The sequence below is a fragment of the Temnothorax nylanderi genome, unplaced genomic scaffold, assembly GCF_030848795.1.
Source record: "Temnothorax nylanderi isolate EJ_2023f unplaced genomic scaffold, tnyl_v1.0 TNYL_tig0835_pilon, whole genome shotgun sequence".
In the NCBI taxonomy this organism is placed as follows: domain Eukaryota; kingdom Metazoa; phylum Arthropoda; class Insecta; order Hymenoptera; family Formicidae; genus Temnothorax; species Temnothorax nylanderi.
In genome coordinates this window covers 1-62,056 of record NW_027249897.1, presented here as the reverse complement: position 1 = coordinate 62,056, position 62,056 = coordinate 1, and the positions used below count along the sequence as shown (strand labels likewise).

At 34.6% G+C, this 62,056-nt stretch overlaps 4 protein-coding genes and 1 pseudogene across 15 annotated transcripts; 2 read left to right on the top strand and 3 right to left on the bottom strand.

Moving 5' to 3' along the window:
* The first annotated feature begins 14,704 nt into the window (after positions 1-14,704).
* Positions 14,705-20,553, top strand: LOC139785581 (uncharacterized; annotated as a pseudogene).
* A 3,140-nt stretch (positions 20,554-23,693) lies between these two features.
* Klhl10 (kelch-like protein 10) lies at positions 23,694-29,959 on the bottom strand. 3 transcript variants are annotated; one of them, XM_071724754.1, is made up of 9 exons: positions 29,494-29,959; positions 28,833-29,160; positions 28,226-28,541; positions 27,695-28,147; positions 27,244-27,413; positions 26,728-26,897; positions 25,341-25,499; positions 24,862-25,066; positions 23,694-24,655 (listed from the first exon to the last, which is right to left on the bottom strand). In XM_071724754.1, the coding sequence occupies exons 2-9, from the start codon at positions 29,057-29,059 to the stop codon at positions 24,409-24,411; spliced, it is 1,947 nt and encodes a 648-aa protein (XP_071580855.1). In that variant the 5' UTR covers positions 29,060-29,160; positions 29,494-29,959; the 3' UTR covers positions 23,694-24,408. The 3 variants fall into 3 exon arrangements, with proteins under 3 accessions (XP_071580855.1, XP_071580856.1, XP_071580857.1); XM_071724755.1 differs by having other exon boundaries at positions 26,728-26,917; positions 27,279-27,413; XM_071724756.1 differs by lacking the exon at positions 25,341-25,499.
* LOC139785586 (mitochondrial basic amino acids transporter) lies at positions 28,833-35,071 on the bottom strand. 4 transcript variants are annotated; one of them, XR_011722004.1, is made up of 5 exons: positions 34,898-35,071; positions 34,064-34,268; positions 32,083-32,210; positions 30,468-31,616; positions 28,833-28,927 (listed from the first exon to the last, which is right to left on the bottom strand). XR_011722004.1 is itself a non-coding variant. In XM_071724758.1 (4 exons), exons 2-4 carry the CDS (start codon positions 34,101-34,103, stop codon positions 30,525-30,527), a joined length of 1,260 nt encoding a protein of 419 aa, XP_071580859.1. In that variant the 5' UTR covers positions 34,104-34,312; positions 34,898-35,070; the 3' UTR covers positions 30,434-30,524. The 4 variants fall into 4 exon arrangements, 3 of the variants coding, with proteins under 3 accessions (XP_071580859.1, XP_071580858.1, XP_071580860.1); XM_071724758.1 differs by lacking the exon at positions 28,833-28,927 and having other exon boundaries at positions 30,434-31,616; positions 34,064-34,312; positions 34,898-35,070; XM_071724757.1 differs by lacking the exon at positions 28,833-28,927 and having other exon boundaries at positions 30,434-31,616; positions 34,898-35,070.
* A 3,183-nt stretch (positions 35,072-38,254) lies between these two features.
* On the top strand, positions 38,255-45,475 carry Hn (phenylalanine hydroxylase). Of its 2 annotated transcripts, none has more exons than XM_071724751.1 (8): positions 38,255-38,456; positions 41,010-41,138; positions 41,207-41,361; positions 42,893-43,075; positions 43,216-43,412; positions 43,635-43,897; positions 44,193-44,422; positions 45,219-45,475. In XM_071724751.1, the coding sequence occupies exons 1-8, from the start codon at positions 38,370-38,372 to the stop codon at positions 45,379-45,381; spliced, it is 1,407 nt and encodes a 468-aa protein (XP_071580852.1). In that variant the 5' UTR covers positions 38,255-38,369; the 3' UTR covers positions 45,382-45,475. The 2 variants fall into 2 exon arrangements, with proteins under 2 accessions (XP_071580852.1, XP_071580853.1); XM_071724752.1 differs by lacking the exon at positions 38,255-38,456 and adding an exon at positions 40,682-40,842.
* A 329-nt stretch (positions 45,476-45,804) lies between these two features.
* Positions 45,805-56,456, bottom strand: Clk (circadian locomoter output cycles kaput protein Clock). 6 transcript variants are annotated; one of them, XM_071724746.1, is made up of 13 exons: positions 56,151-56,453; positions 54,670-55,819; positions 52,828-52,951; positions 52,596-52,744; positions 52,304-52,395; positions 51,992-52,196; positions 51,822-51,917; positions 50,651-50,726; positions 50,339-50,577; positions 50,037-50,272; positions 48,843-49,301; positions 48,314-48,487; positions 45,805-48,079 (listed from the first exon to the last, which is right to left on the bottom strand). In XM_071724746.1, the coding sequence occupies exons 3-13, from the start codon at positions 52,863-52,865 to the stop codon at positions 47,675-47,677; spliced, it is 2,169 nt and encodes a 722-aa protein (XP_071580847.1). In that variant the 5' UTR covers positions 52,866-52,951; positions 54,670-55,819; positions 56,151-56,453; the 3' UTR covers positions 45,805-47,674. The 6 variants fall into 6 exon arrangements, with proteins under 6 accessions (XP_071580847.1, XP_071580849.1, XP_071580846.1 ...); XM_071724748.1 differs by having other exon boundaries at positions 52,828-52,872; positions 54,670-56,454; XM_071724745.1 differs by having other exon boundaries at positions 54,670-56,453.
* Positions 56,457-62,056: the final 5,600 nt, after the last annotated feature.

Sequence of the window (62,056 nt, the reverse complement as noted above, 5' to 3'; positions counted from 1 at the left end):
ATAACTAAAATAGTGTAGTGAAACTCTGCCTATTAGTATTATCTTTGTTTTTGTGGTTTTTTTGTATATTCATGGATATATATATTTGCATATATATATATAGACATATATCTTTGTTTTGCGTGTTTGTGTTCTCACCTAAAAATCGTGGGGTTGGTTTTTGTTATTTGTTCGTTTGAATGTTCGGCACACCCCATTCGTATTAACACATTCTTCCCATGTTACTTAGTTCTTCTTCGCTCTCACGTTCGGGTCTGAAGTTAACTACGGCGGCTTCGTCTCTAAGTGTTGTGCGAATCCGGATCCATCCTTCCCGTCGTTCTAACAGTAGTCTGGTTATGTCGTTTACTCTCCGGGACCATTTTGGGTTTCGCCCCGACAGCCTGAATATTGGCAACCCGCAGGGAATGGCCTGCCAAGGTAGATTGCAGAATCGGTCTTCTAGGATGTAGGTGTCAAATATAGGTCGCTGGATGACCCGTCCCCAGTCTCGTAAAGCGATCGTGACCAATCCATTTCTTTCGATCTGGTACACGAGCCCTCTTTGCCAACGTCTTCCTTCCCGGATGGCGACTGCTTCTCCTGGTAGCACGCGGTCAGGTGGCATATGCAAGAAATTACTCCTGCGCATCATCCTGCGCGTTAGATCGTCGACGAGTTCGTCTAGGTCATCACGCGAATTTTCCATTGAACCCATAGGAAGGTGGGGGATTCCACCTTTACGACCTTGGCCTTCAGTGGCCCGCGGGTCAAAGTCGGGTGTTGATACACTCAATTTCCATTTCTATAAAAAAATAGCGACGTTTTGATTTCCCTGCATGTCGTAGCATGCAATTAAGAACGGTAGGGTTGGCGTCAAAGGGTACCGATAGTAAGAGACAGTACATTGACCGAGAAAAAATATTACATATCTATTGTTATTATTATTATTATTATTAGTTTTATTATCCTTTAAGTTCAAGTGTGTAAGTGGAAGTTTCCTTCGGAGGGAGGAGAGGTCTCCCGAATGAAAAGGAATGTCCTGGTCCGTTATTAGTTGCCATATGAGTTTGTGGCTCTCGAGAGATGTTTCTCTTCCTCCGATCTATCTGAAGCAGCGGGTCCCTTGGTATCAGGTTTCCTTTTTCCCTAGATGTAATAAGAGTTGGTCAGGAATCCCATATAGCTCCTATCAGGTATACGGACCATCCGTATACTGTGTGAAGAGCGTACCCGTGTACGAGAGTATCTAATATCAGTTTAAAGATTCTTATGAATAAATATATCCCGATCATTCCGGCGCTAATGTTGCCGAAGATTAAAAATTTGCTCCAGAATTTCTGCCAAGCGGATAATGCATATTTTTCAATTGATGCTTCGTCGATCAAGTTGGCAATTGATCCTCCATGTAACGAGGTTGATTGCCCCATTACTCCTCTCGCTACGGTATTAAGGACCGCGGGTCGCTCGGCAGGGAACATTATATGGTCCTTTAGGTCTTCAAGATCTTTGGTGTATATATTCCACTGGTAGCTAATGCTCCGGACTCACATATCTCCAAACGGGCTTAGTCATGGGCTTTCATGATGGTGGGTGCCACAGTTGCCACTGGTCTTGGCATAATCCTATACCACGCGTCTCCTAGGAGGTACATGGGAGGTGCAAATGATTGGTCAGTTAATCTGTGTCCCTTGTCGTAGAAGTATTGCGTTTGCGGTGTTAGGAAGTGAGTTTTGTTATTTAGTATACTGGGAGTTGCTCGTAGCAGTCCTCAGTATGGGTCAATTTACCTCAACTGGGACGCATTTTATTATGTAGATTACTTCGCCGGCCAAAAGGGCCATATATCCAGGTCCTTTCATAAAGTGTACGCGAAGATGTCGGGGGACCGTGCAGCTATGCTAAGGCATTCTGCATCATTTTTAGCTCAAGTTTACATTGTTGTAACAAGATGTTTTCTGTACAATTGGTTGAGCTGACCACGGATGTGTTTTTTCTACGTAAACGAACTTTGAATTCATATACGTGAAAAGGTTCGAGATTTTTCTACGCGGCCGGTACGTTTAGCAATGTCCACTTCGGGTAAGGTTTCCACAATTACTAATTTGGGATGTTCGGTTCGGATAAAGAGAATCCACATGTCTGATATCGGCTAGTGCTGGTCAAAGAGAAGACGGTATCTTGAGCATTAGCAGTATAGATGATCTGAGAATGCTCGTTTACAAGGTCGGTTACTTTTTCTGCGTAACCTCTGTACAACTGATTGTATGTGGTGAATCTACAGGCTTGGTCGGGTATAGGGCTCCAATAGGTACTTCCTCCTTCTATGTCAGTGCATAGGGTGGTACTAAAATCACAAGCTATTCCTGATCTAAGGTATAAGCGATTGGAGCTTAGTTAACATTGGCGGTGTAATCTTGTAGAGTGATTGTAACGGAGGCAAGTACAAGAACATTTGTCCATGATCCGTAAGGGTCTGAATATACTCCTCCGGTACATTTTCCGTCGGACGTTCACAACACCGGCTAAGGTACTGGACGGCTGGCAGTTTGGTTTGATTTCAATCCGGTTATAAGAGGTGCCTGATTTTCAAAACTCCCATAGGTATGCATTCGGGTGCAGGCAATCCCTGGTGACAATCGGTTATGTATGAATACTTCCATTATGACGTCTGAGTTGTGGGAAAACATTCCACACACTCTAATCGAACGATCGACTTCACCTTGCATGTATTACTTTCACTGATTCGGAATTCGTTAAGCTGTAGTAAGTGTATAAAACACTTGGGTGGAGGTGACCTTTGGTAATGGAATGTCACATTCTTCAATGTTTAATAGCGATAAGGTCGTCAAATTTGTAGCTGGAGATCCACAGTCGTAGCCTATTATCCCGTAACGTGCCGTATCCATATAGTTATTATTAGTATTGTGATCTTTTCCTAAGATCTGGAAGTCCATCTGAAAGTTATATGACCTTATTGGTTGTTGTGTAGTGTATCCCCTATTATTTATTTACTTATGTATTTGTTTGTTTATTTAGTTTTTATTTATTTATTTATTTATTTATTTATTGGTTTAATATGGGAAGTTCGCAATCGATTGGGGTGTACAACTCGGCTATTTTTCTTGATTCTGATTTTCACGTTGTTTTTATTCAGTATCTCTAAAACTTCGTGAGGGCCGGTGTATTGGTCTCCAAATTTTCCAGGTTTCGGCCCTTTTAATAGGAACACATGGTCTCCAGGTTTAAAGGTTTGAGGATTAATTTTCCTATCATAGTATTTTTTTGATTTAAATTTGGCCTGAACGACATTTTTACGAGCGTTGGCCTGTATATTGTGAAGTTGTGTGGCGAGGTTTATTACGTACTCGTCATAATTGGCTAATTTATCTTCTGGAGTCAAAGGTTCGTTTGATGGATCCTTGCGATTTTTCCGAAAACTAATTCGTATGGAGTGTGTTTCGTCGCCTCATGTACACTGGTGTTGTATTAAACATTGCTAATCCAATCCATCTATCCCATTGTTTCTGTTCATTTGCATATTGTTTTAGGTATTCGCCTAACGCGTGGTGTGATCTTTCTAGAGATCCGTTTGATTGAGGGTGGAAGGCGGTAGTGCGAAATTTACGGATTCTGAATATCTTAGCGACTCTTTTCATTAGATCGCTAATAAAATTTCTTCCTTGGTCAGTTATATTGCCTTGGGTGCTCCTAATACACAGATAAATCTGTCCACAAATGCTTCTGCTATCGTTTCTGAGGTTTGGTTTGGCAAGGGTACTCCCATACAGAATTTAGTTAGTTGATCTTGTAATGTTAAAATATATTCATTGCTCTTTCGGTGGTGGAAGAGGTCCTACAATATCCATGGCTACTTTATCGAAAGAAGATCCTGGAGTGTCGGTAATTATCATGGGTTGCTTAGTTTTTACTCTGACTAACTTTTTCAATTGACATTGTAGACATTGTTGTATATATTTTTGAATGTCAGATTTTAAATTTTCCCAATAGTAATTATGTTTTATTCTATTATATGTTTTCGTAACACCTCGGTGTCCTCCGGTAGGTGAACAGTGCATTCATCAATTATGGTGGGTCGGAGATCTTTAGGAGGATATTTTATTAATCCATTGCATATAATTAATCTGGTTGTTGAGTTGATAAAGGTCAGTTGTAAGAGAGATTTATATTACTCCACGGTACATTATTAACAAAGTCCTGTTTTTGCGATACTGAGTGTTTCTAAATTTAAATTGTCGCAGTGCTTCGTAAATCTTTTATTGCTGCAGTGATTTGTGTGAGAGTCATGGTCGGGCCTTCTCGTTGCCCTTCACTGATAGGCAAGGCTATATGATAGTGTTTTTGTATTTTATGACCTTTGCTTTACCTAAAGAGAGAGGAGTTTAATTTGGGATCTCGTTTCGTTCGAAAAGTTTTTGTGATCCTGAGTCTAACGGTTTCCCGTTAGTGTTGACAAAGTATGCTATGTTATCTTTGCGTAAAAATAGTAAATCGCGGGTTTCTACCATATTACTTTTGAGTATTTGAATATCGGTATGGTAGGTTTTATCTGTGATGTATTTTGATCTCTGGTTTCGTCTGATTCATTTAATTCATTTTCTTCGTCATCTCTCTCATCGTCCTCGGTGTCGCTTTCTTTGTCTGGAGGATCGTTTTTATCCTTTATCTCTTCGATTTTATCTTCCTGAGCTTGTGAGTCGTTAGGTGACTCTTTTCGTCGAGCGTTATCTTTCGTCGTCTGGCTACGGGTTTGTATTTTATTGTAACTAGGGGATTCGTGGATTAATGCCTTTTCTACAATTTCTAGTTTCGGCGGTTCACTTAGTTCTCCCTGTGTGAATGGCATTGAGTCTGTATTTTTGTCAGGTTGATCGTCAGGTAGTAAGTCTTCTATTCTCCATCATCTGAGAGATATAAATTGAAATTTTCGTCTGCTTCGTCTTCGTCAGATTCTTCTAACATTTCGGAAATTATGGCTGCGTCTTTCGGGTTGTTGGGGTTTAGAAGTTTTTACGATTAATTATTTTGCAATTCGCTTCTTCAAATTTGCTGGATTTCTTGATAAAGCGTCGGCATTCACGTTGGTCTTGCCTGCTTTATATACTACATCGTATTCGTATTCCGCTAATTTCAATCTCCAACGGAGGATTCTCATGTTTGCATCTTGTGCGTTTTTGAACCAAAGCAAGGGTTTATGGTCTGTAACTAGAGTGAATTTCCGTCCGTATAGATATGGTCGGAAATGTTTAACGCAATATATTATTGTCAAAGCTTCCTTTTCATATGTGTCGTACTTTAATTCGTTGTCGGTTAAAGTTTGCGACGCGTATGCTATTGGTCGATCTTTATTTATTTCTCCTTGTGATAATATGCCTCCCACGGCAATTCCAGAAGCGTCGGTAGTTAGAATGAAGGGTTTTGAAAAATCAGGATATTGCAAAACTGGTTCTTGGCATAATTTCTGCTTCAATATTTCGAAAGATTCTTCTTGAACAGATGTCCAATTAAAAGGCGTATCGTTTTTTAGTAGGTTTGTTAGAGGTTTAGCTAATTTTGAAAAATTTGGTATGAATCTCCTGTAATATCCTGCTAATCCAAGAAATTGTTTAATATTTTCGGCGTTTTTGGCCTAGGAAATTGTCTCACGGCTTCTAATTTTTTCGGATCGGGTTTAATTCCATCACTACTTATTATGTGCCCTAAGTATGTTACTTCAGTTTTTAAGAATTCACATTTGTCGGGCTGTAATTTTAGATTAGCTTGGCGGAGTCGTTCCATTACTAAATTGTATCTTCTTTCATGTTCTTCTAATGTAGGAGCGGAAATAATGATATCATCCATGTAGATAAATACACCTTCTATTCCTGTTAATATTAGATCCATTACTCGTTGGAAGGTAGCGGGAGCATTCTTTAACCCGAAAGGCATTCTTTCAAATTCATAATGCCCATTAGGGGTCGTAAATGCAGTTTTATGGCTATCTGCGGGGTCCATTTCTATCTGGTGAAACCCAGAGGCGAGATCACATACTGTGAAATACTTTGCATTGCCTAATTTATCAATAATTTCGACAATATTTGGTAATGGGTAGGCATCGCCCATAGTTTTTTCGTTCACTCCTCGGAAATCTAATACCATTCTCCAACGTTTGTTTCCCTTTGAGTCTTCTTTTTTTGGTACGATCCAAATGGGTGTATTGTAAGGTGACTGAGAAGGTTTTATGATCCCTGCCTCTAACAGTTCTTTTACCTGCTTATTTATTTCTTCTTTATGGACTTGTGGAAATCTGTATTGTCGAGTATTTATGGGTCGATCATCTGTTGTTGGTATTTGATGTCGCAATACATGAGTTGCTGTTAATTTTTCTCCGGGAATATGAAATCGATCTTGGCTATTACTTATAAGTTTTATAATACTTTTTCTTTCTTCATTATTTAAATGCTCTAATCTTAATAACTTTATAATCTCAGCAAGTTTATCCTTCTTAGGTTCTCCGGATGATACGAAACATTCTCGTGAAATAACGTCGTTAGTTGATGTTTCAGGCGTTAATTGATGTTGCTTTGATTTGCGTCTGTACCTGAAATTTTCCATTATTTCTCGGAATCGGGTTTGTGTGTATGCTAAAGTTCTTGCAGACGGTTTATTTTTCCTGTTGAATTCATAAATGTTTTCCATCTTAGGATTATATAATTTGACTCTTCTTATAAGTTCTCCAATAGTAACATGAGAGGTATTCTTTTTATTAATATCGCTTTTTATGGGTATTCCAACCCTTGGGAAATTTATTTTTTCTGAAGAGCTCTTATTCTTTGGCTCCTTTAAACAATTTTTTGTCGTATTGCATAGTGAGGTTTGGTTACTTACCTCCTTGCAATCGACGGGAGTAGAATATACTAAAGGAGTCTGGAAACTTCCCTCTGTAATTCTAGGATTGTTTAAATCTTCTGGAGAGGTTTGGTAACTCCCCCCTCCAAGGATTTTGGAATCTTGTGGAGAGGTTTGGTAACTTCCCCCTCCGCAGATTTTGGAATTATTTAATATTTCAGGAGGGGTTTGGTAACTTCCCCCTTCAGGGATTTGAGAGTCTAGCATTTCGGGGGAGGTCTGGAAACCTTCCTCTCGAGTATCTAGATCAAGATTTTTATTTAATTTTTTATTTCCTCTCATAGTTTTATTCTCAATCTTCTCCTTTAATTCTTCTTCTCTTGCTTTATTTTGATTTTCATTTATAAACTCGTCTTTATTTAACTTTGCATGATCGTTATTTTTTATTCTTTCTTCGTTCGTTTCATTGAATGTTTTGCAATGAGTTTAGCTTTCTGAAAATTGAGGGCTAATTTGCGTAATTCCCTCTTGGTTGTTTTGCGCTTCTATATTCGATTCGTGCTCGTCGAATAATTCATTTAGTGGTTTAAGGCGCAGGGTTGGTACTTGAACTTCTACCTCTTCATCCAGCGTACTTATAACGTTTAAATATGCTTTTCCTGAAATATTTTCTACTATAGAGTCTCCCAGATAAATTCCGTGAGATATCTTCAGTCTCGGTATATATCCTATTTTTACTTCAGGGTTTCCTATTCTCACATAAAACAAAGATTCTGAGCGTGGAGATGCCGTAATGGTTTCTGGTGAAAAGAAAGGTATATTAACTCCTGATACGTTTAGACATCCTTTCGCGTAATCTATCATTGAGGAAGTCTGTTCAAAGAAATCGTTACCTAATATCCCGGCTTGTGGAATTGGCAAATCGTTTGATACTATGTGAAAAGTTATTTGTTCTCCGAAAAGGGGCAAAATAATTTCTCCGAGGGTGTAAACTGGATATTCATTTATGCCACTTAATTGTAAAATTTTCGTATAATTGACAATTTTGCCTTTAGGTAAAAATTTCTCTTTAATTAAATTCGGCCCGGAGCCGCTATCTAACATAAGAGTAACTGGGGAAGCCGGTTCATTGAACTTTGTCTGGACGGTCGGCACTCGATGATGTTTATTAAAGTTTACCGTCACGGGTCGTATTTCAGAAGTGTTGTTATCTATTGAGTTTGAGATGCAGATGGGCGTGAGATCCGTTCGGACCCCTGTTGCACACCCGACTTTGAGGGGCCGTTTAAGTTTTCCTGATTATTTACTTGCCTGCGATTGTTGCTCGCAATACGTAATTCACAATTTTCGAGGAGATGCCCTTCTCCCTTGCAATAACGACAGAATAATGAGTTTTTGGTTGTTACATTCGATTCTATTTTAGCTCGACAATTTTTTGCAATGTGTCCAAAATTATTGCAAATTTGACAAACGATTTTTGGTTTATTTTCTGCGTTACGTTGTTCATTCTGTTTTTTCCAGCAATTGTTAGCTGAATGTCCCGGTTTATCGCACCATTGACAAATTATCGAAACTTTGTTTTGATTGTTAATATTCTGGTTGTTGTTTGTTCTGCATGTTTTAGCGTCGTGGCCGGATTTAGAGCACAATTGACAGATAAGATGATTTTCTTGGACTATGTTAACAGGGCGTCGGACTTGAGGATCGCGGAGGCGACATTTGTCGGCGCTATGTCCACGTTTTTTGCAAATCTGACATATCAAATCTCAGTTCCCAACCCGGTTTTATTGTGTAACTGTTGGGGAGGTTGAGTCAGTTTTCTACAATTAGAGGCTATGTGTCCCTCTTTAAAACAGATCTGACAGGTTTCGTGAGATCGGGTAACAATTGATGGTTTATTTGATATACTACCCGGTCCTTGTCGTAAATCCGTCATCTCGCGTAGCTCTCTCTCTATCCGTAACGCGTCGCCCACGGTGGCTTGGACGTCTAGATTTCTCATTACTCTTTGCTCTATTGCCGGTTTTAATCCTCTAATAAAGCATTGCACATATCTCTTTCTAAAGATGCTTTAATGTTCTGTCCGGGAAGGGCATTTCCTGAATTTTTATGTGCTTCTAATATTTGTTTTCCTAATAACTTTACTCGATTTGCGTATGTAACAACGTCTTCCTCATTTTTTTGGTAAATGCAACCTAACTCTCCTTGTAATTGATAAATATTTTTAGAAAGGCCGTAAACTTGTTCTAGGTGTTTAGTTAATGAAGCTACTGTGTCAAAATCTTGGTCCTGTATTGTACGGCGAGCTTCGCCTACAATTCGGGTTCTGATTATCTTAGTGAACTGAGGTTCTGCCTCATCGGGCAGCATGGCCTTCGCTTCTTCGCATCCCTCGATAAAATATGTTAACGGAATATTTTTTCCGTCAAAGAAGGGAACGGCCTCTACCGCGTATTTTAGTGTAGCGAAAGGATTAGCGTGTGCCATTGTTTCAGCGATGCTTATAAAAGAATTATACTCGACTTGACGTACAGGTTGAATCGTTTTATTCGAGGAATCGTCGGAAAAGCGAAGAGTGAAATCGGAAGTATCGGTGATGTTTTGTTTGTCTTCCGCAATATCGCCAAGGTTTGGGGTGAAAATTCGTCTAGGTGTAGGTTTAATGGTTGGAAGGGGAGTCGATGTATATGGTGTAGAACTAATGGGTTTAATTTTGCCTTGATTCTCTAGGGCTTGTTTATAAAGATCGTCAACTTGATCTTTATCAGATTTTGACCTCGTATTCATCACCACCCTCGAAAAATCGCACTTTTCATCCCGGACGAGCCCCCAAAATTTAAGGTCTGTTACGTCAGAACCCCGGAATTTAGGTATATTGGTTCGACGGATAGCGAAGGAAAGGCTATCCAAGGGAGGGGGTATGGGAAGACGTAACGAGATCTTTATGTTCTCTCGGGTTCACGCTAGAAGGGCGCGTGCCTCGAGTCAAATGCACTTTTCGGGACAACTCTAGTCGTGGGTCAACGTCCAGAAGGGACGCTATTACGCCAGCTGAGAGTTTCGTGCACTCGCGGTCCTGTTTTCGGTCAAGGATATAATATCCCTATTACCGGGGATCGGACCTTGTGCGATTTAGAGAGGTAGCGGTGAGGCGAGGTCTTATTTATAACGAATAAACATTGAGTTTAATCTTATCAAATAATTAGAACATTTATTACAAAAAGCAAAAGAACAAATATTATTACAAATTAAAATTCATTATTATATATAAAATGCGTGAAAGTGTGGTGTGTGGGTGTAGAGTGACATTTGTTTCGGTACGGATGTTCCACAGATTCGGAGGGTCGGGGATGATTTTTATAAAGATCGGTATTCTCCCCGTCAAAATACATTTGGTGAGTAAATTTACATTAGATTGTGGGGAATAAGCACGGGCTGTATATGTGTGAATATATAAAAGTAATGTATAAGAATGAAATATAATTACAAGCTAGATGTTTATATAAAGTATGTACACATATCGAGGAACTATTGTGGTTCTAGTTATATTATTTAAAAAAATATTCTAATCTAAAGAAATCGCTTCGTAAACGATTTCTACGCTAGAAGTAGAGAGCGCGGGGGAAGGTGATCGAGGGTCGAGGATCTCGATCGATGATGTGGAGATAGCGGGAGAGGATGTCCGGTAATGTTGATCTTCCGGATATTCATACGGGAGGGGGGAATAGGGGTCGAAAAAAGGCGCTCCGGGGGGAATCCTCGAGTTCGACGGAAGGAACCGGGGAATAGGAGGGCTCTAAGAAGGGGGATGAGTCAGGGGTATCGGGGGAAGATCCGATACGCAAGGGAACGACAGACAGGTGAGGGAGATGGCGAAAGAGGAGAATCAAGGATAGAGTGGTCGATATGCGGAGACTGTTTGCGTCTTAAAAATGAAGCAAGGAGCTGTCGCTCCACTATACGAGCGCGCCTGTTTCGTTTTATCCGATTCCGGATAGTTATGCCCAAGGACTTGCGACGGGGTATTTGTGAGTTCACTAAAATTAATTTGAATCCGAAATGAGGCAGGATTTAAAGACAAATTTATATTTATGTATATAGATATATATATATGTATTCTCGTATATGGTATATACATATATATATATATATATAGTTATGTAGAGATGTATATAGATAACCGAGGGGGTATCTCGGACTTACTGTTGACGGTTGCGATCGGGGAATGTCTGAGGTGACTGCGGCGGATTCTTCCGGACGTGAAACGTATAATTGCGGTAGTGGTCCCGATTAGCGAGTTCGTCGGAGGCCTCTGTTCGGGTTAGTACTGCGGGTGATGGACACGCACACAGAATCTACTCGCGATTGTTGAAACCGCGGGAGCAACAGAAATCTGTTTCACGTTTGAGTAAAAGTACGGCTGGTAAATATGGCTTCAAGATAAAACGTCTCGGACTGGATCAGAAGTGACTCCAAGTGCGCAAAGTCGCGATTTTTATACAAATTTAAGGAGGCGGGATTATGTTTTAATTCGATTTGATTGGTGGAGTTCTCTTCTGATCGTGACGTCGGTTTCGATTTTCCGCCTATCCCCTGGCGAGTTTCCCCAAAAATCGTCATTGTCTATGAGCAATTTCTAATTAGCGGCTATTCATTGGCGAGTACGTTATCACTTGCCCTTTGACAGTCCCTTCCAGAAGCTTAACTTTATCTATCGCCGCGAGCCGTGGGTCTTAGGTCAATCTGCGTTTCACGGAAAAGCGTGATCAGCTCCCCCGTGACCCGAGAGGTCACCCAGATCCTTATGGCATTTTTAATTTATTGCGCCCTTATCCCACGAAATTTCGAGATAATTGAAATTTCGTGCTTCATTTCGTGGAATTAGAATGGAATCCGACAAACAAGTCTATAATTTGCCTATTTTATTAGGCTCGAGCCTTCTGGAAGGTTTCGTCATTTACTATTTAATGAGCGATGACAGTTGGAGTGCATCCGCTTCGTCAATTGATAACCGCTATTTTACGGTTTCCGTCTGTTTCGTGTGATGAAATGAGCGATCCCACGAAAGAAAGAAATCGTGGAGTCATCAGGACGTAACACTCTAAAGACGCTACTAAATATTAAAATTGATTATTAAAATATCGGAAACGATTGACCGTTGGCATCTAAATAGGGGTATTATTACATTCGAGGGAATTTTCTTTGTAATCCTGCCAAGTTTCATCAAATTTGGCAGAGTTCAGTTCTAAGCCTTCCCTTTTAAGATTTCATAGTACAGGATAGTTTAATTTTCAGTCTATATTGTCAATACACCATTATAAATTTTTAATTTGTAATAATGATTTAATGGTTAAATAGAAACTTAATTTAACAAATGTGTTTGTTTAATTGTACGTATTTTCAATCATTTTATGCTTTACACCGTTTCATTCTTAATCTACAGGTCAGATTGCTGAAGTAATTACAACGGACGAGGTTTGTATAATTTGCTGCAGGTATTTTATTTATCTTATTCTTATTTATTAAGACTATTTTCAGAAAGACTCCTAATAATAAATTATTTTCGTCAATCACTTGCAAATACATTGGTATACATAATTTCATTTATATTTTTTTCAGGGTTTTATTACGTATCATTGAGTATTATGTTAACCAGAAAAAACTTGTCTTTTTTGGTTTAGGCTTTTTCACCTCAGACTTTATTTACTCTTTCTTGAGTTGTAATTTTTTCGTCTTGTCTATTTCTTTTGTTCATATTCCATTTTATCAATATGTTGCGTTTGGCAAACAGGCGCAGTCGCAAGCCTTATCATTTACTATCTGCAGTACATCGTCGTCGTTTGGAAAAATTAGAAAGAGCTGCACGTAATGAATACGAATATTTACAACAGCAGAATTTAGATGTTGCTGATGCTAGAGCCGATTCAGACTTTGTTGAGGAAGGTCAAATTCTTGCAGAATGCAGTCAGACTGGAGGAAGATGAAATTTCTGTATCTTCTGATGCATCAGCTAATGATGTGCAATGTGCTTTTAATGAGGTCGATGAAGTATTAAGTTCTTCAGACGATGCTGAATCCATTTCAGATTATGATGATGCGGTGGATATTGAGCCTCGAGACACTATTGATAATTTTCAAGAACGCCTTGCTGAAGTCTTCGTACGCAGTAATATGTCTCATTCGCAAATAAATGCTGTTTTACAGGTTGTTCGAACACATCCTTGTTTATCTACTTTGCCAAAGGATAGTAGAACTCTTTTAAAGACTCCACGTACCGCGCATCCCACACTTAACATTGCAGGGGGTGAATATCTCCATTTAGGATTTGAGACAGGAATTCTTTCCATTCTTCAACAAACCTCTCCGGAACTGATTCCACTTGACACTTTGATGGTAGACTTTAGTACAGATGGTGCAACACTAGATGGACAGGGAAAAATTCAAATGTGGCCAATACAAATTAGGATTGCAAATATTCGTCGAAGTAAACCAGAAATTGTAGGCGTCTGGCGAGGGTCATCAAAACCAAATAATGCGCAGGAATTATTCCAATATTTTGTGGATGAAGTTCAGGATGTATTAAATCGTGGAGTTGTTTTTTATAATCAATTGAAAGTAATTGAATTGAGATGTTTCATAGCAGATTCTCCTGCGCGAGCTTTTGTATTGGGTCATAAAGGCCATGGCAGTATATTTCCGTGTTCAAAATGTTGGATTCGGGGAAATTGGCTTCGTCGTGGAGTAGTAGCTTATCGTGGTATTCAGCACAGGCCCCGTACAGACGAAGAATACAGACAGCGCATTGATGGAGAACATCATACAGATTCTGACTCTGCTCTGCTTACTTTAGGGATAGGGTTGGTAACTCAAACGGTCTTCGACTTGATGCACACTGTTTTTCTTGGTGTCGTCCCAAAAATAAATAGCGTTTTTGTTGATGGAAAATATAATCCAAATTTAAAACTTTCAGCCAGATCACTTGACATTATTACTAAACGTCTACAGCAAGTTAAGAATTACTGCCCTAAGGAATTTTCACGAAAACCGCAATTCATGAAAAAATATGGAGGGTTTAAAGCTACGGAAAATCGCCAACTTCTTTTGTATACTGCCCCAGTTGTTTATTATGGACTTATAAATCCTGCTGCATATAAACATTTCTTCTATTACATTCCGCCATTCGAATTCTAGTCAGTTCTTCCTTATCAGAAGACCGTCTTGATTTTGCACACACAGCAATAAACATTTTGTAAATAGAGCAGAAGATATATATGGTCCAGAAATTCTTTCTTACATTACTCATTGTCTTTTACATCTCGTAGATGACGCGAGACGCTTTGGCTCATTGAATGAATTGTCCATGTTTCCATATGAAAATAATATGACGTATTTCCGCAAAGCTTGCCGGAAGCCTCATCAACATTTGCAGCAAATCGTAAATAGGCGACTTGAAAAGTTACAAGTTACACAAAACATCGTACATAATGTAACTGAAGAAGTGATACGTTCCAGTAGATCCTGGGTTAGTCCTGTAGTTTTTGATACTCCCCTAGATAGTCGTCAATTTCAGATCTTAGACACAGGAAAATTTCGTATATCGGTGAAGAATCAGGATAATACGGTAATATTACACAATTCAAAGGTTTGTCTTGTTCAGAGCATCATTCTCTTGCGTGAGCATTATCAGTTGGCGGTTAAAGAGTTTTGCAGAGTTGAAGATTTTTTCGATGTTGGTTTGCCATCGTCATCAGTAGGTGTCTTCCGATGTTCTTTATTATCTGATGAAGTCAATGTAATAGATCTTAATGAAGTGGAGAGTAAATGTTTTCGCATGCCTTATTGACACACTGAAGACCATACAGATCCTATTGTTGACGTCTGGATAGTTGCAGTCATTCTACATACTATAGATTAAGATGCCTTCATTAGGTGAGTTATCTCAAATCATTATTTAGATGAGTCAACGAGGGAGAGGAAGAGGAGCGGACAAGACGTACAAACTCCAAGAGTTGCAATCGCTGGATGCGGATATTGCAAAATATTGCACGTCCCGTCCCGGAAAGAACACACAAAGACACATGGCACAAAACATCACAACTACACTGCAAAACATATCCTCTTTATATATAAAGGACACTTCTATTTTATAACGGAATATACAATGTTAAAACGGATTTCTTTTGTGTCCATTTTATTTAAGCGTGACTGACGCAATTCTTAACGTGACACTTTATTCATATATATTAAAATCCTTTATATAAGTAGGACTGATAGTGATTATTATTAAGACAGACGTTATAACGGATAATGTAAAGGACATGGTCATTGGTTGTGGTTTCCGTCATATATATTTAAAGCGGACAAAAATAACATAACCATGATGGCAGCCTGATCTTCTTTTGTTGCCCGAACAACGGCTCGGCCCGGACGCGTACAAGTAACGCACGGTGGCGGCCATCGGCCCAATCGCGGCGATAGCGCTCGCGATTCGAGTCGGGGTGTCGGTCGCGGTGCGAGGTGGCACACACGACACGATGCGGCCTATCGAGATGGTGTAGTAGTGTAGTGTAGCGCGCGCGCAAGGCGGGCCCCTGCGTGAGCGCGAGAGAAAGAGTGTGTTTTCGTCCTCGCCGTCGTCCTCGCCGTCATCGCCGTCGTCTTCGTAGTTCGAGAGTAGAGTGCACCTGCGGATCGCGACTCGTCTCCTGCCCTTCGTCGCTCCCGTTGCATCGTTGTTCTACTCTGTCGTCCTCGTCGCCGACGACCGTCTCGACGATCACTGTGCCATCGTCATCGACCTCGTCGTCGCCGTTGTCGTCGCCGCCGCCGCCGTCGTCGTCGTCGTCGTCGTCGTCGGCGGCGGCGGCGGCGGCGGCGGCGGCGGCGGCGGACGTCGCGAGACGCCCGACGTCGTCATCGAGACGGATTTCACCGATTACCCTGGATTACTCGCGACACGACGCCCGCGGATAATAACACAAATGTGTGTTTTTTTGTATTCGCCTTTACATGAACGTGAAACGAGCGAAGAAGCTTGTACGCATGAAGGTAAGTTTTTATTACAAAAGTAAATCATTTATTATACATTATCATCTTTAACCCTTTAAATACGGCTGTCGTCAATAGACGACGGAACGAAAATTTCGCGAAACACGGCTGTCGTCAATAAGAGACTATACTATATTTTTTTGCGTTTGGACAGCCAGTTTTATTAATATATACCAGTAGTTAAAGAGTTAAATGTATATTACATATAGATCTCGTATATTATATTGCGTATATTACATTATTATATTGCGAACAGAAATGAATAAAATTGTACTGGTTCATACAGTTGCAGTAGTGGCGATAGAAAACTTGACTGGCCCAGCATTTAATGAAGTCAACAATCAAGAGCAAGATTCTCAACAGACTGTGCAATCTGCAAGCAATGTAGTAGAGGACAACTACAAAGATATTTAGTTTACCAAGTTTACCAAGAGTAAAGGACTTTTTTCTCGAACAGGTAAAATCTTATATAATAAATTGTTATAACTATTTTTGTTGCTTTATTATATGCTCAAAAATATATATTACCTCTAATTTTTGTTTTGTGTAATTTGTGCAGAAAGTTCCAGCATTTGAAGATCTAATTACACCTTTTCCTGGACCAAAAGTATATTACAATGATACTACAGCCTGGCTTGTAATCAATGAGATTGATCAACTGACGATTTATGTTGCATCTGCGGAAGAGGCAGTCGCTCTGGGATTAGCTGTTTACTACATAAAAGATCTGAGTTATCCATCATCTTTTAGCCAATTGCTTGGTTTAATTGAATCTTTGTGCCTGGGTAATAATAATCAATTTTTGGGCAAGCGAGCTAAAGAAATTCTATCCATGTGTGTTTCATAAATTGTAATGCAGAGTTTTTTCTATTATTATGTTTATATTTGTAGTTTTGTTTTTGGATTTTTGAGCTCATCCTTCCTTTTCTTTTATAGGTATATATTATATGTATAACTATATATGGATAAAGATTATTTTTTAGTTTCTACTTGCTTATTCATACTTTATATATAAATTTTCTAATCACATAATATAATGTTTTATATACATATATGTAATAAGTATATGTGAGTACAATAAAATATTGTCTTTCAGGTAATATGTTCTTCTTCATATCCGGAAAAGAATCTAAAAGGACACCACACAAAACCACGGGAAAAGGCCTTTCGGTCAAATTGTCTCAAACTTCTAAATAAAAGAGGGCATAAAATAAGAATTTTAGCGCAAACAAAAGGTCGAGATGTTGACCCGTTCGGGAGTTATTTAGGGTCAAAGTTCGAAAAAGCTAATTATTTACCCTAAATAACTCCCGAACGGGTCAACATATCGACCTCTGGTTTGCGCCAAAATTTTTCTTATTTTATGCCCTTTTTTATTTACGAGTTTTAGACAATTTAACCGAAAGGCCTTTTCTCATGGTTTTGTGCGGAGTCCTTTCTAAATTTCCGTTTTATTTATAACGGATATATTATTCCGTTTTATTTATAACGGATATATTATCATAGGACAAGGTCCTGTACATATAATTCCGCTTTAATTTCATACTTACATAAAGTGGAAAAAATGTCCATTTTTTCCGTTATAGTTTCGCGGAATTTAGAGTGGATATGTTTTGCAGTGTACACAAAGACAGAATGCACCATTACAGCAACATTCACAATCCCCAGCAGCATCATCCCTGCATGCTTCATCATCATCATCATCATCACTCTCACCTGCACAATCACATAAACACATGCCCCCTCCATCAGCTCCATTACAGCATAAACTCATCTCATCACACTCACCTTCACCAGCTACAAAATCATTCACACGAAACAGTCATTCACTATCAAAAACATCACCACAACATAAACAAATATTATCACGATCTCTTTCACCAGCCACAAAATCACTCACACAAAACAGTCATCCACTATCAAAACCATCATCACAACATAAACAAACGTTATCACAACCACCACCATCATCTGTACAACGGAATCGCCTATCTCCAGCCAGACAAGGACAAAGAAGAGTGGACAAAAGACGGGGAAACATCTTGTGATATAATACGATCTGTAGAGTAAGTTTCAAGAAGGATTACAGCAATAGTCATCTAGTGCACGGATAAAGACATTAATTTTATTTCAGAATGATTGTGACGCAACTAAATCGGATGGAAGAGCGACAAATTTTGATTGAAAAGAAAATCGAGTAAGTATTAACGAATTTACTGAAGAATAGCAAGCAACGTATTATAAATGAATTTTTAATTCCATAATTTTATTTTTTCCTGCAGTGAAAATGTCAAAGCCATCAAACAACTGACGCGAGAGTCTGCAGTAAGAAGACCAGTGAAGCCACAAGGAGTTTTATTTAAAACTGTGGACGATTTCTCAGCCTTCGAAGAAGTTGACGATGATATTTATAATGATTTGGTAAGAATTTTTTCTAAATATATATTTAATTCAGTTTACTACAAAAATTTTGTTACAGGTGGGATACTTTGTTTATCTTGAACGGACCAATCCAGTTGATTGCGCTGCAGAGTATTTTCGCAGCGTATTTCCCGAAGATGAGGAGGTTTCTACATACCTCACCTTGAATGGAAGAACAGGACCAGGGGGATGCAAATTGCGAGACAGTCGCTTTGCTCAAGCATGTCAAGGTTCGTAAAAAAATACCGTTCGTGTTTATATTCTATATTGAATATACACGACGATAACTAAGGTGTTTCTCATAAATTTTTCCAGATGCCATAAACGCCAACAAACATTTTTCCAACCCCAATAAGGTCGAATTTTATGACGCTTTGGAGAAGGCTTTAAAAAGCCTTAAAACTAGAAAATGGCGTTACAACAGAAAACGACGACTTCATCAAGAAAGTGAGGAAGAAAATGAGGAAGTCCCACTCAATCGACGCCAGCGAATGAATAACCCGGAAGAGGACACGGAATTTGAAAACATCCAGGAGGTAGCTGAGGACGCCAACGAACCAGAGGAGACCCAGCACACGGAGGGAGAAAACGCCGATGATATGGACACCCAGGACACCCAGGACACCCAGGACACCCAGGACACCCAGGATACCCAGGACACGGATGGAACGAAGGACAACGACGAGCATGAATATTTGGCAGAAAATGGTAAATAAATAATAGGTATAATAATATATAGTAATTTATAATATAAATTATAAAAAATTATAAAATTATATTAATTATAAATTATAAAATTTGTTAAATTTAAATTAGTAATCTTAAGGCTCCTGGTCCCTACTATAACTATCCTTATTTAATGACATCAGAAGCGAGAAATGACACGTTGAAAATTCTTGCACGGTATTTCCAAATAAAGAGATATTTTGCACTTCATATCACTTCAGCACACTTCAAAAATATTCCGAGTTCTACACATTTCCCTTGACAGTTAATAAACAGTCGTAAAATGAATGTAATGCAAAGCCTAACAATGTAGGCTTATGCGCAGGTACATAAACGTGCATAGTTAGGCTTCGTATTACATTTATTTTATGACTGTTTATTAATTGTCAAGGGAAATGGAAAAAACTCGGAGTATTTTTGAAGTGTGCTGAAGTAATCTGTAGTGTTATTTTGTGCAAAATATCTTTTTATTTGGAAATACCATGCAAAGATTTTCAACGTGTCATTCTTGCTTCTGACGTCATTACATAAAAACAGTTGTAGCAGGGACCACTACAATAAGAAGAAGGTGTAGCATTGCGCATAATAATGGCCGAAGAATAGGAAACAACCAATCAAATTTTTGTCCGAAAAATTGACACGTTGGCATATATTAGGGGAGGAGCCATGTTCCTTCTTGCATGTCGGATAAATTTTTTATTGGTGAAAGAAAATTGACGACTGCGCATGGAAATGCTACACCTGTCTTGTTATATCATGGCAGGGACCAGGAGCCTTAAATAACAAATAAATAAAACATTATTAATTTCTATTAATAAATAATATAATTCCAGATCTATACGACGATGAGAGTAATGATGGTATAACCCTTTTTAGCAGTCCACCAGACTTTTGTTAGTATGGCGGTATGTATTTTTTGTATTTTGTTTATTTGCTTGGAGAAGCAGTAATAAATTTGGATGTGCTTCACAGAGAACGGCGGGGTGGGGCCGTTCTCATCCCTAATTCATTTCTTCTTTTTTTTTCAGGATAAATGGTATGGAGGGGCAAATATTTGGTTGTGCCTCACAGGAAAGGGCGGGGATGGGGCCCTTTCCCTTTCACATGACTTTTTAATACAATTTCATTACAGTTATTAATTATATCAAATCTATACATAATATAAACGTTATATTAACAACGTTTCGATCCTTTTTTGGATCATCTTCAACGCATACTGATAATGAATTAAAAATGTATATTGTTTATATTGTTTAATTACTTAAATTATAGTAAAGTATAAAGCGCACAAATAACCGCGTTGATTCTCATAGCGTGATCTAATTTTATTTTGTTCATTATCGAGAGTCCTAATTATTTGATTATACAATAATATATTATATATAGTTAATTATTACCTTTTAATTATATACATATTTTGTATTATAACATTATTATATATATATAATATGAAAATTTTGTTTCGTTTTTATCATGTATATATGAATTATTATATAATGTATTTAAATGAATAAATTTTGTATAATTTAATTACAATTAAATTGAAATAATGTTTTTTTATACGTATATAACCTTTATAAATATATAATGGGATGGGGAAAAACCGAAAAAAGCCGGTACGATAATGCATTCTCGTTCTAGTACACTATTGGTACCGTGAGAGTACAGCGTACGATCATAACCCTACATCAAGCGCACAGTAGCGCTACGGTAGCCGTACTGCGTACCAAATACGGTGTACTGGTAACGTACGCCTACGGTACGCACGTACGTGGTAGCTACAGTACCGATACGCAAAGTACGACGTACGTTCTCCGTACTAGTACTGTGGAAGTATCTTGTTATATGGGTAGTGCCTAAATTTTCCTATAAAATGAAATAATTTCCATCGATAATCATATCCACACTTCCATTTTCTCTTTTTTTTCACCCTTTAGTTACAGATCACATGTAATCGAGTCGCTGTGAGGCAATATTCGTTGATCTCTGCTAGGTTACGACAAAAAGTGAGGTTATAGGACTTTGTTTTCAGTTTTTAATTTCTTAGGTCATCTGATGAAACAAATATGACACGATTGATAAATTGGTTCTCTAGCACAGTTTTGGTTTTTTAATTGACCAAAGATTTGTAATAAACAGGATTTAAACAGATCTCTTCTACGTGTCACAGGATACCCTACCCAGGTAGCAAACACAAGTCATTTTGACGTCAAATTTTGATCCTTTACTGACCATTCCTGACGTCACTAACTGGCGGCATAATGACGTTAAAATGACGGTCTAATGTCACAGACAATTGACGTCATTTTTTGACGTCTTATTGACGTCAAAAATAGGTCCATTGTACGACATACCGGTTTCTAGAAATGTTTTTTATGAAATTAAAATGTTAAAATGTCTACTTGATAAACGTTTATAAAAAAATGTTCTTTTTCTTTATCTAAGAAAAAAAACTTTTTTAACTGTTTCGTTACATGCCATGTGCGTATAGCCGCTCTCAAGGCGGTCACCCATCCTAGTACAGTACCGCGTCCGAGTCGCTTGACTTCGATAATCTAGTGGACAGTGACGATCTTCTCACCCTGATGCTTCCTTATTAACTGTACTAGGATGGGTCACTAGATCATCGAAGTCAAGCGACTCGGACGCGGTACTGTACTAGGATGGGTGACCGCCTTGAGAGCGGCTATACGCACATGGCATGTAACGAAACAGTTAAAAAAGTTTTTGTTTCTTAGATAAAGAAAAAGAACATTTTTTTATAAACGTTTATCAAGTAGACATTTTAACATTTTAATTTCATAAAAAACATTTCTAGAAACCGGTATGTCGTACAATGGACCTATTTTTGCCGTCAATAAGACGTCAGAAAATGACGTCAATTGTCTGTGACATTAGACCGTCATTTTAACGTCATTATGCCGCCAGTTAGTGACGTCAGGAATGGTCAGTAAAGGACCAAAATTTGACGTCAAAATGACTTGTGTTTGCTACCTGGGTAACAGGTACATCTTTAAAGTGTTCAAAAATCTTGTAATGATAATCTTCTTGATAGCTATAACACTGCGTGAAATAGTTATCATAAAACTATAATCACACGCAACTACATCCACTTATACCATAAATTCGCCACTTCAATCATAAAGTTGCTAAACAAACATATTGCAGTTAATTTTGTGGTTTTTATTTTATTATTACTTTATTAAACAATATTAAGAAGTAAAAATAGTTATATTACAAAAAGACCTTATTTGGACGACTAAGACGTCTTTAAAATGACGTCTTTAGATGGTCTAAGAAATGACGTCTTATAAACGTCCATTATTAGTCGCCGATGTCATAGACTAACCTAACCAAAAATGACTAAAAATAGACGTCATAATGATGTTATGGAATAACGTCAGTATAATGTCATTTTTAAAGACATAGTCGCTTTTTGGTCATTTGACGTCATTTGTACAAACATGACTAGTATTTGACGTCAAAATGACTTGTGTTTGCTACCTGGGTACCTTTCACATTACATGTCACAGTGTACCCTACGCTATGGCTCAATCGACCCCACGCATGGGGTCCACTGTGACAAACGCAGCATTTCGAAAAATCATTATTTTTGCAAAATATTTCTGAAAATTTACTTCTTAAATCATTTACAAACAAAGTTTATTATATTAAACATCGAATAGTCTCATTTATATTATAATGAAGTTATTAAAAATTATTTTTAATGTGATTTGAAAAAACGTGGTTCAAGGGTGCCCACTCTCCCCTGCGCCTGTACCACACGTTAGTATCCCACGATTATTCGATAAGTACTAAAAGAGTACTGGAGGGAGTACTGGAGGGAGTACTGGTGGGAGTACTGGAGGGAGTACTGGGGGGAGTACTGGGGGGAATACTGGAGAAAGTACTGGAGGGAGTACACACACTGAATGAGTATTGGATGAGTACTGGGAAGGAGTACTGACGAAGTCAGTATGGTCGAATTTAGTAGTACTTTGAGTACTTATGTCTCCAGTACTTTCACCAATACTTTTTCCAGTATTAAAACCAGTACTACTTTTTCATAAGGGTTATTACGGGTTAAAACTTGGATATTCAAAAATTGATAACTTTTTATCTAAATTGTGAATCGGTCTGTGGCCCCGAACTTTGAAAGAGAATATAGAATATGATATTAAATTTTCGTCAACTTCGTAGCATTTTGACAAACTCTCCAGAACATTCTTATTAAGATCAAAGTGGATCGGCGAGAGTGCAAAGCCCCCCTCTCCCCCGCCTTTGAAATTTAGCAGGAACTATAGAATCATAATGTAGTTAACTCTGCTTAAAAGGAATTGCATAAGTTAATTGTGCAATTCACTTAATAGATAAAAGTGTAAAGGTCCCCGCACAATGAAAAATCTAAGGAACAAGGAACAGATATTAGCAATTAGTACTTAAGGAATCAAGAATAAAACTGGATGCACAATGAAAAACACAGGCAACGGAAACAGGGAATAATACAGGCAACAGATTTTTAACCTATCGGAAGCCGTGTGTATGTATCAATGCTACACCAGCTTTATTCCTGATTCCTTAGTCCTATAATCGCTAATATGTTCCTTGTTCCTTATATTTTTCAATTTTTTCATTGTGCGGAGGCCTTTAGAAGTAAATATAAGCAACACTTTTATACAGGTTAATGCAATTTTATTTTCTGTTACACGTGTCATTGCTGCACGCAATCGCTCATACAACGTCGTATTTAGGAAATGCCAAATAAGCGTGTAATTTCTCATGTATATCGCGAAATTATTATTTCATAAAATTTTGTTTTTATTTTTTGTATTTATTGACTTATTTTATCATTTGCTTCACACCTTTTGTTTGCGCAAAGCAAATAATTTTAATTTATGCTACTAATGTGAGTATTATTATTGCAATAATTCAATCGATATCATTAGTCTTTAAAATGGGAAAAGAATGAATTATTTCTTTGTTTATCTTAGTTAATTTAATCATTTGAGATGACACTATATAGCATGTGTAAAATCGCAAAAAGTTTTAATAGAAATATCTGCAGTATCAAAAAAGATTTAACTTAACAAAGATGAGTAAAGGGCAGTCTGAAAATTATATAAATATAATAAAATATTCTCTTCGTGAGTGTATAGATAAAAATAATTATTGGCAAATATATAAACAGCTATCTCTGTGCTTCTGACAATTAATCAGTTGGCCCTCATTCTTCTGGTCGCCATCTCATGCTGCGTCTGGCAATAATCCAAAATTTCCATTGCAAATCAATTAAATGAAACAAATGTTACACGGCGGATTTACATAATAATGATGTTTGGTTTTAGTACTGCCAATTGTTATTATTTTCATTTTTGCTAATTATTATTAGCGTGGTAGAGGTGGTGGTGTCGGTATGATTTGACCGAGTTGCGAGGTTTGCCTCGACTGCTGCTGCTCCTGTTGCTGTTGCTGATGTTGACTCCGACGTACTTCGTGAGCCAATAACTTTTGGCGCTTTTCCTCCATCAAGCGCTCACGATGCTTGTGAATATAATCATATACATTTGGAAGACCCATAATCACGCAGGCCGACAGTGCTGATCTGCATATATTCATGTCTGTCGCCTCGTACCTATGTTTAGAATTGTAGGAATAAATAGAAGAATCATAAATGCAACATATGCTTTGAAGAGAATAAACTGTTATTAAACTGAGAGTTTTATTCACGTCACTGCCATTAAATTCATAACTATTTTTAGCATTAATTATTTCGTCCTTTCTTATAGATTATATATATAATCCAATGATAAAATAGATGAACATGGAAGAATTAATTACCATTCGTTTGTTTTCTCGTCGTAACATTCCACCTGGTATGTTGTAGTAACACCATTAAAACCACCGATAGCAAAAATCATGTCATCAATAACTTCAATGGCAAAGTTGCTACGCGGATTATACATATCGGGAATATGGCTCCAGCTGTTCGTAGAAGGCTTATATTTTTCCCCACTGCACATTCTCGATATTCCGTTGAAGCCTCCTTTATAAAAAGAAATTATTAGTTTTCTTATAATTAATAATAATAATACTGTAAAATAAGAAAAACAATTATGAAAGAACTGCGTAATTAAGAAATAAGTTAAATTTTAAATAAATATATACATTAAAATAATTTTGTGTGTGTGTGTGTGTGTGTGCATAAGAAAAAAAGAGTATTTTGGAATTAACTTTCTCGTGTATATAAACATGTTTATGTATAAGTAACGCAAATGCCGTGACAGAATTTCTTTTGTAATAAGTACATGTCTTAATACCAATAACGTAAACACAGCCGTGATAAGATATGCACGACACACCGCTTCTACGTGACCTCATTGCTGTTATCATTGTCCACTGGTTGGTGCTTGGATCATATACCTCGGCTGTATTCATACAGTCATGTCCATCGAAACCGCCCGTAATATATATCTTATCTACAGTACACGGAGAGAATTTTTCGTTATATTTTACCGTTAAATTCATTACAAACTTGGGACAACTTGGCAACCAATCAAATATTATCGGTAACGATAGGAATTTTTTAAATATGCAAAAGACATTTTACAAACAACGTAATAAAAATTACCAAGCAGAATTATAATAATTGAAAAATTATTGAAATTTTAGTATATATTTTAGTAAAATGAATCAAACATGTTTTATTGTAATATATATTAATATTTTTATTATGGTAGATATTAATCATAGAATAGCTCGCATAAAATTCTTCGTAATACATGTTGTCTCACGACTGACGATTTTCAAGGTAAATTCTAAGAGAAATTTCTCTCTGTGTACATATGGGAAATTTACCAATAAGCGTTATAATAGTTATTTTATTGTATTATATTGTAAAATAAAAATAATAAACTTACAATTATTTAATTTAAAATTTTAAAAATTTGTAATTTATGGCCAAAATGAGAATTTAAATCGCCAGTGAATAATGAAAAAATCAGTGTAGGTATCGTTTACTCGACCCAACTGGCAAATTTATTTAAAAAACGCTACGTTTTGACCGTAGATTTCGGTCCTTTTCAAGCGTATGGATACAAATTATTAATTAGTTAAGCTTTAAAAATTAATATACGACTGTCGAATACTGCCACGGATCTAACAAGTCCTTCGACTATCGAACGACTAATGAATATGTCGTTCCAACGTACATTTTTATATTTTAATTCCTTGGACCTCAACGCACAAATTATTTTTTAGATGTGGCGTAGTTTGGGCATTATGCTTAACTAATTAATAATTTGTATCCATACGCTTGAAAAGGACCGAAATCTACGGTCGAAACGTAGCGTTTTTTAAATAAATTTGCCAGTTGGGTCGAATAAACGATACCTACGCTGATTTTTTTATAATTTATGTATTCGTACTTATTCCTTCTCAATAAATAACTTTATTACAATACATATTATTGTTCTCTTTTAATTGTATAGTTCAAAATTACTTACATCTACGTTTATTTTACTTTTTTACAGGAACTATATGTTATTAAAAAATTTCTTTACAAAATACTTATTTATATAATACTTATACTACCAGATATTTTAGACAAATCTATCTACGTATAATAAAGAGATTGATTATGCTGCAATACTTTTAGATAGGTAAAATAGACATATCAGAATATAGTTATTAAGAATTAAGTAGTACCGTTTAATGTCGTTGCACTCGCGTCAGATCTCTGCACGTTCATTGATGCAATGAGGGACCATTGATTTGTCTTGTAATTATAACGTTCCGCCGTTTTTTGTCGATGATATCCATCATATCCTCCCATTGCATAAACTAGATCGTTTAAGACTGCCACGCTAACATAACATCTGCGACAAATGAAAAGATTCTGATGCGAGCCTTCATTGTTGGTGATACTATCAAGGAGCTAGTCACTGAACTTTGGTTTTTATTTGTATAACGTCTATATGCAATTTTCTTTTTTATATCTTTTATATATAATTTTCTTCAGCCTGTTATATGTACCTTATTACTGTAACTATATAATTACAAAATATATTTAAACGTAACTATAAACATGTATCTAAATATTTGTTGTGTTTGCATACTGCACTATTTTTTCTTTAATTGTCTTTATTATAGATAAATAAACAATAAAATTAAAATTATCTAAATAGCAGGACTAGTGACTAGCCCCTTTGAAATATATTCGACCTTCTAACGTTCATGGGAGCAACCTCTCGCCACACCTTGGTCACCGCGTTGAAGCAACGGCAGCTATTGAAATAATCGACGCCGTCAAATCCCCCAATGACGTAAATATCGAAACCAACCACCGCAAGTCCATGATAAGCTCGCGGACCAGTCGGATCTGTTTCCTCAATCTAAAGGGCTCAAAATTTCACACAAATAAATTGTTAAAATTTTAATAAAATAACCATTTTCTTCAATTTTAGTATGTGGTTCGAGAATAATGGATAATAGATCAGTCCAATCACTCAATGATTCTTTTTTATGAACTAAATGGGTTCAAGTAAACAATTGTTTTTCTATGTTTGTTATGTATACAGATGACATAATAAACAAATCTAAACTTGCAATGCTATATCAATGTCAAAGATTTATTGAGATTGTGTTTAAAAAGCTGTAAATTGTCTAATACTACCGGAATCCATCGATCTGCTCTTGTATCGTATGTCTCAATATAATTTGTCGGAGAGCCACCGCTCCATCCACCAATGGCGAACAGAATCTCATGTGGGACTCTGGGTCGTGCAATTTCCGGTGTTGGTACTTCTCCGTCTTTCTGAGTGATCATCTCTAAGTCATACAAGAATTTCAGAGTTTCGATAATAATGGGTCTGCATGCGTCGTTGCCCACGACATAAGGGTGATCCTTGACATTCTCCAAAAAGAACTGCGTGTCTAAGAGACCGAGTCTAATATTCTTCATTAGATCGACGATATAATCCTTCCTAGATTCTGGATCGTGATTTATCCATTTCAAAACCAACTCCCAAACTGTCTGCTCGCTTTTAACATTTAATTCATCAGCGCCGACTAACGGTTTCAGTTCTTCGATAGGCAAATGTAAAATTTCTTCGCTTCTCTGCGATACCTAATATAAATCAAGAAAAACGAAAGATTATATTGTGAAGGAACGACATACATAAGTGAATTATTATGCTAATCGCACCTCGACGAAATGTCCTACAATGAAACGGTAAGCGTCATTTTCTAATTTCTTGCAGAAATGTTGACGGGCGAATCTCATCACTCCGATGCAATTTTCCGGCGCTAAGTTATCTCTCAAATAGTCACAGCACAGATCAAGCACACCTACAATGCTTAAGTAATCCGCGGTGGTCAGCAATTCACATACATTTTCTTGATTCACATCAATGGATCGTAAATATGCATATTCCAGCAAGAGATTCATCATTGGACTTGTCACGCCTGGCAAAAGGACATCGGTTTTCTCACGAGAATGCAATGTAGTTGTAAATAATGCCCTGTAAAATTAATTAAACAATAGAGATTATGACAGTTAAAGTGATATTTATTAATAACTTTATTTACTTTATTTATATATACTTTATTATTTTATTTATATATAGCTATATATTACCATATCAAAAAAGATTGGTATAAGAAATGCGAGTAACAAAACAATTATTAAGTCGTTGTTATCATTTTTAATTATCTTTGTAAGGAATAATTATTAATTAATTATTTTGTACATAGTAAATTTATAAAATAATTTAATGTGAAATCCAGAACGAATACGTCGATTAAAATTCAACCTGAAATAAGTACTGCATGCTGAAAGTATAGCTCGGTGAATCGGGAAGACACCACCATCTTCTAATCTCAATATTGCGTCGCAAAGCAGATTATTCTGTCGGAAATCATAGAGTGATTGCATCGCTTGCGTGCTCATACAACGACCGCCACTTTCAGCTATCAAACGTTGGTTATTTGTATTATATTTTTCATTTTTCTTATTACTGGTAGTTGGCTCTGCATCCATATCAAAATTTGAATATATAAAGAGTTTAGTTGCCGCGACGATATGACGGATTACGACATTTAAATAGTTTAATTAAATTAATTGATTTCTTCAACAGAGACCTGTAAAAAAAAACAGCTAGTAAATATTAATTCTAAAATATATTGCAATATTGTAAAAGATTAAAAAGAATTACGCAGAAATTTTATAATTATAACATTAAAATTATTTTATTAATAATTTGATATTAGACTAATGTTGGATTATAATAAAATAATATAAAAACATATATACTACCTCAATAAATTACTAATAAATTACTTTGTGTTGTATTGGTTAAGTATATATAATACTATAAATGCAAATATATTTAAACTATTTCAAAATTTGTCTATGTTATCGCTATTTTTAAAAATTGTATATCCTATATATTTATTAATTTAACTTATACTTACTCAGTAAGAATAATTGTTTCCTGAAAATTTAGAGCAATCGCACGGGAGGTTAACAAATCGTATTAATCTTGACATCAGGTTTGATGTTTACAATTTACAACTTGATAATTTTTCGATTTGATGTAAAACGTGGTTACAATAAAATCCTGTTCGCGATCAATAGCTGAAATGTGCTGCCGTGTAAGTTCATATGTGCTGAGAATTTGGAATGTGTCAAAATTTTGACACGTGGGCCGGGGGAGGACTGAAGACCAATTTGTAGACTGAAGAAATACAGAAGAGTGAGAATGTGGAATAAAATCGGTGAGGGGATTGTAAGAGGAATACAAACTATTTTGTATGATTTTAAAAGCGAATAAATGTCGCGTCAGGCTGTGACATGTGGTCTTACATGTCCGCCAATCAATCAAAGACTGCTGCTTGACAAAAGAGATCCTTCTGTTCCTGCTTCATAGCGAGCTTGATATAAATATTAATTGTGTTAATTTCATTTTAAGAATATAGATCAATATAAATTATAAAAATTTATAAAGCACGCCAGTCTTGATGTATCGATTAAAATGATTAAATCAAGCAGCTATAATAAAACAACCGAAAGAAGATTAAAACACATTTTCCATAAATATATAAATATATTATAAATCTTATTATAAAGAATCTACTGATCAAATATGTCCTATAGAGATCAAGTATATAACATACACATTAAAAATTTTTTAGTTATTTCTTTGCTTACTCAATTACTTCGATTATTGAATTGAATATATAGTTAGTTTTCCCAATGAGTTTGCAACTTTAATCCAAATCCAACTTCACATCTCTTAACGTAAGAACATTCCTCAGCTAAATTATTCATCCATTTTGTGGATGCTTGCATTGCTTGTGATATACATATGTATATATATATTCGTCATTAATTAAATTAATTATTAGAAAAAAATCTGTCTAAATGAATATTGTATTCCTTTTCTTACACTATATTGCACTAACAATATACATCATGTGCCAAAGACTTCGTCGCTGCAATGACGTCAAGTATTATCCAGGTTTGAGACACCAAGTACGCGTTGGAGATTACAAGTACACATGTTTATGGCCATCTTAACGTTGCTACAATCCTTCTTTTCATCAACATGTTCGTCCTCCTCGACTCCTTCATCGTTTCTTGACTTTCTTTTTCTCTCCCCCCCATCCTCGGATGTATTCTCCTGCTTCAATGCGTCGTGCTTGCAACCCGATCGTCTACAGTCATGAACCAGGCAGGCGCTGCTATCTGGCATTAGCCTGCTGATCGGCAACATGAATCTGACGGAGTATGACGGGGTAACAAAACCGTTACCCCTTGAAATACCGTCGAATAACACGTTCCACTTATTGACGAAGGATTCGTATCCTTTCGCCGTACGATTTTTCGTCTGCATCGACGTTTTCAACGCGATATTCTCCACCTTCGGTGCCTCATTCGGTTGCTCACCAAATAATCGGAAGGTCCATGTGACTACAGCGAAAGTCGCCGCGTTCGTTGGAAACGCTCGAAGGATCGTTGAATTCAAGCCCCGGTACAAGCAACTGTATCCTTCGGCGCGTATAGATTTCTTGAGACAATCCAAAACCCCCGAGTAACGATTGCCACTTTCCGCTTGTATGCGCGACTTGATGACATCAATAGGGTAAGAAATCACCCAAGAAGCTACACCAGCGAATCCCCCGGCCAACAGCATATGAAGTGTTGAAATCGGTTGCTTCGAAGACGTCTTGGTCAACATCTCGTAGGTCACGAAGTATACGCCGTAACTCGGTCCTTCCCTGAGGAATGTAATACCTAGACCCTTAGAGACGCCACGATAACCTTCCTGCCTATAGATCTTCCTCAAGCACTGCATCGGTCCTTGAAAGTTACCTTGGCCCGTGGACTGCAATTGCAGACGTGTTTTTGCTAATTCTATTGGACTTGCGACAGGAGTTTGAGCAAGCCCGGCAGATGCACCAGCCAGAAAATACGATGACAATCGATCAGGTTCGGACAGGTTCCGCTGAGTATATCCATAAACGCCGAAGACGATGGCGTTCACCACAGCCACTCCTGCGATTGGCGAAGACATTCCTTTATAAAGGCCACTCACCTATACAAACCCAAACAGTCAAGTCTGTCGAAAGCAGATCTTGCCAAGTATCTACAGATTTTGTAGACAGAAAGGCTACAGATTTGATGTTCCGATATATCACATGATGTCGGCAGAACGCCAACAGAGGCTACTAAAATAATCAGACAGCAGATTGGCAGCAGAAATCGAGCAGATCCTACTGGAATTGTTCAAGCTTTGCGGGGTTTTCTGCTGATTATGTTAGCGGACTCTGTTGACAAAACATAAATTAAATGTGAATGCAGTTGATGTCAGTCTGCTGACATGTCTGATCAAATCTGTTACCAATCTGCCGATAGACTGCTATCATTTTGTTTACTAGGAAGATATGTGAATAGCATATTATTACTAGATTTTATATTTTGCAAGCAAATATAAAAGCGACTAAACTTTAAGTGTAATTTGTTGTTTTAACACGGTTCTATATCATCATTTTTTTAAATACCGATTCTTTCGCGAATATGGTACGCAAACAATCCCAGGTGCCTCGATATTTTGGATTACGACAATCCTGAGTCTGCATGTGAACCTTAACCGTATCCAAAGGATATCCCACCATAATACCGGCACATCCTGAAATTTTATAAAATAAACTTCATTGTATTGACAATACAAATATAAATACTCTCTTAAATAAATCAAATTGCTATTGTTTCACTTCTATTTGATTTATATAGTATTGAGATATATATTCGCTTTTTATAACCCAGATAGCCAAATGCTGTGAGATTGCTATCATGTTGGCAACAATCGTTGATGCAACTATTTTTGACAAACTTAGGGACAAGGTGAGACAGGATTATGTCTGTCGGATTGAACTCACACGAATTCTAATTCTCTTCACGGTAAATTGATAGCAACATGTTCACACGGATTTGTTATCCGTGAAGAGATGATTTGTGACAGCAACTTGACGACAACTCGTTGTCATTCACGATTAACGGCATATTGATTGCAATTTGAGGGCAACTTCCCAGGCAGCAGCGTCACGTGATTTTCACGTCAGTTTATGGTCAATCGTTACGTCAATTATCCTTTTATAATCATGTAATAATAACGTAAAAATGACAGGAATAAGTCCCAGACCGATGACGACATTTCAAGACGTTGAAAAACGTGACCTTTATGACCTTTTTAGCCTTTTAATGACGTTTTAATAAGAGGATTGTAAAAATCAAATTTATATACAAAATTATAATTAATTAAGAAATCAGATTTGTTTGCAAAATATATACATTTTATGTATTGTGTTTATTTAATTATTATCAGTCTTCAAAAATGTCTTCAAAAGGTATCATTAATATAAGGTTACATCAATCTAAAAGTGTGCCACACTTTATTATAAAAGTGGACTCCACGATACAACTGATATTAGTTGTGCAGTTTCGTCATATATATATATCGTTCATATACTATCGTTCGTCATATTTTAAATATGAGAAACAGAACCGATCGGATGCCATCTATCGGATCTGATATTTGCACATTCTTTACAAACGTGTGACAATTTCATATTGTTAACACTTTGTTAGCAACAACCTACAATTAAAAAACTTCATAGCTTGAAGACATATACGCAACAACGGATGGAAATCATATTATATATATGTGTTGTTGCCATCATGTTTGCGTCATGATGCTCAAGATGGAACGACGAATCATTCATTGCTGTCATGTTGCTGACATGTTGCAGACAACATAACGTACAAGTATTGTAGACCGTTTGCTCTCGAAATTGCGTCAATTGATTGCATGTATAAGCAGTCATGTAGCTGTATTTGTAACACAGTGTTCTATTTTGATGTCAGCAAATTTACAGCAAATATATAACAACACATGCAATCCTACATTAGTTTGCTCAATATGCTATATCACGCTTGGCTATCTGGGAAGTGTTAATGTGATATGACTGCCGTACCATATGTTTTATATTTGCGTAAAACATTACATGACGAAAATATTAAATAGAACGAAGTATGGTTTTGCAATAGATTTTTCTATCTAACGACATAACAAGCGAAAACGTAAGCTGATATAAATATTGTTATTTGAGTAAGTTTGATAAAACAGGAAATCACAAAATTGTTTGTTTCTAAATATGTTATTCTAAATATCTCAATCTGTGATAACCAAATCGTACGATACAATATTTTTTTCTCTTTTTATTATTGTCATTTAAACTTTAAACAACTCAAGTATATCTATCATAAAAAGAGACTGATAATTTTAACTTCCATTGGATTGCACATTTTTATTTAAGCAAGTCAAGTACATATGAAAAGCAAATAATAATTTTAACATTTTTATTAACTCGATTACACCTTTTTATCAAGCAAACGACAAATTTTGAAAACAATAAATAATTTTGCAGCTAATTATATAAATTACACCAAAACACTTCAAGAAAACTATAATTAAAATTTTACCTCCCAAACATCCAGCAAGAAAATCAAGCGAGCAAGCCATCTTTGCCCTGTATTATCTGCAATGACCTTCCACTTGCAATATCGTCTGCTTCTGAAAGGCTCGTCTTCAAATCTCGTTCTTTTCAAGTATGCATCGAAAGTTGTGCAAGTCGTAGATCGGTTAATTATAGCGGCCAATAAATTCGAATCCATGAAAGCCTGATAACTGATTCTTTTAAATTAAACTTTAAACAAAACATTTGCTTATTCCTGGAAAATAATTAGTCAACAGTAAGTAAATTTAAGATTAGAGCTAAAAAGTATTTTACGTTATAGAAATATTATCGATTTTAAACTGTTTTAAATTGTTTTCTAATTTATTCTTTAATTTATTTTATAAATATTGTTAAATATTAAATATTTTTAAATATTTTAAATATTATTAAATAATTTGTAAAAGTAAAAATAAAATTATCGTAATATTTCTAATTAATTTGATAGTGTTAGATTTTCTATATCCCTTCTTCCTTCTTATATTTTTTCATTGATTTAAACTATGTTTTTGTTATAAATTTAAATGTATAATGTGTCCATTTCATAACATATTTTAGAATATATATGTTGCTGGTTTAAAACTATTAAATATAGAAATAAAGAAAATAGAAGAATAGTATAACGATGTAGTTGCAACAGTTTAATTTAAATATATTAACTGCGTTATTTTAATTAATAATCGATTGTTTTAAATAACACTATTTCACCTAAAGTTATATTTAATTTTTGCCAGACGGTAATAAAAACTTCACTTATCAATGCCAAATAAATTCTATCGTAAATCACTCGTTTGTCTCTTACCAAAAATCACATGTACGCAACGTCTAAACAAAAATAATCGTTCCGCGTGCCTCCTTCGTCGAATCGTCTTTCTTACTGAAGTCGGCATTTCTTTCAGCTTCTTCTTGGTACACAGATCACTGTTTGCATTATCAAACCACTGACATACCCACACAAATATCATTATAACACTGTGCTGAATATTATTGAAAAATATGTTAGCAACATTTATGCATCCGCTATAAGCTGCCATCGTGACCTAGCGAAGCATGGGTCAAACATTTCACGATAAGATTGATCGAGTCTTAATAACGTTCAGAATACATGTATTTCATTTTATATTGGCACCATTTACATATTGCAAGTGCTTACGTGATTATTGCGATCAATAATACGATAGATAATAACACGAGTTATTTTGAGTATTGTAAAGATAAAACGAGGAAGAGCAATACGCTTAGATGATACGGCACGCGACCTAAGATAGCAATTATCATATTAAGATCAATCCATTCAATTAAGTTAAATATTTTTCAATTCATAGAAAGACGTAATAAATAAAAATATAAAGTATAATGCAATTATAAAGTAAATATATTTAGAAAGATTTCAAGAAGCCAACATTAATCTTTTATAATAAAGAATAGTTTATAATAAAGAAATAAATACTCGAAACAATACATTTTGTACATTAATTGAATCCATATTGAATTATCTTCGGTTGATTTTATGAAATGTTATAATTTAAAAGTTTTACATCTATCGTGTTATTTGTAATTATATTAAAGTATTTTACTAATAAATTTTGTTTCATATTGTAGATAATTCTCATAAAGACTTATCTCATAGAGACAACAACTTCATTCGTAAAATAGTGGTAATATAAATTGCAGATAGCATAAAGATATTATTTAGAAATGTCAAATAAGATGTCGTATAAAAGATAATTATTTGTTTCTTATAAAAAAATAATTATTAAAAATAACTTTTATCATTTTCTTTTAAACTTTTATAATATTATTTCTAATTTAATTATTTAAAATGAAATGCTCATATATAAGTATCAAAGATTATATCAATTTAGAAAAGATCAAAATCCATGGTCGAAATGTCTTGACGATTAATCTGACCAAAACCAATGGTCGGATTGTCATGATGATTAGCCAATTGTAGTCGATTAAATGAATTTTAATTGTTTATTATTTATAGGCGAAATAAAAATGTACTTTCAATTATATATTATTTCTTTGTTTATATTCCTATTAATAAGATTCTTTTTCAAACAGCTTATTAAATGCAGTTAGTCGAGCAAGATCGCTAATAATAATATCGTTACATCGATTCTATGTAATACGATATTACAGTATAAACTTATTAATACTTATATCATCATTTCTACTACATCTCTATAATTGTATCTCTGTTTTGCGCCTAGTTTTGCTATCATAATAGAATACGTCGTAGAAGATTGCATTTAACACCATTTCGCATAGTTTTCGAAAAAACCTTATCATAGTATGTCTTTTTTTGTTTTTTTTTTTAATTGTTATCGCATAAACGCTAAATAACTTGAAACTTAGACACAAATTATGATAAAAAAATATAAGACGATATGTTGAAATATATTTTGAAGTATCTATCCTTCTCTAACAGCACCGTACGGCGCACATAGCAAGCACGTCGCTATGACGTGCTAACTCGTCGCACGTAATGTTACAGCGACGCGCGACGTCTCAACTGGGGTTCGAAACGTGATTAACATGTCGCTGTCATGTAACAGCCAAATTTCTGGTGACAGAGATGTTGCAGTAACGTGTATTTGTGACTTTATGTGTTGAACACCCATTGACGACTTTAAAATGGTTGACCGGTTTTGAAAAGTTAAGATTGGTTTTTATTATATTATGTGCATAAATATTTGATAGACAAAATGCATTATTGTACTTGGTTGTAGTAAAAATTGAAACAAACATGTCCGTGTGTGTACTATATATTTTGTGTACTATTAAACGAAGGTTGATATTGAATTTGGCGAAGATTGGTAAAGGGGTTCATTTTTTATAAAATTTTTAATTTTTTGAGAAATGTTCGTGGTAGCTATAACTTGCGCAAATTTTGAGATATCGGACTATTTCTAACTTTATTATCTTTTTTGGTCTTTTCTACCCCTATTTTATATATAATTCTTTAAAATTTGGTTAATTAGACCTAGCTTTATATGCGAGCAAAGGTCCATTATTTTTTAGAAATGTCTGTGTTAGCTGTAACTTCCGCAAATTTTGAGATATTTCGGGCTATTTCTAATTCTATTATCTTCTTCGATCTTTTCTACCCCTATTTCATGTATAATTCTTTAAGATTTGGTCGATTACACCCGGCTTTATACGCGATCAAAGGTTTATAATTTTTTGAGAAATATCTGTAGTAGCTGTAACGTCCACAAATTTTAAGATATCTTGCTATTTCTAATTCTATTACATTTTTTAGTCTTTTCTACCCCTATTTCATATATAATTCTTTAAGATTTGGTTGATTAAACCTATAGCTTTATACGTGATCGAAATTTTGAATTTTTTGAGAAATGACTCTTATGACAATCTAACATTATTTGAACAAAAATATATTAAAAAGCGATATCCTAATTTGACCTAGAATGATGTAACATTTGACCCAGAAGAGGATGGAGCTCGTAAATTTTTCGTAAAAATTATATAAAATAAAAAAAAGTGTGCAAATTAGGCACACATTTTGGATCAAAATTTATTTAATATACTTATCTTACTTTTTTACTGTTACTTCAGTGATATATGCAGTTAGAAAATTTCTGTTATTAAGCAAGTTCCAAATACTGATATTTAGATATCATATATAGCTGTTGTGAAATCTTCAGAGAGATAATAAGACAGCCTATACGTACACGATGCGCGCCATATTTGATTCATGTATAACTTACAAACAAGAGCGCTCATTCGTTAACTTCAAAAATTATTCTTATTTAAAAACAACTGCGTGGACACAATTTTACCACAGAAAAAAATTACTTTTTTAGCACAAAGAATTGTACTATACATTTCATATGCGCGAATTCTAAAGACACTAGTATAATATATAAAATATAATATTTCTAATTCAATAATTAGGTATTTATAAGACGTATTGTAGTATTAAAAGAAATATATTTGTGTGCGTAAAAGATCAATAATTTCATAAAATCTGTGAAAAATACTACATTATCGTGTGCGTTACTTTTTTGATAACTCCTTGACCCTTTACGATATATTTCACAGCAATGCGCTATCGATACATATATCAGTTATTGCTCTTATTGTTTCACAACGTTAGGATACTCTTTTACCAAGTAACCTGTTAAAACTGATAGTCACGCCGTTCTAAGCACCAGTTCTTCCGCGTCGCTGGTCGAATAAAGAACAATTAAGTCATTTCAAACAAAAGTTAATTGACTGTGTGCACTTTCAAATTTTCGAACGTGACAATGTATGCGCAAACACGACATCAAACATCAAACGCTGAGGAGGTAGAAGATAGCAGTTTGATCCTTAGCAGCTCACCTCCAGATAAGGTATAAATAAAATTCAAATCAATTAATTAGGACTCTCGATAATGAACAATAAAGATTAAATCTGGCCATAAGAGTCAACGCAGTTATTTGTGCGTAATAAATCAAAATTTATTTAATTCTTTTTACATCTTTGTCCGAACAATTCGGCTCCGCATTGAGCCATCATCAGCGGCATAACAATTACAATTTAAAATATTCTCACGATCTCCGTTACGCTATGGATGAGTGCTTCGGGACTGGAAAGTCAGAAAGCCAATCTGCTCGTAACGTGTTGACGTATGGTTGGAATGTAATGTCATTTTCAAGTGATCAGGAGAACGCAAGTGTAATAATTGATGTCGTGGTCATTTAAGAATCCGTTGTTCAGCAATGTGATTAGGAACATATAAAGTGAGAGAGCTGTCGTGTTTAATGATCTGCGAGATAAATAAAATTGTTATTAGCAAAATAACAAAACGTGTCATATTTCTTCCAATTTGCTTATTAAAATAAAATGCTATCTCTTTTATTAAAAATAATTATTCTCTACAATGGATATTCTTACTTCCAGACCAAAAAAAATGAGAAAACATTCACAGGTTTCTCAAAGAAGCTATCTACATTAGTTACATTAGTATAATATAAACTTATAAAGATATTTTTTTAATATACGTGATTCACATAATTTGTATTTCATTTAAAAATAACATGGTTTTATGTTATTAATAAATGCAGAGAACTTACGATTTTTTGTGCATGAAAAATGTGCTATGCTGCTTATAACATACACAGAATGACTTGTCAATAGAAGTAATCCACATTAGTTAAATTTAGAAATAACAATATAAACTTATAGAGAAACAATATAACTTAATATAACTTTTAGGACCATGGCACACAGAAAAACTTAAGCAGTAAAACTTAAGACTTAATCAATTAAGCAAATTGATCAATAGCTATCTTAAGTTTTCGAGAATTCTTCACTGTGATTGGTCAATTTGCTTACTGCTTAAGTCTTACTGCTTCAATTTTTCTATGTGCCAGAGCCCTAATACAAATATAACTTACAATATAACAATATAAAAATATAACAATATAAAAATATAACAATATAAAAATATAACAATATAAAAATATAACAATATAACTTAATATAAATTGAATAACACTAAACTTATAAAGATATTTTTTAATATTTGTAGCTTATAATTTATATTTAGTTCAAAAATAGCATGATTGTACACTATTAATAAATGCAGAGAATCTACTTATTTTTTACGTACAAAAAATATATACTATGCTACATCAATGCAGTGTGATATACTACTTCTAAATGTAAATCGATATAAAATTAATGCGATTTCAATAAAAAGTTTCTTTTTAATAAAGGATTAAATTTTAAATAATAAAAGGTTTAATAACTTTTTAATGAAACTTCAATAAAGTGTTTTCTAAATAATATTTACAAATTCAGATAATACTTATGAATCAAACATGATAACGTCATCAAATTGTGATTTCATCACACAAATTGGCTAATCATGCTAATCATAATTAACTATATAAAACCTCACATAAGCAATGCTCATCACTTTATATGTATATTTTTAGCTTGTTTATAAATGTCTAAAGACGTAGATGTATATAGCGACATCTATAATAAAACAAATATATAAAGTTTTAAAGGATTTTAAAAGAAAAAAAAACAGCAATTTAATTTTGATTCGACATACATATTGATCGATATTTTCAACACATATAACATCTGATGAAATAAAATCATTTATTGCATATTGGATGCGTTCATAAACAAAGTCATTAATCAAACAGCGGACTTTTTAGTGTTGTATACTTTTAACAATAATATCATATATTATGACAATAATAAAAAGAATTATTAAAAATATTTTTCCGTAGATTTCCTTAATATAAAAATTGTTTCGTCATATATAATTTATAAATGCCAGTGAAACGATAAACTCATTCCATTCGAAGGAAGTTACAAGGAGATATCGGCCTTGACTTCCAAACTGTTCTCTATAATCAAAATGATGCAAAACCTTTCACGGATTACAGTATTTGGAATTTTACACTTCTTTTTCTAAATAACAAAAAACTTGATCGTCTATTTAAAGTCCTCCTTGCTTCTCATGTAATCGTATTGCTTTTATGCATATATAAGGAACTATTATATATGCATATAGTCTTTAAGATTCTCGATTTACCGGGATTTCCATCAAACACTCGATGAGATCTAAAACAGGAGGGGATTCTTGCAACCGTATATATGGGAAGATCGCTCAACCATAGTTTTAATCCGGCAGTTTACTTTACGGTTTAACTATCACGACACGCGAACATTCGAGAACGCCGTTATTCAATAATGGCAGATGTAATGATGTTAGTGGTATGTGTCTTATTTTTATCGAAACGTTTTAAAATCTTGAAATATCAAGATATTAAAACATTGATTTCTATAAATGGAGACATCAAAATATTCCTACAAAAGAAAGATTTATTCAATACGATTATTATTTAACGCATTATAATTATTCTCGAATATATGTGTGTTAGCCGAAGCTGATCCATGGCGGAAATTACATCAAAGAAGGCAGAGATTCAGCTAGAAGCACTTGCTTAATTTTTTCCCCGAAAGAAGAAGACGAAGTTGGATCGCTGGGAAAATATCTTCAGCTCTTTGTCGTAAGTAAAATTTCATTGATTAATGGATATATTGAAATACATATAGTCAAGGGCACATATTATTTTAGAAACACAAAGTGAATCTCTTGCACATCGAGTCCAGAAGTTCTCTTCGACAACCAAATGGCTATGAGTTTATGGTGGATTGTGCACCAGGTGGTAATATAGCCTCTGTAATTGAGTGTTTACGAGATCAATGCAGCTACTTTTCGATAATCTCCAGGTAGTAATTTTTAACATTCGTTTAAAAATTAAATATAATATATTTTTCAATTTCCAATAACTTTGCCATAAATAGTAACATTGTTTAATTAATAATTGCACTATATTTATTAATTTATTATTCTTATTACGTTATTATTTACATACGTAAACACACACGCACGCACGCACGCACGCACGCACGCACGCACACACACACACACACACACACACACACACACACATTATTATTATTATTATGTGTAAATATTATGTATACCTAATCTATCATTATTATATATTATATTATATTATATATATATATATATATATAATACAATTTTTAATTATTGGGCAGATGTCGAGATAATAGTATTTATTAATATGCGTAAAACGTGACAAATATTATCTTATAATTAGAGTTAATCAAATTAAAGTAAATTAAATTTTTAACGCAATGTACCGTTTAAAAACTTTAAAAATCTAGATTTCTTTTCTAATATTCTTTGCAATATTTCTTATTAACAGTTATAGTTTTTAACAAAACACATGTTAAACATAAATAAATCAATTACACTGGTTGACGTGTCAGATGCGGATTGGGTACTCGAGTCGTTTCCTGTAGATTTTTGGCCTCTGAATCTGAATCTGTCAGTGAAATTTTTCTATCACATCTGGTTTTTGAAAAAATCGAGGTTAACTGTGCAAAAAAATGTGTTTTTGGCCCTTTTTGACAAAGTATACCAAAAAAATGACCTAATATATTGGATCAATATAACGTCAAAAAGGTATCATTTTAACTGTGATGTGTTACTTGGGTAGGTGATGAACCCGATGTGTTAGAAAATTCGAAAAAAGCTTAAAATGAAGGTTAGACATAATATACTTTAGGCTAAGCAAACTCATAATTAATCCGCAATTATCTATTGCGAGCTACAATGTTTCTTTGTGGTAGGGTGCACTCGCGCTCACGCCTCACCAGCCGTTGGCTGAGGAAAATCAGAAATGAATTCTTCAAAATAAAAAATGGCCAAAAACGCGTTTTTTGTATACTTGACCTCAATTTTTTCAAAAACCAAATGTGATGGAAAATTTTTACTGACAGATTCGGATTCAGTAGCCAAAAATTTATAGAAAACGACTCGAAAAACCCAATCCGCATATGACACGTCGACCAGTGTTATTATAATATCAATTTAAATGTGTTAAAAAATATTCTAGCTTCATGAAGGAGCTGTTATATAACTAAATAATTATCAATATTTGGTTCGATTAATCGTCGATACATATATTCCAAACTCACACATTAATATTAAAACGATGATCTTCTTGATAACTAAAAAATATTTTTCTTCATCTATAAAATATATTATTCTGCTTCGATTGTTTAGTATACAAAGCTATATAATATAAGATTTCAATATCTTTATCAATTCACCTTCTTTCATAATCATCAGTCAAACATTCATTATTCATATTATACATATTTAAATTCTTCAATATTTATGTGGTCAAGGTAATAAAATAGAATGTGGATTGTAACTTCTTTTCAGAAATCACAAAGATAATATGAATACAGTACCATGGTTTCCCAGGAGAATACGCGACCTCGATAAGTTTGCTAACCAAATTTTGTCTTACGGTGCCGAACTTGATAGCGATCATCCTGGTTTCACGGATCCTGTATACCGACAGAGAAGGAAATATTTCGCAGACATTGCTTATCATTACAAACAGTAAGTGAATTAGAGTACGATGTATATCGTATTAAAATAGCAAGACATGTAAAGCTAGACATGTAGATATTTATACAAATATTTATAAAAACATATAAATTTCAAAAAATGTAATATTGTATTTATGTACTACGTTTTAGCGGACAACCTATTCCAAGAGTGGAATACACACCTGAAGAAATAGCTACGTGGAGCGTAGTTTTCAGAAATTTAACTAAGCTTTATCCAAAGTACGCATGCAGAGAGCATAATCACGTTTTTCCGCTGCTTATCGAAAATTGCGGCTACCGAGAAGACAACATACCCCAACTAGAAGATATATCCAACTTCTTGAAGGGTAACATCTTGGTGCTGATTTAAAATTACATTAAAATGCTAGATAGCGTTGTGAAAGCTAAATTATCTTCAGTTTTGAATAATCAATTTTCCTTTCTTTGATCTGTATCAAAAAAGATAAATCGCTAACCAATTAATAATGCAATTCAATGGTTCACACAATCACGCACAATTTTACCTTCATAATCGAATTCTGTTTTTTATCTTTTAATTGATTTTTCAGACTGTACCGGTTTTACACTTCGCCCAGTGGCAGGATTATTATCTTCACGTGATTTCCTAGCTGGATTAGCCTTCAGAGTGTTTCACAGCACGCAATATATACGGCACAGCAGTAAACCACTTTACACGCCGGAACCGGACGTGTGCCACGAGATTCTCGGCCATGTGCCACTTTTCGCCGATCCATCTTTTGCGCAATTTTCACAAGTTATTGGTCTGGCATCCCTTGGTGCTCCGGACGAATATATAGAGAAACTTGCAACGGTATCATAAAATATTTTGCTTAAATTTAAAAAATGTAATATTATAGTTGCAGACCCATATAAAATACATTAATCGAAACGTTATGAATATATGTTAAAGATTCTCTTATAAAGACCTAAAATTAAAAAATTAGATACTATTGTTAATCTGACTTTTAATTGTATTCGTTAACAATAGAAACAGAGTTTGTTAACAATAGAAACAAAATGAAAGGAAAAAACAAAGATTCCATTATTTAAGAAAGAGAAAATAAATAATATATTGAATAAATTATAAGTATAATTTGTTTCTGCAGTGTTTTTGGTTCACGGTTGAATACGGAATATGTCGACAAAATGGAGAATTAAAAGCATACGGTGCTGGTCTGCTGTCATCTTTTGGCGAATTGGAATATTGTTTGAGCGACAAGCCAGAGCTTCGACCTTTCGACCCACCGAAGACTGCATTGCAAAAATACCCGATAACGGAATATCAACCCGTATACTATGTTGCCGAGAACTTCGAGGATGCAAAAGAAAAGATGACGTAAGTACGGGGACAATAAATAAATGTGTCGAATAGATTTTCTCTTATCTATCTCGCCTCAGGTCAACACTTGTTTTCTTCACATTGTATGCAATATAGGCTATTTTTGGCGTGACTCTGATATAGTAAACAAAGTGTATCAAACTGTACTAGAACGTTTTTCGCGTGTTTGGTGATTTGTGATATAGCCGTTTTGACATTACCCAGTTGGTTGATACCATGCTATACTAATTGTAAGTAATACTAAGAAGCAGGGTACCTGTTAGTACCTATACTTATGTTGTTAAATGTTGCAAACATAACGCGCCAAATATAATACAAATAGATGTAAGCAATGTATTTTACATATTTATTTCGTGTAAAATTTATCTTAGACTCGGTATTTTAATTACAGTTATCCTATAAGTTTTAGGTTCGCGCGTATAGAAAAGAACCAGTATGTTTTAGAGTAAGGGCCAAAGCACATATGACAGTCGTAGTCGTGGACGTAAGTAACGCACAAGCTTTGGCGTATCCTGATTTGTCAGGTCGAGGACTATGACCGTCGTATATCGCTACGCCATGTTATGTGCTTTGGCTCTAATGTTGCGGTACGTGTTTGGTATATATATGTATCAAACAATCGCCAAAAATCGCCATTTATCGCAAAGTTGTAATCGTAATGCACTTCATGCAAGATATAATGCGCTTCTTGTTTGTTTAGAATTATCATGCAAATTTACAATTTGTGTAATAGTTCCAAATAAACGCGGAAGGGATAAGAACTAAGAAAAATAATCAATTCTTTTAATTTTAGGAAATTTGCTCAAAGCATACCAAGAAAATTCGGAGTCAGATATGATGCTTATACGCAGAGTATCAGCATTATTGACAGTAAACAACAAGTGGAAGCTCTTGTAAATAATGTAAATCAGGAAGTACAAATTTTGATGGATGCATTAAGAAAATTACATCATTAAAACTAATTTTATCCTATGTTATTCTTACATGACATGATATAACATAATATCATAATGTATATATATTCTTTAATAAAATATTATCGTACTATCATGTTGTAAAAATAAGTTTTTATTAAAGTAAATACGTATACATAGAAAAATATCATTTTATATATTAAGAAATTTTATTTTTGTAGTAATACTTTCAGAAATTTTTATTATTATGTAACTTTCATACATTAAAGAATAATTTTTGTAAAAAATAAAATTGAAACACTTTGCTGTTTTTCAATTTCAATATATTAAATAAATATTATACATCATATCTTTACCTTTTTTTAAAAAAGTAGTAAATTTATATAGTTTAAAGAGTAAGAGAAAAAAATTATTGAACATTAGGAACAATAAAAATTTGTAGATATTTCTTAAATTCCGAAAAACTAATTATCTAATGTACATTTATTTTAAATTCGATTGTATGTTATAAAATTGTCAACTATGTGAATAATTTCTGCTAAAAATTTTTTATACCAATCTATATTTTGCATTTTGCGTTCTACGCAGTCGTCTCAAGAATATATTGCCATCACATCAATTTAAATGGCATATCGCATGACATATCGTAGTTTGATCGATGTTAAGCTTTTTGTTCTATATTGACGATATTTTGATCGAGCAACAATTATGAAATGTTATAACAATCTAACATACATTTATATTATAATGCATTAGATATGTAAGAAAATTCTAACATTATACTTATACATACCACAAAATATATATTACTTTTCTTGCCATCATATACATATACAAATATATAAATACACCCTGTTCCGGAAAATGTGGAGATTGGTCCCTTCTCCGTTGACTTTGATGACACTTATTAAAAAAATAAATTCAATAAATACATATAAACGTGATGTGTCCACTTTGATCGTAGCTCTCTCACTTGTTGCTATAAAAATGCTTTACACTTTATAGAAATAAACAAATTATTCTTGAGAGCTTACCAAAATTTACATAAAAATTGTACATTTAATATAATATACTTTTACTTTCTTAACACTGCACGGACACCGTGTTTTTGGAGCACTTAATACCCGGACACCCCGGGACTTTTAAGTCCAAAAGATTTTTGAAAGTATTTCTATTACAAAAAATCTATAAAAATTTATGTATCATCTCTAAGGGTTTCAAAAAGTGATTTCTATATACTTACATAGGCCGAAACTGTTGCAATTTTTTTTAAGAGTGCTGAAGCCATTGTTGGAATCATAAATGAAAAATCGACTTTGCCTTAAAAGGCCCACGGTGTCCGCGCAGTGTTAGTAATACGTTTCTCTTTATTCAATAAATCCGTAGATCTGTCAGTACACTCAATACTGTCAGATTTACTATCAGAATTTTCATTATTCGTTATTTTATACAATATACACATACAATAACGCAGTAACCCTTAAATATTTAATCACTTTATCTTTTCCAAAAATAATTTTCTAATTTGAGAATCTTTTTTTCCCTACAAAGATATAAATTATATTCTCAATATGGAAGGAAGGCAAATAAAGCGAAACTTAAGAATTATATTAATTGTATAAAAAAAATATCCATCGTACCATATCGTAATCTGGAAAGCTTTCCAAAATTTAAATAAATGTTATATTCTAAGTAAAAGCTACATTATTCCTTATCAAAACTTATCTCTTTTAGAGATTATTTTACAATGCGTGTAATTAACTTTTATAAATTCTGATTTTATGTAATACACATTTTGCGTGGCACAATACTACTTTGCTTTACATTGCCTCGTAGTTTTTAAGAGTTTCTTGAAAATAGAATTGTAAGATAGTCCATTATATGGAAGTCCCTTATACTCTAAAGATCGCTGGAGATCGCACGAGAGAAACATAGATGAAATTATGAACAAATATACAACAATCGTAGAACAAGAAATAGTCAATATGTTAAAAATTGCACGCTATTGTAAAATGCTAAAAGTTTGTTACATTTTACGCAATATCTGCCACTATCACACAAATGTTCTTATCATAACTTCTTAGAATATTTTTGTACACTTGAAACATACAACAATTTTTACAAAAATTGCAATGCTCTCTAAAAAAGAACGGTAGGACCACAATATATTTGTAAGTGTAACAATAGATATTGTAAGCCAATTTTTTCACAGCGATAAATAAATAACATAAACTTGGGAGAAAATTTCGAAAAATCTTAAGTTTTCGAAGATTAAAATTTCTTGCCTACTTAATATTATAGATACAATTAATACATAAAAAGAGGAAAGTCTTTTCTAATTTTGCGAAGATCTTTGCTGTTGATTCGAAGACGCCTCCAAGTTACTGTACATCATCTCGGCTTGTTGTGGACAGATTTGGAAAGGCACGAGATCGGAATTGCTACCTTCCTGCTGCGGTGGCCCCTGTTGTTGTTGTTGTTGCAGTTGCGAATGCTGCTGTTGCTGTTGGGTTTGAATTATAGCGCCCACATTGCCATGCGTTGAGCCTGGCGACGGATTCACTTGTAAGGAATGCGAAAATAATTCCGTAGGCACTATAGGTACTGGCACAGTAATTGGTATGGGAAGTACGTTCACGCCTTGTACGCTATTGGATGTGGGCAATTGTACATTAGTATTATTAATATTACACCGGCTTGCTTGTTGACACGGGTTTGATGGATTATACGGTATACCAGTCTGAAATATAAATATCAATCAAAGAGGTTTTTTATGTCTTTTTAAGCAGATAGTATTTCAGTGAACAACTATAATTTTAATATTTAATAAAAAATTTAAAAAGCAATATGTAAAAAACATATATAAACATAGATAAATAGATAGATGCACGTCTGAAACAAAAATAATCAGTTACCCGAAAATTAAAGAAGTTAGATACTATTGCACAATTTCTTATTTAAAAAATATACAAACATTTAATAACGGCGTGAGAATCCCATATCGGGCGATAAACAATTGTTCTGAGACCCTTCTTAATTCTTCTTGCTGGTGAACAATCAGTTGTTGTAGCTCTTCATGTTTCCGTTGTAATTCATCTTGTATTTGGTTCTGCGCAGGAGTCATTACTATACCCTGCTGATGTAACATCTGAAAATACCGAGAATACAACAAAATAAACATCTTTATAACTATTCAGAAATATATACAATTAAACTATTTACAAGTATATAACGTTAAAATATTATAAATATAGATCAAATTTTGTTAAATTTATATAAATCATATAATTTTATTATATTAAAATTAAACAAATTTTTAAAAAATGCGTATGCATGGATTACGCAGATTAAGAAAGTCTTTTCAGTTTATACAAAAATGAATTAAAACGCGATTGTGTAACGAAAGTTGCACCTTAAACACGATCAGAATAAAAATTGTACGTTTTATATATAATTATACATGTGCAATTAATATTAATGTCACGAATAATTTATTTTCTTACCTCATGAGTGGGTACGGATGAAAGAATTGGAGCAGCAGGCGCTGCAAATCCCGTTGTGACGACCGATTGCAGATTAACTGTTGCATATTGCGCGGGATCCATAAAATTAATACACGATTGATCGAGCTGATGTTGTTGCGGTTGCTGTTGCTGCTGTTGCTGTTGCTGTTGCTGCTGTTGCTGTTGTTGCTGTGGCTGCTGCTGTTGCGTTTGTTGCTGTTGCCTACTGTCTACCGATGCTATTGGCTTCGACACCACGGAACTACTTGCAGAAGCTGCGTTCGATCTTGATCCATGTGTTATTTGTGAGTGAGGTGAACTTCGTAATGAAACGGATATTGAAGACGTATTGGAACCATCACCGCGATGTCGGAGATTGGAAGCGATTGTCATCGACTTCGACGTTCTCGATGATTTGTTTGACCATTGCGTTAATGGTGTTTGACAAGATGTCATTACCTGTGTGTGTGTAAAAATGTGAACCGAATATAAATATAATGCATACGCGCAAATGTAAATCGAGTTCGAATCATATAATAATATTGTAGATATTGCGTACATACATAAAAAAAAGAGAATCCTCTCTTTCTTCCTTCTGTTTCTCTTTTTCTTCAAAATTTTGTTTTTTAATGTTTTTATTTTATATATTGTATTATTAATTATTATTTCTAATATTCTAAGTTAAATAATCATCAGTATATTTAACTGTATTGATTTGAAAATTTATAAAAGGAAGAAATAATCAATGTGAATAATAACATCTGCTTCATCTTCTATTTTATTTTATATTTTTTAGTAAATTTTAAAAATTATTTTTATTTCTCTATTCCATTATTTAACTTTATCTGCTTTTCCTATAGCAAATATTTTATCCACAATATTCTTCAACACCAATAAAATGTGTAACAAAGATTACAATCGAACTATAAAATCAGTCACAAAATATTGGCCAATATACATAAATTGATAAAATAATAAAAATGTCTACAAATATCTATTAAAAATTTATTCGGCATAAGTTTTGTATAACTGAAATTTAAATTTAAAATTCTTTAATGACAATATAATCATTGTTTTAATTGTTTCAGTTTTGAAGTCTCCGTTCCTTGCATTTATACATACGGATATATTTTGTCCGAATTAATATCACAATAGTTATAAAATTATATAATCGCGTGCCGTCTATCATCTTACTTGTTTTACAGGCAGTAAAATGTCTTGATTTTGCGTTTTATCGTAACCCCCCGATTCCGCGCGCATTTCCTTCATTACGTCGACGTAACTGACCACGTAATGCGTGCACACGATAAATTCAGGTTTCGAATTCCATTGATTGTAAGTGATGTAGAATCTGGTCTGCAGCCAAATCCATTGCTGGCCTTTCGTGAGGAATCTATAGTAGCAAGACGTCCCTTCGCCTTTCTGCATCACTAAAAAAGATGACGTAATTAATACTCAACTGTCGATCACTAGTCGATCGTTTTTTCAATACTCACATGATTCATGGCACGTAACTACATTGTCTAAATCGTCTACGTGATAGTAATCGTAACCAGAAGTGCCTAAAACTTCAAAAGGCAGATACCCAATAATAGGTGGAGCTCTGTGATCTAAAAATAGGAATTTCCATTCGAGACTATGGCGAGATGTGAACTCTGACTTCGTACTGTCCGTCACGGATAATTCTCGGATAAGCTGAGGAGTTTGCAAACGTCCCGTACCCACGAAGACCAATCTGCAAAAGTGAACGTGAATGAATTGCGATGCAATTGTATTTTTAAATTTTTGTATACGGCTAGGGAAAGTACTTGTTATCTGATCCGCTGGTATTACTAAGTTTCTGATTTGGCAATAGATTGTCAACATCGTTATCCATAGCAGAACCTGTAACAACACAATACTTTGATTATATTCGATTTTAAATATAAAGTTGTTTGATAAAGCTGGTTGTCTGATAAAACTGGTTTTGAGAATATACAATTATTTGCAATAAAATATAAAATTGTTTGATAAAGTTAATTTTTAGTATAGGGTAACTCCGGTATATACGCCGCACCTAAGGAAAACTTAATTTATCGAGTACTATTTACTATGTTTAAGGCAAATGAATTATACGAATAAAAACTTTATACTGTCTACTACTATAAAAAAAAATTAGAAATATGAAACATTTATTCTTCGTATTTAACAAAAAAAACTTTTAGAGACCCTTGCATTTTTGCCATATATCCCAGAGCGGTGGGATAAATGATATTCATAGGTGAAATATACGCCTTACAAAAAATTACAAGTAATGTTTATAAATGAAGCAATAAAATGTCATAATATGTCATAAAATGTGTGTAAAAAGTTTATTAAGGTGTAAGAATGATAAACAAAAAATTATAAAACTGAACAATTTTAAAAAGAAAATAAACGAACGATAGATGCATTAAAGGTTATTGTTATATGATCCAAAAAAAGAAGGAAAAAGAACACATAGGAGATTTCGACTTTTACAGAGTTTGTACTATGGCATAAATTCCGCACGCTACAAATGCCGTATATCCCAGGCAGGTGGGATATACATATCAAGCTAAACAAAGAATAGGTACAAGAGCTATGCACTTGCATTTTGCTGTATTCCATCCTTTTACTATATCCCTTTACATTTATGTATCATGAAATAACCATTAAACCTTTTACACTCTTTACAGTAATCATTTTATGTAGGTCGTAATATATGATCGCGCTACTTACTACATTGAAAAATCGATTCAACTTACGACGGTTTCGTTAATATTAACAGTAAAGAACTGAAATTACAACACAATACTAATATGGCATAAAGGCACATAACAGAATATAATTGCGAGCAAATACCTTCATTCCTTCTATTTTTTCTGACTTCTGCGGCGTACATCCCCGCGCGGCGTAAATACCGGAGTTACCCTATAGAATTACTTTGCAAATTGAAAAGTATCGAGATATTTTACTCACGAAAGTATCCAATAAACTGTACAAGTTCATAAATAGATTCTTCCCGAAAATCGAGTCCACCCCTTTTGATATGACACGTGAAAGTAATTTGGTCCTCTGTTAATATAGAAAATTATGTTTAATAGTAATCACATAAATCTCTTAACTTCTATAATGACTAGAAAAAATACCTTTCTTCACACTGCGTCTATCTCGTGTGCTCCCGGGATTCAGTAAGACATTATATAACTGCGGCTGGTCCTCTTGATATGTTATATCATAAATAGTTGTGTTCTCCAATTCGTTCGGAAGATATCCAAGCAGAGACGTAACACTCTCGGAGACATAATAAATGTGTCCGTTTGAAGAAAAAACCATTATAAATCCGTCCAACGCCTATATTTAAATAAACATTTATATATTAAATATATCTACATTAAATAATACTACAGAGTTTACTATAATCTTACGTTTAATTTATTATAATCTGTAGTAAATTTTACCTCTAATATAAGGTGAGTAAATTCTTCGTTAGAAAGAAAAGATGGTTTCCAGTCTTCTTGAATCTCATGGACTCTCGACCTAACAGCTATCTCTGAAAAGAAACAATTACATACTGTAATTTCAAAAAATGACATTTAAAAGCTTATCAAATGACAGTAATGGATTAAAAAGTTAATCCATTTATTAACTCTTTTACGTTTACTTAAGAATTTTAATTAACAATTTTAATTTTAATTATTTACAGAGATATTTCAGTTTTATACAGAGCACTGTGAAAAGTCTTGCACTTACCATTATGATTCTTTAAAAATAGAATTGTTGACTTCAGCACCGTGGATTTATCCATTTTCCGCGTATTGGCACTAACCATACTACCAAGCTCGTTCACAAGCATGTTAAATTGATCTCTACGTTTCTTTTCGCTGAGATTACGCGATTTTCTGAAAGACAAACATTTATACGCTTAATATTTATCGCGACAAACATTAAATAAGTTGCGTAAGAATTTTAAATAAGTTCCTACCGCTTTGTATCATCTTTATCATCGATATCATCGTCCATGATGTTGCTGAAGACAAAACGTGTTCTTTAATTTAATATAATAAAACTTCTTGAAAAGATGAAGATAATAATACAATGACTCGTTTCTGCAAAAGGAAAAAATTGATATATTCATAATGTGTATTCAATATTGATATATTTAACCTTTAGACTGTGCCGGCATTTTTTCATTAAAATAGTGTCCTTTTATCTATATAAAAAATTTATCTATATAAATAACATGCACATGGCGCAAAATGCCGAGATTTGTTCGGAGCCACAAAAGTGGCTTCCGCGGCAGGGAACATACGGTCAAATAAAAACTTTTTTTCCCCTCAAAAATAGTGTATTTGGGGGGTTTTCGGTGTCGCTGATTCCAATTCTGAGCTTAGATTTATGAAATTTCAAGCCTAAGTGCAGTATTGACAACATGAATGAATATAAACGTATGCTCATGGAGAGAACGTATTGCGTGGGCAGCGTGGCTCGTAGACTACAATATACACATGTATAGTCAGTACAGTCACCGGCATGAATGGAACGACTCATTGTGTGTATTAATACATTTAGTGTTTATTAAATGTCACTAACTTATTATCACACTCAAGGGCCACAAAAGTGGCTTTCCCAGCAGTCTAAAGGTTAATGCTAATTTTATATTGTTGTCAAGCAATGTTATTTAAAGGTGATGTTAATTGATTTTAAATAACATAATACATTAATCAAAAATTACATTGATCTTCGATAATAACAGAATAATAATTGTATAAATATTATGAGCAATGTCTTATATTTTAATTTGTATTTTGACTATTTTGTAAGAAATTAACAAACATGTAGTATTACAGAAGCATAAGATAATTAAAGCAAATATTAAACAATAAAATTATATATACGAAAATTATAACTATTTACTACGTTCTGGAAACATTTTTTATCGATTTAAATAAATGGTTCGTGCAGCTTGTATACATCTAAATTGTACTTTAAAAATAGTAAAATTTAAAACAAAATTTGCGCAATTAAAAAATGACTTTAAACAATTATTATTATTATGGTTAAATAATAATATAAATAACTTTTTAGTTCTACATAAATTTTGATTATCAATATAATAAATTCAAATAAATTATAACGTACATTAAAAATAAAATTGATGAAATAATTTGATATGAGAATTACATTAAAATGTCAATAACATTGTTTTAATTGTAAATAATTGCTTGATTTAAATTACATCAAGAATTATATAACTGCAGTGCAATAAAAATTAATTATATTTATTTATTGACCAAAAATTGCAATAATTTAACATAATATAATGTGCAAAAATAATAGTTGTAATATTTATATTGTATGATCACTTCCATTCTACTGTTACAAGGAATAAAAATGATCAATCGAATAAATCAGTGCAATCCTTAATCAGCAATAATAGAATCAAGTAGAAACAGTGATCATCTGAAGCTGACAAATTATCGATATATCTACCGTACATAGATAAATTTTTTACAAATTCAAATTATATTATATCTATAAAATATTATATCTATTAAATCTATAAAGATTTTCATAAACATTTTGAAAGCACATAATACTTGCAATATAAATAATTTGCTCATAATTATCTAGCAACTTATATAAGAATTGAATAAATATAAGTAATAATGATCAATTATCAATTTATAAATAATATATGCTTTGCTTAAATAAAAGATTATTTCTTAATATAACTACAATAAATATATTGTGCTTTATGCAACAAATTTCCCTAGAATAAATAAATATATATATTTAAAAAATATATATTATTAAAAATATTTACTATGTTAATTGATGCAATATCTGTTTCGCAATATGCAAATGCTCTTGGATTAATGATGCTTATATCCTTTCGCACTTTTAGATAAACACATTTTTCAGCACAGAACAGCTTTGATTGCCGGTTTGGTACGCGATAATTGCGGCAGTCACTTACAGTCCACAAGAAAGAAATATTTAATAAAACTCGTTCACTATAATTTCCCAAATATTTCAGTCGGCAGATTGTCAGGATCGAGATGAATGCGAGTTCAGTCTATAACAACGATAAGTCCTCTAAGGAAGCGGTATTAAATTCTATAATCACAAAGTTTCAGCACTACAGAAACCCAGTAGGACAGTTTATAACACGAGAAGATGACCGACAGTAACCAAATTAAAAATCCGCTGCATCCACTAACAATGAGAAGAAACGTCTGAAGCGTCTATCTATCAACGAAGATTCAGGTGTCTCATTTCTTACGGCTTTCACCCACTTCGACTGACAGAAGGGATGCCCGCGTGAACAGCCCGCCCTGCACCAAATATACGCCGTGCGCTATTGCACACGTATGCGCACGTATACGCACGCGAATTCTCGCGAGGTCTCAAGTCGAGGAAGTACGTTGGACTTTTCGAGTCTTCCGCCAATCGTTCCTCGACGATGTCGTATTCGCTCGCACGGGATGACGCTCTTCGCCGATGGCACCGCCACATTTTTCAGGAAAAGCACTCCGCGGCGACCGTCCGCTCCGACGACGGTCGCTCCGATTTTCACAACGCCTCCGGAGTCAATTACGCGATCGGAGTGAACAGACAGGACGCTGCAACGGACTGCCGACTGCCGACTGTAGCGCCTTGCTATCGTCACACTTAGGTTCATTAGCCGCGCAGCCGAGCCTTATCGATCGTGAACGTAATCGCGAGTTTTTACCGCGATTCCGCGCGATGATTGCGAAAATCCATGCGGAACACACGGAGAGTAGGCCAAGTAGAAACAGACGAGTCAGACCTGCCAACCGCCTTGGCAAAAGTCCCCTTCGCTCCGTGAAACTGCGCGCTGATGATGATGATGATGATGATGCCGATGACGGTTCATTTAATGAGAGCTTATCATTTCTCAAATTTGCACAAATTACAGCTTCCCGACATCTCAAATTTGTCAAACTCGATGACTATATGAAATAATATGGTGTATTAATATTTTTATTTCGTTAATTGGACTACGCTTTTGAAAATCAATGAGAGGTAAAAATCTAACAATTTCTGTCATAAATCTATTTTTTCAAAGAATTAAGTAAAATTTGTCTTTTTTAATAGAAAGATAATTGGTTCCAGAGAGATTTGAACTTTGACTCTTACGTTGAGAGTCGCAGCGATAATTATGCTAGCATCAGACACTTCTACTGACCGCCAGCAATAGAACAGATGCGAAATAAATGTTAGTTTCTTTTTTTAAAACTTATGAAATTTAAGGGATTCATACGCACAGACGCACGCACACACATTTTAACACGATTACTCGCTCATGTAGTATCCAATTTTTCCATTTCGAAAGAGAATCTTTCAGCGCCTACAATTTCCCGTATTTCCGCTCCTCCGAATCTCATTGGAAATCAGATGACCCTACAATTTCCACTCTTACATATTTTTTTTCATCTCGACTAAGAGAAAATTCTGTCTGTATTCTGTATTGCCAATGTCACTGGACCGTGTCACTGATGTCGGCTTGGTCGACCAGCCTCAGAATGGATTTTCACGTAGCGAAAATGGCAGTCGAGCTGTTTTCCCGACAGTGCGCAATCGCGGCTTTATCGCTTATTGCTATCGTGCATTCGCGGTGAATGTGCGCGGTATATTACGTCGCGGCGCACATTCGACTGGCCGCGATTGGCCGGCCGCCGCGCGGCCGCGCCGGCGCGCGCGCCAGTTGCCGTACATACATGCGTTTATTTCAAACGTTCGACCTGCACGCCTGCACATGCATCCCGCTGCAGCAGCATCGTTGAGCTAGCGTCCGTAATGCAATTCGCAACGGACGTGACATCTGATACCCCGTGAAATATCGTCGCCGCGAGTATAAATTCCACAATGTTTGCGGCCAAACTGGCGGCCGGCGGCACACTGTTTCGCAAAGAAATACTCTAAAAGAGATCGGCCATCGCGATTTTTCATTGCCACGAAACAACGAGATTCTTTACGTTGAGATACAGAAGAGAAAGGAAGACGTGTAAAATGCCTCAGTAATATCATGTTTTTTATTTACAGATTTAGCGACTGACTCGAAAGTTTTTTATCTTCCTTTAAAATTTAATCGTTTCTCGAAATTGCTCTAGTTCCAAAATATATATATATCGCGCCTTGATTAAATAATACCGTTAAAGTTGCAAAAATTCAGAATTAATTTTCTTAATTTATTCCTCATTATTAGAGACATCTGCTTGTACGTAATGGATATAAGGTGATGCAATGAAATGTGCACAATATTCAATAAATTTTACATAATATTTATTATTTATAGTGTACTCAGAAATGTCGGGCCTCAACCAGTGGGCCTTCTTCTTTTGACATATTTGATCAATGAACATCACAATGTTAATTTTCCTCTAGTCCGTATAGTTACTTCTCTTCTCTATTAAAAGCGACGCGCAATCTGCTCGTGCCGTTGCGACAAGCTTTACGACACGGTCCGTCTGCATTGTATGAAATATTGCTGCGTATTCGCCGTGCTAAATAAAACCGCAGGTCAAATTCGTTCAAGGAAACGACGGACAAAAGGTGTTGTTGCGAGCGGTTTTAACGCAGTAATTTAACATGCGAAACTCAAAAGCCGCGACGGAGCCGATTGCGCCTCGCAGAAAATAGATATATCCAGCTTCGCGACTCTTGGTTCTCATCCACGATTCAACATGCCAGCATATTCGTACAACAAAACATCGAATAACAACTGCTATAAAAACAAAACGAAAGGAAGAAGTCTTAGCCGCAACTCGTCGTAAGTTTTGAATTTTGTAGGGCGTATATTATATTCGACAACCAATAATATCCGATAAGTATGTTAAAACACAACGTATTAGTAAATATTTTCTTTTTTTTTACGTATTACATTAGTCCTCGCAAAATTTACACAGTCGCGCGTTTTCTCGCGGTCGGGAAACATCTCGCTTTATGTTGTCAATATCGGGCCGACACTCGAGGAGTTTCCAAAAGTGATAGGTTTAAAAGTAGGAGATGAAGGGAAAGGAAGGCGGAAGGGAACGGGGGAGTGAGTTTTGACTTTCCTTTTCTTTTCCTTTTTTTTACTCATATTATAGCCAACCATTCCCACTAATCCCACTGTACACGCCTCTTTCTCTGTTCTATTCTTCGTCCCTTCTGTGAACAATGAAAAATTAAGATACGCACGCATCGCCTCGAAGAACGGAACGTCGTAATTAGACAAGAATTGCTCTAGTTCAAAAACCGATTTCGTTCGTCGATATTATCTCGATTACATCGTTTTGATCTTCGACGCGACAAATTGAAAAGTCTCCGCAGGCCAGTCGTCAATAATTCAAAATTACTGAACTGCAACAGATGCGTTTTATCTATTATTTTCTGTTCCATTAGTATATTGCCTAATTGTACTTTATCATAGGACGGGAACAACCGACACAGACTTGATTTCAAGTAATTGCCGAATTAGAGTTATATTAAGAAACATTTTGAAATTAGAAGAGATAATTACGTTATCTCATTGAAAATTGTGTCTATACACAGAACTCGGATATACATCTATCTGCAATAAAATATATTTTTACAACCTTTATATATCTACTTAAAAAATATATTGTTTTTTTTTCGTGTTTAATCTATTCTACAAACAGATGGCACAATTTTGCATCTTCGCTGCAATTCTTTATCGTTAAACAAAAGGACCAATGTAGCTTCGGTTTGAAATGCAAAATTTAGATCTGTTAAAAGAACGTCAATTGCTCCCTCAATGTATAATGGAGATCAATTAATTATACATTAGAGGCTAATCTTAAGGATCGCAGTTTCGGAGTAAGCATTGCGATCAATTGTATCATTTACCTTGTTGTTCAAGCGTTATATATGTATGTTTATATGTGTTGTATGATATAGTGTGTTGTTTACATGTTGTTTGCTTCCATATTTGTACGAAGTTGAACACGACGCGAGCTCGAATTGAATTTCGACGACTGGTCGGCGGGTGATCGCTAATAAATAGCGCGGAGGCGGCAGTGGCGCGAGGATACATTTAAGTTCTCATTATATAGGAATCATGGGGGATCTCCAATATTCGAAAAACTTGGTAAAAATATCAGTGTGACCTCGCGCCGCTCAGCACGCCCGCCCGCTTCTGGCCCACCTTAATTAATTCTCTTAAACCTCCAAAAACACCTCGTCCAGCCTAGCGCTATACGAAATGATCGTTACAATACGATAATATATATATATATATATATATATATATATATATAATATATATAATATATATATATTATATTCTACATTTTACATTACTATGTTCGAAAAATAATATTACAATATATATATATAGTGTGTGTGTTGTTATGTGTATTATCATTTTTGTTTATCTTCTTATTCCTCCTCTCCTCCACGATAGTTCGCCTCATTCTCACTTATCGCTTTTTTTTCCTTATTATACGCGCGGTAATACCTAAAATTTACAATTAGTTATACACGGCGGTCGACGCTGCTAAGAGGAGGCCGGCGACGTAAGATGGTACAGGTGGTTCAATCTGCGTTGCTGAATCCGTTATAAAAAATTATGTATCGTAATGAGTAGAAATGGCTTGATATATATAAAATTGTTGTGTAATAATAAACAACATTAAGCTGGTAGATTGATAGTGCCTGTTATCTTTCCAAAGAAGCATTTTGTGATCCGAGCCTCAGTTTCCACGATCGATGAACGTTGATAAACCGAAGGTGTCATCTTAAAAGCGATAATTCCAATTTGAAATGACACTTCCAGTTTCCTCGATTCGATTTGCATAGGTTTAAAGTTTGAAAAGCAGAAAAATTCCAGAATAAAAATCTCTAAAATGCTCACTAAATAAATTTAGGCCTAGTTGTTTTTCAGAGATTTTTTTACTTTTAATGAAAATTTCTTTGCTTTCTCAAGTTTGAAATATAACGAAAAATTATTATTTTGCATGTTGGCTAGAGAATTTTGGTTGCAATCTTCAAATCTTGTCTACTCCTCTACCATGCAAATTGACTACTTCTCTTAAACATTCTTTGAAACTGCGGAGATCACAAAAAGGCTTTGAAAGGCAACCTTCCGCTCATTATCTACCACGGAATGCCCTATGAAATTTAGCCTCAGTGTGTTATATGGATCGGATCACTCTTAGCAGCGTGCGCAATTATACTACCAAATTCGTTTGGTGTGTAAGTGTATGGATGTAAAACCGCCAGGCGCTTCTCTTCTCTCTCTCTCTCTCTCTCTCTCTCTCTCTCTCTCTCTCTCTCTCTCTCTCTCTCTCTCTCTCTCTCTCTCTCTCTCTCTTCCTTTCTTCTCTTTTTTTAATTTGAATAACAACCATTTTTTAATTTGTTTCACTAAATATATCACAAACTGCCGGTGGCTAATGCAGCTCTCGAATTTTCGCTAAACGTAACGATCGCTATCATGGGACGTCTCTAAGCGTCCGCGCGCTGCTACTAATATCAGAAACAAAGCGTTTAGCGTCAACTCGAGAGCTACCACCGGAAAAATATAACGTTAAGGGATTACGTGTTAATAGTTACATCACTGTCGGAAGACGCAGCGATCCGAAGGATCGTCGGGACACTATCCTCGTGTCTACGTATCCAGAAAATCCTTCGTCCTCGTCCCCAACATACGGTTAGTTTAAGTGTCGAACTAGTAATTTTCCGCATATTATGCTGCCACAGAAGATTCTCTTTATTCTTAAAGTGTAAATATCTTTATAAATTCATGACCTTAAATATTATGTGATTTTTAATTTTTTTTTATTCTTTAATCTTACATATTCCCAATAGGATTCATTTCAATTTAGTCTTTAAGCGTTGTTCACTGTTCATTTTTTTTATTGTTTCTTTGTTCTCAGAAACTTGTAGTCAAGGGGGGCGACCGTGTTTATTATGTTCAGAGGGGCAGGAATAGGGATTAGAGATCAAGCCATCTTCAATAAGATATAAAATAAAATGTAACATTGATACCATTTTTCTCTTCAATAATAAAGGCACCGGGGAACTAATATTGCGAACAGAAAGTATATCTCGTATCACAATGTTAGGGAAAACGCTTGACGGGAATAAAGAAAGCATTGTAACAAAAAAAAGACACTCGAAGGATAATGTTGATCGAGCCGCAATAGTTGTTGTCATCGTCGATTAAAAGAAATTTAATATTAAAGCCTATTTTCTCTTGTGTGTGTGTGTATATATATATATATATACATACATACACTCAAAATATCTATAATATTTATCATATAAAAGGTTGGCAATAACACCACAAAATAGTTATTTTTTTAGAATAATCAAATTGTTTGCATCATATTTCATTAATTTCAATAATGTCCCGCCAACAAGTTATCGTAGAAAATTATAGAAAACATACAATTTTTACGTACTCATTTTTGTATCTGTATGTATAACATGAGCCTGCAAAAAATGTTATTTTGTAATCGCTTTTAAATCGACTTAAATCGCAAAAACTATCACGCAACATGTAAAAAAGAAAATTGTCAATGCAGCAAATAGCAATAAGTGACGACGTATCATCTGTTAAGCGAGCCGATTCTAACTACGCGCACACATTCACAGGAGAATCCTCTATATACATATTAATTATCCTTAGCGTGGCTTCTTGAATATGCGAACGTGTCTACTTGTGAATGGGATCGAATGTATTATATCTAGGGCATCATGTACGTGTATATATTTTTGTATGTTTGTATATCAGTATATATTTAGTGTAGCTACGGCATATGTATATGTGTATGAGTACACGTGGCATGTGTGTGTTGTGTGCATGTGTTTATGCGTAAGTATATGTGGGATCGAGGGTCTAAAAAGCATCTCGCAAGAGGCGCAAAGCTTACACACAAGCGGGGAAGAAACACGCTCGACTTTAATCGATTTCAACACGGAGATGACGACTCGGAGATAATTAGGGGGTGAGGTCGGATCTATCGTTTAAATGTTGATCCGGACAAAACGAACTCTTGTGCTATCTTCTAATACGTTATACTTCGAAATTGTTGGTTAAAATGCAATTACAATTGTCTCGCAAGCCGTAAGTAATATGGTAGGTATTCTCTATACGAACTAGTATTAAAGTTAACCAGTAAGACCACATTGCGTGATCGGACAAACGGAGTATTCTAGTACAAATGGTTGGGATCCAGCGA

Excerpts from the sequence above, each read along its gene's own strand:
- Klhl10 (XM_071724754.1), bottom strand. The coding sequence starts at position 29,059 with ATGGATGCAGAGCCAACTACCAGTAATAAGAAAAATGAAAAATATAAT. Across the intron at positions 28,542-28,832 it reads GCATGCAGTACTTATTTCAG|GGCATTATTTACAACTACAT; the intron begins GTTGAATTTTAA and ends TTAATTTTACAG. Across the intron at positions 26,898-27,243 it reads GCTCCCATGAACGTTAGAAG|ATGTTATGTTAGCGTGGCAG; the intron begins GTCGAATATATT and ends CATTTGTCGCAG.
- LOC139785586 (XM_071724758.1), bottom strand. The coding sequence starts at position 34,103 with ATGGCTTGCTCGCTTGATTTTCTTGCTGGATGTTTGGGAG. Across the intron at positions 32,211-34,063 it reads TCTTGCTGGATGTTTGGGAG|GATGTGCCGGTATTATGGTG; the intron begins GTAAAATTTTAA and ends ATAAAATTTCAG. Across the intron at positions 31,617-32,082 it reads CCATATTCGCGAAAGAATCG|GTGAGTGGCCTTTATAAAGG; the intron begins GTATTTAAAAAA and ends GGGTTTGTATAG.
- Hn (XM_071724751.1), top strand. The coding sequence starts at position 38,370 with ATGTATGCGCAAACACGACATCAAACATCAAACGCTGAGGAGGTAGAA. Across the intron at positions 38,457-41,009 it reads GCAGCTCACCTCCAGATAAG|CCGAAGCTGATCCATGGCGG; the intron begins GTATAAATAAAA and ends TATGTGTGTTAG. Across the intron at positions 43,076-43,215 it reads ATTGCTTATCATTACAAACA|CGGACAACCTATTCCAAGAG; the intron begins GTAAGTGAATTA and ends ACTACGTTTTAG.
- Clk (XM_071724748.1), bottom strand. The coding sequence starts at position 52,865 with ATGGACGATGATATCGATGATAAAGATGATACAAAGCG. Across the intron at positions 52,396-52,595 it reads ATTTTTAAAGAATCATAATG|AGATAGCTGTTAGGTCGAGA; the intron begins GTAAGTGCAAGA and ends GTTTCTTTTCAG. Across the intron at positions 49,302-50,036 it reads TTTTACTGCCTGTAAAACAA|GTAATGACATCTTGTCAAAC; the intron begins GTAAGATGATAG and ends ACACACACACAG.